Below are 66,841 nucleotides of genomic sequence, written 5' to 3'. Positions count from 1 at the left end.
GTGTAGATGGCCGTCTTCTCCCTGTGTCCTCACAAGCAAAATTGAGAAAATCTGAGCAAGATTGATAGATTGCATCCATGCCCGGATTCTGGTTACCATACTGTATTACTAGAGCTGTATGGTTGAGGGGAAACAGGTAAAGGGCACATAGAAGCTCTGGTGTTATTTCCTACAACTGCACGTGAATCTATAATTATCTCAATGTAAGAAAGTTTATAAAAAGAAAATTGACAGCTGTACACGTCTCGTGCTATAGTGGCATCAACTGAACTTGAGTTTCAGTGATGAACCCAAAGACATCATGATGAAGAAACAGAACTAGGAATTTGCACCCAAGGCGGCTTGCTTCCAAACTCATATTTTTAACCACCCTGGAGAAAAATAAAAACCCAGTGGATGAGGGTTCTGATTTCTCCATATTCTCACCAACAATTGTCTTTTTTTTTATTATTATTCTAACCATCCAAATGGGCATGAAGTGGTATCTCACTGTGGTTCTGATTTGTATTTCTCTAATAAGTAATGATGTTGAGCATCTTTTCATGTGCTTATTGGCCATTCCTGTCATCTTTAGTAAAATATCTGTTGACATCTTTTGCCCATTTATTAGATCATTTGTCTTATTTAAAAAAAATTTTATTGGAGTATAGTTGATTTACAATGTTGTTTTAGTTTCAGGTGTACAGCAAAGTGAATCAGTTATACATATATCCACTCTTTTGTTTTCTTTTTTTCATTTGTCTTATTATTGAGTTGCATTCGTTTGCAAATATTTTCTCCCAGTCTGCAGTATATCTTTTCATTTTCTTAATGAGTGCTTTGAAATTTGATAAACTTTAATTTCCACTCCCCCAGCCCCGACAGATCAGGCTTTTGCTATCTTATCTAGAAAATTCCTTCCTAACCTAAGAGGACAAAGATTTTCTCCTAAGTTTTCTTTGGAAAGTTTTGTCGATTTGTCTCTTCTGTGTGGGTCTCTGGTGGATTTTGAGCTCATTTCTGTGCACGGTGTGATAAGGAGCTAAATTTGTCCTTCCACATATTTTGAAAATCCAGTGTCAACACCGTCTGCTGAATCCTCCACTGCGCGTTTTAATAGGCTGCCAAAGCTTTGTTATCGTCTCTGTGAAATTCCCCTAGTTTGGATATTTGAGTGGGTTCCCCAGACCCCGCAGAGCATACTCACACTCCTGCAAAGCTTTCATTTAGAGGTATTGATGGGGAAAAAAAGCACAACCTAAAAGGTGAGAATTAGTATGCTTTATTCAGTGGACTTTGTGAGGACTGAAGCCCTGGACACAGGCTCTCAGATCGCTCTGAGGGACTGTTCCCAAGGGGTCCGGGAGGAGCCTGGATAGATAGGAGATTAAAAAAAAAAATCCCAGGTAGCTGAACATGAAAAGATGACTGCTAATTAAAGAAAACCAGACATCTCAAGTGCGTGAATGTAGCGCTTTTCTGTGTATGGGGAGATGCAAGAGTGTGGGCTCACTGAAATCACTCCTCTGATGTGCACCTTAACTCTCTAAGGCCAGGATCCTGTTCTCCACCCTGAATCCCCACCGTCGGGGGCCGTTGCAGAGGCTGAGGGCTGCAATATCCTTTGTTTCCTGAGAAGGCAGGTGACATTCTTTGCCCCCAGAGGCGGAGGAGGGGGGCAGGAAGGCAAACGTGCAAGCGGGCCAGTAACGGGGGGTCAGAAACAGCCCGTGCACAGCGCCCCACTGTCCTGCCCGTGGACGGAGCAGCAAGGGCTCTGAGAGCGAGTGAGCTTTCCAAGGGGCTCAGGCAGACCTCGGGGCCGCGGGGACGGGGGCGCCGACCGGTCATGCCTTCGCGGTCACCTGTTTACGACAGCCTGCCTAACCGGCTAGGCCAATTGTAAAGGTGCAAAGTCTAAGTAAAGAAACAGGCCCTGGGGGCGCTAGGGAGACTTGCGAACGTTTAAGCAGATCATCATAAAACCCCCTGCTCGGGCTTCCCTGGTGGCGCAGTGGTTGAGAGTCCGCCTGCCGATTCAGGGGACACGGGTTCGTGCCCCGGTCTGGGAAGATCCCACATGCCGCGGAGCGGCTGGGCCCATGAGCCATGGCCACTGAGCCTGCATGTCTGGATCCTGTGCTCCACAACGGGAGAGGCCACAGCAGTGAGAGGCCTGCGTACCGCAAAAAAAAAAAAAAAAAGAGAAAGTTCCAGAGTATCTGAAGATGATATGCTGAGAAATATCTTGCTGTCTCTCAGCAAAAGGATGGAACAGCAATGTGTCAATGGGATTTGCTAAGAGAACAGATAGATTTTCTTCCTAGTAGGTTAATAAAATGAACAGGTTGCATGTGTTTATTTACAGAAGTCTCTGCCCCGTCTGGAACACATCTCTGGGTATCACTCTGCTATCAGAACATCAGAGGCTCACTGTTCTATTTTGCACCACGGAGCTGGAAGGAAACTTGGACATCATCCAATGACCAAAGAAAAAAGTAAGGCCCAGAGACGGGCGGGATGCATGAGTGATCGCACAGCTACCCCGAAGCACGGCGGGGGTGGCCAGAGAGCTGGGGGTCTCGGGGCTCCCTCTCCTGTCCGCACCCCCGTCCCCCTGACCATCTGCGGGCTATACGGTCACGTCCAGCGTCACCTCACTTCTAGGCAAGGAGGGAGAGCCTGTGTCGCTATCACAAACCCAAATCGAGTCACCAGGCTCTCAAACCCTACCCTCGCCTGCAGACGAAAGCGCGAAGTGTTTAACCACAGCCAAAGAGGATACCTGTGGACCCATGTCTCCACGGACTCCTCCAGTTCTGCTCCGTCTGTGAGGGAGGCCTCACTGTCGGATGATTTAGGACAAAGGTCAGCAATTGATGGCCAAATCTGACCCGGGGTCTTTTTTTTGTAAGTCCCTCGGGAGCGAAGAATGGTTTTCACGTTTTTTTTTTCAAGAGTTGGACAAGATAAACAGAACAAAAAGAAGGATATGGAAGGCAGACCTTATGTGGTCCACGCAGCCTACCAGAGTCCCGTGTGGCCCCTCACAAAAAAGCACTGCTGATCTCGATCCCTTGAGTTGGAACGAAAAAGTCTTCCAGCGTGTTTGGTATGTATTTCTGATACCTGGTTGCCAGAAAGAATTAGATGGGACTGACTTACAGAAGGAGAGTGGCTTACGCTGGAAGGTGAAGGATTTCATAGCAAATCACTGAGAGATGAAGTCAAGGATGGTGTACCGGGCGTGGCGTCCTCCCGCCTTGAAACCAAAGGTAGTTTCTCTAAACCAGGTGAGTTGTACACCTGTCACCTTACAAGCGTGTGTTGGCAGAATGCCTAGACAGGGTGTGCCCTGCTTGCCGACGGGCTGGTGGGGCTGGTGGTGGATGGAGGACCAAGCGAGTAAGTAGGTTGTGGAAGAATGCCAACTCTCCTAGTGGACGATGCTCTTGGGGTCTAGTCCCACAGCTGGACGTGGCATGCAGCAACGCCCGTGGCCAGTGGCCTCAGTGTTTTCCTCAACGAATCAATGACTTAAATGAAGACAACCTCAGGACTTCCCTGGCGGTCCAGGGGCTAGGACTCTGCGCTTCCACTGCAAGGGGGCACGGGTTCGATCCCTGGTCGGGGAACTAAGATCCCACAAGCTGCACGGCACGGCCAAAAACAAAACAAAACAAATTAAGAGAACCTCTTTGCTGGCTATAGGGCGCCCCCAGGACCCTGCTCCCAATGTGCCTGCATTTGGGGTAGAAAGAGACAAACTACAGACATAAAATCACAGAGGCTGTTTCTACGGGTGGTGCTGGGCAGTCAGACCCAACATCTTGGTGGTTTTCAAGGTCAATCCAAACCCACTGGCCACAGAGGGGTCGACTTGGATCTAAATTGTTGCTTGCTTTGGTCAAAAGCTAGGAGGTGATGTTCCAACTGAAGGGTTTCCTTGATGTAAAACAAGATATTGGGACCCTAGGACCAGCCATTGTACAACTGGTTTCTACCCAAGAGACATGGAACAAGCTGTGTCCACACAAAGATTTGTACAGGAAGGTTCATAGCAGCATTATTGCTCAGTTAAAAAGTGGAAAGAATCCAAACTATCCATCAGCACAGGAGTGGATTCCTCAGTGTGTCGTTCCCATAGCAACCAAGATCCCCTAGGCCAAGATCATCTGCCATTGTCAGTAGAATATTCGGTTTAAACGCATTCGCTGCTTTTAATTCTCAAGTCCTCAGAAGCAAACACACAGTGAGTAGAACCGCCAAAGAATCCCTGGACAGAAAAAAACCCCAAAAAACAAAAAACGCAGAAATAAACGTCTCTCCCTTGGAATGAAAAGTCGGCCTTTCAAACCAGGTTGCTGGGAAGGTGTGTGTATTTTTCCACTATATTAGGATTTAACAAAGGACGGCCTCCAGCTTTTGAATCCTTTGGTCCCAAAGACTTTGCCTAATCCCACGCGCCGCAGGAAAGTTGAACGCGCTAGCTTTTGGTTTTGAAAGTCCGGGTCGGCCCAAATTCGGTTTCTTTCACTGAATGCATGCAGGTCTCCACCTTCCCATCGCTGTGTAAGTAAATTCTCACTGCAGGACGGGCGTGCCTTTCCCGCGCCTCCGCTGAGTTCCGGGGACGGGCCGCGGCCAGACAGCTGGAGGGGGGGAGGGGAGGGGAGGGGAGGGCCCAGGGGCGGACGGAGCGTATCCTGGAGGGTTTGGGGAACACCAACACCCTTCCGGGGGAGGCGGGGGCGGGGGGGTGTCCCAGTGCAGGACGGGGTGCATCTTCGTTTTGGGGTGGAGGGGACACGCCGGCGCTCGGGATGGAGGTACGGGGGGGCGTGGCAAGAGAATATAGGAAGGAGGAGGTGGTTGCGCTGGGGGTCCGCCTGGAGGAGGGAGCCTAGGGGTTGGCGCCCTAGTGTGTGCGGGAGGGGACACGGCCGCGTCTGGGGGGCGGGACCTGGGGGTTGGACCGGAAGTGTGTGGAGAGCGGGGGAGGGGAGGGGGCGGGGACCTGGGGATTGGACCGGAAGTGTATGGAGAGCGGGGGAGGGGAGGGGGGCGGGGACCTGGGGTTGGACCGGAAGTGTATGGAGAGCGGGGGCGGGGAGGGTGCGGGGACCTGGGGGTTGGACCGGAAGTGTATGGAGAGCGGGTGGGGGGAGGGGCTGGGCCAATCTCTTCCGGGGCGCGGCTCGCCAGGTCCCCTTCCTCTTCGCGGCCCGCCCTCTTGTTCCTTTCCCTTCCGGTCTCCCCGCCATCCCCAGTCTCCCGTTTCGTGGGGTGAGCACTGCCCGCGTGCCCCCCAGCGCTTTCGTCCCGCGGGTGTACAGGCCAGAGAGCCGGCCTCTAGCTGCCTTTTGGTGACTCCGAGGCGCGCATGCTCAGCCGGGCCTTCCTGGGCGTCCGCGCTCGCCCTGGACCGCCCTCCCCCCCGCCCTTCCCGACTCCGTGCCCTCAGCCCCAGGACCCAGTAGGCACCGGGGCGCAGGGTCCTGCGCACCTGGCAGTGGGCACGGCGCGTCCCGTGTGTGCCGTGGGTCCCCTGGCCGAGCGCGGCCCGGAGCGCAGGATTTGGCCGCGAGCGCTCCGTGTCCCGGCCCGCCCACGAGATCCGGGGTGTGGCGTCCCCTCCCTCCCTAATCCGTTTAAAGTCCTGGGACTTCCGGGGAGTTGATCTGGTAAACAGGTTTTCCTGGGTGGCTTTTTCGGGGCGGGCACTCCCAGGAGACTGGGGCCAGGAAGGAGTTGATTAATCCTGGCCCGGCCTGGGCACGGTGAACAACCTTCCCCCGCCCGTCTTCCTCCTGCAGGCTGGCCACCAGGATGTGAATCCAGACTCACGAGGGTCCAGGATGCCAGACTTCTACTCTGTGGCCAAGGGGAGAGGCTTTTAAATGTGTTAGCCTCGTTGGCCCCTCAGGCGGCTTTCTGTGCGTCTGCGGGTCGGTGGGAGTTTGCCTGGTGGTCAGTGTTTACCAGATGGGGATTGGAAATCCGTGTTAACCAAAAGCCTGAGGCGTAACGGGGTGTTGGAATTTACAGAAATGGGGCTGGAGATTCTGTTTGGAAAAGAGACCTTTGCCTTTTCATGGGGAGATTTAGTTGGCTTGTTTTTGACGGGGTGATGGCTTTAGCTGGATTCATTCTTGGGCGTTGTTTATTGCTTCACTCTTTGTCCTGGGTTATTGATGATTCTACAAGCGCTTTTATCAGTGGAGGACTTCTGGGGAAATACCACACATATTGAGGCCTGGAGGGGGGGCAGGAAGCCAGGAGTCCACCTTCTCCCCAGGATTGACGGCTTCCTCAATAAAGCGATCTTTCTTTTCACCCAACACTTGTCTCTCAGTATTGATTCTTTTTTTTTAATAATTTAATTTTTTTTTTTTTTTTGCGGTACGCGGGCCTCTCACTGTTGTGGCCTCCCGTTGCGGAGCACAGGCTCCGGACGCTCAGGCTCAGTGGCCATGGCTCACGGGCCCAGCCACTCCGCAGCATGTGGGATCCTCCCGGACCGGGGCACGAACCCGTGTCCCCTGCATCGGCAGGCGGACTCTCAACCACTGTGCCCCCAGGGAGGCCCTAAATAATTTAATTTTTTAAATTGGAGTATAGTTAATTTACGATGTTGTGTTAGTTTCAGGTGTACAGCAAAGTGAGTCAGTTATACATATACATATATCCACCCTTTTTAAGATTCTTTTCCCATATAGGTTATTACAGAGAATTGAGTAGAGTTCCCTGTGCTATACAGCAGGTCTTTATAAGTTATCTATTTTATATATAGTCGTGTGTATATGTTGATCCCAATCTCCCTCCACCCCCTTTCCCCGCTGGTAACCATAAGATTGTTTTCTATGTCTGTGACTCTATTTCTGTTTTGTACATAAGTTCATTTGTACCAATTTGGTATCATATTCCTGAGCGGTGAGAAGCTGAACCTGAGTTCGGTAACGCTTTCTCTTTAGAGTTGGTGAAACGATTCAGCCCCACACAAGCAGACAGCTTGACTTCAGGCCATTTTATTTTGACCCCAACGGAGATCTCTAGGGAGCAGGGACCTAGTTTTCCGGGGCCTATTATGGGTCAGCTTCCCGATCGCACCAGCAGAGGGGGAACCGACCACAGCAGGGCTGGAGCCACGGCTTCCACATGTTGTCCGGCATGTCCAGCTGCAGTGGAACCGGGCTGAGCGTCCGGCGATGGTCCTGCACGGCCTTTGTGATGCTCTCCATCACCTGATGGAATGAGGACTCCGTGTCTGGCGTGAGGGCGTGAGCCTCGGAAGGGTCTCTCGAGAGGTCAAACAGCAACGGTGGGTCATGATGGGCTACTTTGTCCCCAGAGCATGGGCAGACGCCTCTCCCGTAGCAGGCACCGGCTCCATCTGGGTGGAACATCGGGGTCACGTAGTGGACTTTCCACACTGCCCCTCCTGGAGGAAGGACAAGAAATGGGGAGGGTTGGCATGGAGAAACAGGACACATTGCTGGAGAGCTGGGTGATTCACAAGTGCCAGGGGCTGGAAGCAGCCCAAGTGTCCATCAAGTGATGGGTGGATACACAGCATGGGGTCCATCCACACAGTGGAATATGACTCAGCCATGAAAAGGAGTGAAGCCATGACACAGACTACAACCTGGATGGACCTTAAACACACGATGCTCAGTGAGAGAAGCCAGACACAGGAGGACACACAGTGTGTGATCCGTTTATAGGAAATGTCCAGAACAGGCAAATCCACAGACACAGAAAGTGGGTTCATGGTTACCAGGGGCTGGGGGACGGGGATGGGGAATGCGTATTTAATGGGTTTGGAGTTTCATTTTGGAGGTGATGAAAACGTGATAGAGCTAGATGACGGTGAGGTTTGCACCCGTTGTGAATGTGCTAAATGTCACTCAATTTTTACATTCGAAAAGGGTGAATTTCATGGTTATGTGAATGTTATGGACTGAACGTTTGTGTGTCCTCCATCCCTTCAACCCCAAATTCATTGTGGAAGCCTTGAGCTCTGATGGGATGGGATTAAGAGATAGAGCGTTGGGAGGTGATTAGGGTTCGAGGAGGCTGTGAAGGTGGGGCCCCCAGGATGGGATTCGTGGCCTTATAAGAAGAGGAAGAGGCCAGAGCTCTCTCTCCCCAACATGAAGACACAGGGAGAAGGCGGCCGAATCTGACCCAGAAGAGAGTCCTCCCTAGAACCAGACCGTGCTGGCACCTTGATCTCATACTTCCAGCCTCTAGAACTGTGAGAAATAAGTGTGCGTTATTTTAAGCTCCGTGGTCTGTGGTATGTTGTTATGGCAGCCCGAGCTAAGATGGTGAATGACAGCGCCACAGAGCTGTTTACAAAAAAGAATGAATTACTTGTGTGGTCGGTGGTTTCCTAAGTGAATTCTCAATGATGTTTTTCCCGAGCTTCTCTCTAGCTGTGAAGGTTCCACCAAGAAAAGGAGGGAAGGAGGGAAGGAAGGAGGGAAGAAAGGAAGGAAGGAAGAAAAGAAGGGAGGGAGAGAGCAGCACGCATCCATAACAGACATCCTCCAGCGTCTGAGAAGACTTACTAACTAGAGGTCAGCTGGCACCAGACCTAGCTCAGCCTCAGGAAGCGATTTTGACCAAATGGAAGGAGAGACTGAGGCCGTCCTCACACCAGCGTTGCCCCCGGCCGTGGGTCAGACCCAGAACTGCACAGCCTGAGCCCTGCGGCTTCCTGCTGCATGGCGAAGGAGGCCCCCACTCTCCCTCCGGCATGCCTGGCATCCTCGCAGGGCAGCAAGTCTGGGGAAGCCACACGTGTAACCAGAGGGCAGTGAGCGGGACTCTGGTGGCCGTGCCTCTTCCAGGACCAGGCGGGAGGGTTCCCTGGGATCCTGGTGCAGGAGGACCAGGGACCAGGGAGGGAGACGCGGCAGGGCTGGGGCTGCTCCTGGGACCTGGACAGGAGAGTGAGGATGAAGCCAGGGATCCCCATGCAGCCAGCAAGTGTGGGCAACCAAGACCTATGCTCAGACGGGCATCCCGTTCTCTTCGTCCCAACAGCCACCAGATTTCCCTGCCTGAGCCCTGGTTCCCAGGCTGGCACCACTGTGGTTTGGTGTTTTTATGGGAACACGATTAAAATCTCTGGCTTCTGTCCCCTTCTAAGCATTTATGGTGACCTGTTGTCTTTTTTTTTGTTGTTTGGGATATTTATTTATTTACTTGGCTGCGCTGGGTCTTAGCTGTGGCATGTGGGGTCTTGTTCCCTGACCAGGGATGGAACTCCGGGCCCCCTGCATTGGGAGCGCAGAGCCTTAGCCAAAGGACCCCCAGGGAAGCCCTGCGACCTGTTGTCTTAACAAGTGTCAGCTTTCTCACCTGTGAACTGGGGACAGGAATTGTCATCTGCTGGGGTTTTCAGAGTAAAATGAGTTCACTGGCATCGGGCGGACACTGATTCAATGTGATTGTTTTCATTGTTTGGCAGATGAGTACAGAGAGAAGACAGATGGAGTCCTAGGCAGGGGACTCAGGCCAGAGAGTGGTAAATAGACACCAGAAATGAGAAGATTGCCAAGAGTGACGAATGCCTGGAAGAAAGTACAAGCGGTCCAGGTGATGGAAGGTGGACGTGGAGGTTTGTGTGTGTGCAAGGTGCAGGGTGGGGTAATAGTGGATGCGGGATGTGAAGGTGAAGAACGGAGGATGGTCAGCCTTCTGAGCATGTTCCCGATGGCAGGAACGGGTCGTGCAAAGGCCCTGAGACAGTAACTGCAGGTTCTAGAATCACAGGGCATGGTTCTGCTGGAGCTTGGCGACTGGGGGCTCCTAGGGTCAGAGCTCTTGTTCCAGAGAAGGGGAGGGGCTGGCTCACGTCACAGGGAGGAATCGGTATGGTGGGTGGTCCTGGAAAGGTTTTCATGGAGGGCTAAGTGGACAATGGGAGTGGGATGAAGAGTGGACCTGGGGAGGCCGGTGAGGGGGCCGTCGAAAAGACATGGCAAGTAGGAACAGGGGACTTCCCTGGCCGTCCAGTGGTTAGGGCTCCACGCTCCCAATTCACGGGGCGCGGGTTCCAATCCCTGGTTGGGGAACTAAGATCCCACATGGCGCGTGGCACGGCCAAAACACAAAAATTAAAAAAAAAAAGAAAGAAAGAAAGTAGGAACACACTCCTTATCTACCTTGAAAAAAAATTGAGATATTTGCCCAATAACTGAGAGAAGAGAGGTCCAGTAATGGGGCAGCCACGGGGTAAAGGAAAAGAGGATGAACGTTGATCCCAGGTATCGGTGCCACTCACAGCAGTGCTTGAAGGTTGGGCTACGGAACTGAAGGAAAGTTTAAAAAAACCCTTAAAAAGGGAAATCTATAATATGTGACTTTAAAAAAATCAAAAACGTAGCAATAGAAATCATCCCTAAGCATAAATGCTGGTAGAGTGAACTGTGCAATTGAATGAAAGTTTTTTAAAAAATCGTAAAAGGGGAAATCTATAGTATGTAAGTTTAAAAAAGCAAAAATGTAGCAATAAAAATTATCCGGAAGCATAAATAGTTGTAGATTGTGCTAGGTAATTGAATGAAAGGTTTTTTTTTTGCCACGCCCCATGGTATGCAGGATCTGAGTTCCCCAACCAGGGATTGAACCCGTCCCCCTCTGCAGTGGAAGCACGGAGTCTTAACCACTGGGCTTCCAGGGAAGTCCCTGAATGAAAAAAATTTTTTTAATCTTAAAAGAGGAAATCTATGATATGTAATTCTTAAAAACCCAAAAATGTAGCAATAAAAGTCATCCCAGATGATGACACTGCTGAAAAGGATGGACAGGAAAAGGAGGGAGATTTTTAAAAATCTATTGGTAACTTCCTCAAATAAGGGGGATTCCAAACGGTATTCTTTTATTCTTGTTTCAGACAACTGGACATGTCCAGAGAATGGTTTTGAGAGATAAAGAAAAAAGAGTGAGTTGAATTGCAAGAGGTCTGTAGGCCTTCCCAAACCCTGGAAGAAAACCAAGTCCTTAAGGGAAATCCACAAAAAAGGGAGAAAATGTCAGGGCAAGGCAGAATAATAGAGAGGGAAACAGAAATGAAGAAAAGAGAAGAAACTCAAATAGCTGAAAGTCTGTTGCCACAGACCAAAGTAGAGGCAGAACTCAAGCAGTTAGAAAATATAAAAATACAGTTGTTTAGTAAATCCAAGAGCTGGATTTTAAAAGATTCATAGAAACAGATTCATAGAAACAGAAAACCTCAAGCAACTCCCGTCAGAGGATGATGGAGAATCCAGCTATAAATAGGGAAGCAATTAAAATACAATGAAATGACTTGGTAAGGGAATAAAGTGCTTGGTAAAACGAATAGTTTTTAAATAAGAAGTGCAGAGACATAACACGCCTCAGTTTGGGAAAACGATATTGTAAAGATACCACTTTCCCCCCCAAAATCATTTATACGTTGAAGACAATGGCCATTGATATTCCTGTGGGATTAAAAAAAACATACTTGCACATGATTTTACAATTCTTTTGAAAGGACTGTTGGGCCAAAACAGCCCAGAAAAGTTTGAGATGCAAAAATTATTCACTAAACATGTTACTGCTTGTTTTACAAAGTTATCATTAATATAACAGATATGAGACGGTGTCATGAAGTTAAGACACATGGAAAGCAAATATAGATTAAGAGGACAGACTGGAAAGGTTAGAATCAGGTGGGAACACCTGTGTGTGTACAAGTGTGTGTGTGTGATGATAAAAGTTGCACCTCACCTCATGGGGCTGGGGGACAGGAAAGCCATAGCCATAGCCTAAACCACAGAATTCCCTTCCGATCACCACAGGATGATCGACAGCTAAAGGATGTTGCCGGCGTCAGAAGAAAAATACCGCCAAGAAGGAAATAAAGGAGCTCGTGTGGAAATGCAAGCCATAAAGAAGCAGAAAATGAGAACAGAGGCCAAGACATGACTCGTTCAGGCAGGCTACTCACTGTCCCGTTGGTGCCACCGGGCTGCGTGCAGGAAGCTCTCGCAGTAATGCATCAGGAACTCGTGGTCCGAGTGCTGGGCTGTCCCCAGGAGCAAGGGCAGCAGGTCCCGGCCATCAATCACCCTACAGGCAGGAGCACAGGGACTCAGGGCAGGGCTGCTGGAAGGTGGGAGTGAGCCTTAACGAGCCCAGGGCAGCCCCAGGGCAGTCAGCACCCCATCCGCCTGCACACAGCGCCTTCGACTAAAAGATCTTGGAGGGTCCAGCTTGCTCGGCTGAAGTGACGGTCCACCCAGACTTATTCTGAAGGCACAAATAGGTGAACAAAATGGAAACACCTGCTTGGTTCTATATTGATTTGAGCTTTAAGTCGTTATAGAATATTCAGTATTCTTCAACAAGACCTGGAATCATTTCATAAATATATATAATAAAAGAAATATATATGCATATATAGTGTATATATACAATATACATCATTATATAAAAAAATATACATTATATACACAATATATATCATTATATACAAATATACATATATACACTATATATGCAATATATAATATATACACAATATGTGTATTATATATTCAGTATATACACTATATATTATATATACTGTATATACAATATATATACATATACACATACCATATACATATACCATAGATATGTGATATATATACCCACCATATATACATAAAATATATGCATACCACATAGATACACCATATATATAACACATATAGATATATATATACCATGTATATACACAATATATATTTCATTTCCAAACGTGTATTCATGTACACATACACACATGTTTACATATGTGTGTGTATAAATATATATAAATGTATATATAAATAAAACCAAGCAACAATATATAGCTGAATTTTATCTTCTAGCAAAATACATTTGTGATATACATGATGGACAAATTTTTATTTTTAAAACAAATGAGATATTATAAATTAATGTTAAAAATTAGCAGCCAGGGCCTCCCTGGTGGCGCAAGTGGTTGAGAGTCCGCCTGCCGATGCAGGGGATACGGGTTCGTGCCCCGGTCTGGGAGGATCCCATATGCCGCGGAGCGGCTGGGCCCGTGAGCCATGGCTGCTGAGCCTGCGCGTCCGGAGCCTGCGCGTCCGGAGCCTGTGCTCCGCAACGGGGGAGGCCACAACAGTGAGAGGCCCGCATACCGCAAAAAAAAAAAAAAAAAAAAAAAAAAAAAATTAGCAGCCAATTAGGAGAAAAAAAAATCAACCAGAGACATGATATTCAATGTAAGAAAACAGAAAACAGGAGAATGTAATATTCAACATCTTTGCTGATAAAGCAATGGAAATGATAACACACATATATGTATATGTGCATACACACATACTGTATGTGTCATCTATATATATAATAAATAAATTACATGTATAAATTAAATTGATTTTAGTTCTATTATTTTAAAAATAGATACTCTCACTTACAGCCAGTAGCAATTGCTAGGGAACAATTTGACAAAATGTATCAAGAGATTTAGTAAATGGCCATACACTTTGACCCAGGAATTCAATTTCCAGGGATTTTTACTAAGAAGATAATTATGACAGGCAGTAAAATGACAAAGCCAGATTTTTTTTCAAAAGAGAACAGGGCTAATGTCCACCTGTAAGAGGTTAGTTGAAAGAATACTGTAAAGCCATTAAAATTTTTGCCCATGCATAAAGTGTCTAAATATATATAGGTATGTACATATATATCTCTATATATATACTGATATTTTATACAAATATATATATATTTTTTTCTTTTTTTTCTTTTTTTTTTGCGGTATGCGGGCCTCTCACTGTTGTGGCCTCTCCCGTTGCGGAGCACAGGCTCCGGATGCGCAGGCCCAGCGGCCATGGCTCACGGGGCCAGCCGCTCCGCGGCATATGGGATCCTCCCAGACCGGGGCACGAACCCGTATCCCCTGCATCGGCAGGCGGACTCTTAACCACTGCGCCACCAGGGAGGCCCACAAATATATTTTTAAAAATATAAAGTATATCTAAATATATATAGTATATAGGTATCATATAACTTAATTATGTATTCATCTCTATGTTGTCAAGTTTACGAAATAATTTTATTTTCTATTCCTCCCAAATTTTCTATAATTTTTAAAGGAAGAAAAACTGGAATCGGGCTTCCCTGGTGGTGCAGTGGTTAAGAATCCACCTGCCAGTGCAGGGGCCACGGATTCGAGCCCCGATCCAGGAAGATCCCACATGCCGCGGGGCAACTAAGCCCACGAGCCACAACTACTGAGCCCGCGAGCCACAACTGCTAAGCCCACGTGCCTAGAGCCCATGCTCCGCAACAAGAGAAGCCACTGCAGTAAGCCTGCGCAACACAATGAAGAGCAGCCCCCGCTTGCCACAATTAGAGAAAGCCCGCATGCAGCAACGAAGACCCAACACAGCCAAAAATAAATAAATAAAATAATAAATAAATAAAAAAATAAGAAAAACTGGGATCATGAAAAGTCCCTACCACACTACATCAAAAGGAATCTCTTGTGATGAATCGTTAGTAAATTCATTGATGCATTTCAGTGACAATCATCCTTATAATCAAATGGCTCCACTTAAGACTGAGAAGAAGGACATTTTGTGCATAAAATGAAGCAGACGTTGGATCCCAGCAGAGAGCAATGAGCGTTTTTCCAGATACTGATCTCATGGATGTTTTATGCCAAACAAAAGTGACAGCGATGTTTGACATACATGTTGGCTGTACACAAAACGCAACTGCCTTCTTTGAGCTTCTCTGTACCTGTCATGGGGCACCTGGCCACCCCCGAGCTGGACCACGGTGGGGAAGACATCCATCAGGCTGGTGGGCTCGTGGATCAGGCGGCCAGCGGGCAGCACCCCGGGCCACCGGAGTATCCCTGGGACCCGGATCCCACCTTCCCAGCCGCCCATGCCTTTGCCACCTGTGTTTAGACATCAACAGGAAAGAATGTGATTGAAAATCCAAAGTGGTTGCTTACCTGGGTGATTTAACCTTTCCATTTGTCTTAAATCTCTCTTTCTCTCCCTCCCTCTTTAATTACATGATGACATTTAGTTCCTCCCTAGCAGAGCATAGATTTTGTTTTATTGATTAATCTGGGTGTTGGTTTTCTACCACACGGGGGTCAGGACATGGATATCTTTGGGGACATTATCCTGTTGACCACAACAATCATTTGGGTTCCTTTGGTTTTTGTGACCTTGCTTTGTAAACTCCCATTCCAGAGAAAGGGTTGGGAATTATTGGGAAGAGATGAAGACAGTACACATGGATCTGGGAATGTCTCACCCTTACCTTTATATATCCCATTCCAGCCACCATATTGATTGTTTCCAAACTGAGCCTCTAAGGATCCCCCATGATCCGATGTAAAATAAACGAGGGTACTATTGGTCAAAACTTCCGTGTCCAAAGTATCAAGGATCTGCCCTGCAAAGAATAGATGCATTTGTGCCAGTCAAAATAGAAGAAACTCTTACACCAAATTTTTGGAATGCTTCATTAAAATGAGTCTTTAGTGTTAAAGCATAATGGGAGTGAGCAGTAATATAATTGTGCTATTCTAAGCATCCTTGATCTAAGATTGATATATGTCTTTGTATGTGCCCAATCCTGTTTCCAAAAAGTTTCAGCAAAGCTACAAGTGTACATGCTGCATAGGACAACGTCGTGAACCCTTAAAAATGAGGCAAAAGAAGATTACAGAGAAAAATAGGGAACAGGATGGGCTAGGAAGGACGCTGACAAAAGCATTTGTACATGGATGAAGAATAGTTTTCAGTGGCAGTTCTAGGTTTCTTGGAGTCACATAAAAAAATCTGTACCCCCATGTTCATAGCAGCAGTATTTACAATAGGCAATACATGGAAGCAACCCAAGCATCCATCGATGGATGAATGAATAAAGAAAATGTGGTGTATACATTCAACAGGCTATTATCCAGCCTTGAGAAAGAAGGAAATCCTGCAATTTGCAGCAACATGCATGGACCCTGAGGGCATTATGCTCAGTGCAATATGTCAGACAGAGAAAGACAAATACTGTGTGATCTCACTTATATGTGGGGTCCAAAAAGCCACACCTACAGAAAGAGAAAACAGATTGATGGCTACTGCAGGTGAGGGTGAGGGGTGGGAAAAAATGGGTGAAGGTGGTTGGTTAAAAGTTACAGATTTAAAAAAACGAGTGTATTTCTTTGGTGTTTGGGTGTTGTTTTTTTATACAGTCTGACCAGGTCTGCTTTTTTTTTGGCCATGCTGCAGCTTGTGGGATCTTAGTTCCCCGACCAGGGATTGAACCTGGGCGCCCTGAGGTGGAAGCATGGAGTCCTAACCAGTGGACCGCCAGGGAAGTCTCTATACGGTTAGTTTTAAATCAACCATATTGCTTCTTTTTGTTTGTTTGTTTTTTGTTTTTAATTTTTTTTCTCTTTGTTCCGTCTGTACTTTGGCCATTTCTTCCTCTTTAGGTGCTTTCTTTTGGAAAAGAATTTTAAAATTTGTATCCCTATTGATTTTCCTCCCCCTTCATTAATAGATTTTGGTTTTTACAACAGTTTTAGGTTTACAGATTAGCTAAACAATGTTATAATTGATAAGTCAATATTGATACACTGTTATTAACTAAAGTCCATAGTTTACATTAGGGTTCACTCTTTCTGTTGTGCATTCTGTGGGGGTTTTTTTTGTTTTTTTTTAATTTATTTATTTATTTATTTATTTATGGCTGCATTGGGTCTTCGTTGCTGTGCGCGGGTTCTCATTGTGGTGGCTTCTGTTGTTGTGGAGCACGGGCTCTAGGCATGCAGGCTTCAGTAGCTGTGGTTCGAAGGCTCTAGGGCACAGGCTCAGTAGTGGCGCACGGGCCTAGTTGCTCCGCGGCATGTGGGATCCTCCTGGACCAGGGATCGAACCTGTGTCTCCTGCACTGGCAGGCGGATTCTTAACCACTGCACCACCAGGGAAGCCCCATTCTGTGGGTTTCGATAAAAGTGCAATGTCTTGTGTCCAGCATTATAGTGTCAACAGAAGAGTTTCCCTGCCCTAATAATCTGAGCTCCACCAACCTACATTCTAAAGGACTTTTGTTAAAAAAATGTATCATTCAGTTGCTTGACTGAGTTTTAAATTGGGACAGAGAGAAAGGGGAGACATTGAAAAGATTCTTCGTGGACAATAGGCACATGAAAAGATGCTCAACATCACTAATTAATAGAGAAATGCAAATCAAAACTACAATGAGGTATCACCTCACACCAGTCAGAATGGGCATCATCAGAAAATCTACAAACAATAAATGCTGGAGAGGGTGTGGAGAAGAGGGAATCCTCCTGCACTGTCGGTGGGAATGTAAATTGGTGCAGCCACTACGGAGAACAGTATGGAGGATCCTCAAAAAACTAAAAATAGAACTACCATATGATCCAGCAATCCCACTCCTGGACCTATACCCAGACAGAACTATAATTCAAAAAGATACATGCACCCCAATGTTCACAGCAGCACTATTCACAATAGCCAGGACATGGAAGCAACCTAAGTGTCCATCAAGAGAGGAATGGATAAAGATGTGGTCTATATATACAATGGAATATTACTCAGCCATAAAAAAGAATGAAATCATGCCATTTGCAGCAACATGGATGGACCTAGAGATGATCATAGTAAGTGAAGTGAGTAAGAAGAAAGACAAATATCATATATGTGGAATCTAAAAAGAAAATGATACAAATGAACATATTTACAAAACAGAAATAGAGTCACAGACTCTATTAAGTCTGTAGAAAACAGACTTAAGCTTACCAAAGCAGGGAGGGGGGGAAGGCAGGGGGAGGGATAAATTAGGAGATTGGGATTGACACATACACACTACTATATATAAAATAGATAACTAATAAGGACCTACTGTAGAGCACAGGGAACTCTACTCAGTACTCTGTAATGGGCTACATGGGAAAAGAATCTAAATAAGAGTGGATATATGTAGATGTATAACTGATTCACTGTGCTGTACAGCAGAAACTAACACAACATTGTAAATCAACTACATTACAATAAAAATTTAAAAAAAAGAAAAGATTCTCCAAATGTATCTCATGAAGAGTTTCTTATCTTGATGAATTTACGGGTTCTTAACTCTGTACTGTAAAATTTCAGTCTTTATCATTCAATACTTATTTGATTACATACATCTGTACATTTATTCGTTTAAAATATTTTTTCCCAAATTGTGGTGTTGGAAATTCCATTTTAAACATTCAATGTTTGACATCACCTAAAATAGCCTATATTTTCCAGTCATTCTTAATCTTTTCTACCCAAAGATGAGTGAATTTGTCTTGAAGGGTATGGGGCCAGGCCCTCTGGGGAAGAGATTTGACATGAGTAATTGCACAACTGTCTTCCAATTTTTCTCATTTTCCCCAACAGTTCACCGAAATCATACTTTTTACTCCAAGATGACGTTGTGAAAAGATTCTTTTAGGTACATTTTCTCTAAAATCTCTGAGGATGATTACTCTGCAGCTCATCACCATGGAGACCGAGGGGTACAGAGCCCTTGTCGGAGAATCAGCGAAGTGGCTGCATCCACACCCACACAGGCATTCAAGCGCTGACTCAGTCAGGAAATGTTCACTTTTTTTTCACCTGGCACTGTACTAAACCCAGGGGATGCAGTGGGAGAAGAAGGCAAGGCAGTCACAACCCACAGGCATTTTACATTCTCCTGGGGGGTAAAGAGAAAATCAACCCATCCAAGAAAGAGAAATAAAACACAAAAGTGACAAGGACCCCTGACATTCAAAGGATGCCTCTCCTATCAGTAACCTTAATTAGTCTGGTCTTCTCATTCTTTACATCCTTCCCTCCTGCAGTTTCTGGACGAGGAACCATCACTTTCTCACCTGGAAAAGGTACCTACCCACCATCCAATCCATCTCTTCTGTGTTGTCCCCGTACAGCCCATGGGGACTCCTCCCTCGGAAGTTCTCGGTAGTGATAAGAGGGGTGTGGACATGTAGAAAGGACACGAAGAGGAGGAAAGGTCCTTGCTTGTTTCTGAAAGTAGATACAATGTGATGGGAGTTATTTTTTGGTCAACCTGAGATTGAGGTCCTACAGATGCTAAATACAAATCTCCATTGTCACGTCCTTACTCAGATACATGACTTTGCTGCTCTACCCACCAGAAGCAAATGCGTAGATCTGTTCCACGGCACGATGTTCCTGCGTCTGAGAATCTTCAGTGTGATGACTTTCTTCCTTCTAAAGTCTTTTGAAAAGTCCACACTAATTTTTTATTTTTTGGCCATGCAACGGCATGTGGGATCTCAGCTTCCCGACCAGGGATCGAACCCGTGCCCCCTGCAGTGGAAGCGCAGAGTCCTAACCACTGGACCACCAGAGAATTCCCTCCACAACGACCTTATACGTCTTCTTCTTCCTGATTATCATTTTCTAACTCTATGGACTTCGGATGACTGAAAGGAAAATAGAATACGAGGATGCCATCTGGTCTGGCTTTTATTTTATTGTTATTTCAGTATATTTTTCTATTTCAAATGTAGCTGAAAGAATAAGTGATTTGCACATTTAGTTTTCTTTACAACTGCTCTTATGCAATGAAGTTTAGGATGTGGAATAGTCATGAAAAAACGCACTTTCAAAATGATGTATATGGGGTTGTTAATCTCAAGTTGATTCTCCCCAAAATCTAGACAATTCCTCATCTTCCCCCATCTTCACCTGATCTTTATGGTCTAATCTACACCCTTAAAGGACAGAAGCAAAGGTGAAGCTCTTAGACTTAATAAGGACACATCAGGTTAGTTTGTTTTAATTTGAAAGCGAAGTATTCGCTTCAGACCTGACCCATATTTGGCAATTCCATCAAGAACTCTCTAAGAATGTTCCAGAACATGATCACCACCCAGGTAAGTTGGGGTTCCATGGAGTCGCCCACTTTACTGGAATCCCTTTGGGGAGCACAAAGTGGCCTCTGTTTGGTGTAGCTTTTCATTGTGTCCCTCCTGGTCTGGCCTGGTAAGTCTCTCTGTCACTGTCACTCACATTTACATCCAGGCTGAAGTTAGCCACAGGACCACTTGGTCCTGATGGTAGAGCTTTAAAAATACTTAGAATTTATTGCAAAACCTACAGGTGATTCAGTTTCATATGTTCATTAAATACCACCCCTGTGGTAACCAGGGGTGCTCAAAGAATTGGACTGGCGCTTTTTTTTTTCTTTTTTAGCCATGCCACGTGGCTGGCAGACCAGGGATAGAACCTGTGCCCCCTGCAGTGCAAGCTCAGAGTCCTAACCACTGGACCCCCAGGGAATTCCCTGGTCTGGCTCTAAAATAAGAAGGAACAGCAGCAAATTTCAGCTGACTGGTCAGTTGTTTCAATGGATCCAGTTGAGTTCCAGGGAACATCATTTATGCCCCATTTTACCAAAAAATGTCTTTCTGAGCTGGGACCATTTCACCACGCCAGTACCCTTTACAGAAGAAGCAGATTCCGAATTCATTTTCATCCTGAAGCCATCTTTGACACTCACCTTTTGACAAAGGATGAGACCTCCTTGAGCATAAGAGCTGTCGTCCTTTGAAGGCACATGGGTTGCTCGGTGATGGAGTGATTTCGCATCAGAAAGCAGTCCGCGTGAACAATCAGGGCACCCATGAAATAGGAGGTCATGAAGAACAAGAGGGCCGCGATGGTTGAGCAGACGACCAGAGTCCAGGAGCCCGCTACCAGGCGGGTGAGCTTCCCAACGGTGAGCGTAAAGGCGGCCAACGCCATGACATGCGAGCAGACGTTGAGTTTATGCTCCAAGCCTGCACGCTTTTCAGACATTTCCCAGGGCTCACAGTCTCCCATCATGGAAAACGGCATTCCGTAGAAATGGTCAAAGCCATGGCTGCGCGGGTGGTGGCAGAAATCATCGGAGGACTCACAGTTGAGACCCAGATGCCATTTTCCTGAAAGGCAAGAAGCATGCACACGGGACAATGGTCCAATCATCCCTGGGGGAGTAGGTATGGTGTGCTTGCCAAGTTCTAGGCTCTCTGCTGGGTGGTGGGATGAGGTGGGGATGTAGAGGAGGTGGGGGTAGTGTTTGCTGTTGTTTGTACCACAGCCTGGCCAGGTCACTTCAAGGGAATGAGGACCTTGTGTAGCAGCATTTCCTGTGCTGCTGGAACAAAGTACCATAACTTGGTGGCTTGAAACAACAGGAATTTATGCTCTCACAGTTCTGGAGAGCAAGTCCAAAATCAAGGCAAGTGGGCAGGGCCTCCCAGGGGAGGGTCCTTCCCGCCTCTTCCAGCTTCTGGGGGCTCCAGGTGTCCCTGGGCTCATGGCCACCTCCCTCCCGTCTCTGCCTCTGTCTTCCCGGGGCTTCTCCTCTGTGTCTGTCTCTCCTCTTCTGTCTCTTAGAAGGACCCTGTCATTGGATGTAAGGCCACCCTCATCCAGGAGGACCTCATCTCAGACCCTTCAGTTCATCACATCTGCAGAGACCCTCTTTCCAAATAAGGTCCCATTCCTGTCTACTTGGAAAGCGCTGAGGCTCCAGGGGAGGGTCCTTCCTGCCTCTTCCATCTTCTGGGGGCTCCAGGCGTCCCCAGGCTTGTGGCCGCATCCCTCCCGTCTCTGCCTCAATGGCCTCACTATCTCCTCTTTGTAGTCAGATATGTGTCTGTCTCCCTCTTGAAAGGACCCTTGTCCTTGTATATAAGGAAGCCTGGATAATCCAGGATCATCTCCTCATCTCAAGATCCTTCACTTAATCACATCTGCAAAGACCCTTTTTTCCTATGTAAGGTTATATTTGCAGGTTCCAGCATTTAGGACCTGCTATCTTTGGTGACCCTTATTCAGTCGACTCCACCTGACTTTGCGACTGTCTACAGGAGAGCAATAATCAAGGCACACAGTGGTCACACTGCTCTAGAAAACTCCATCTGATGTGACCAGTGTGAGCGAAAGATTTCCCGACTTTAGAATTCTCCGTCCCTTTGCTAATTCGTTATAATCATAGTCAGGGTGGTGGTGGGTGACAGGTTTTACAGACCCCACCTGTCGTGTTCAGTCAGTGGAAGGTGATTAGCTTCCCTGCTATCACTGCTGGAGTGTTGATATGCTCTGTGTACCTTCTCAGCAGCCCAATGGTGTCCGTCACCCAGAAAACCTCATGTGATTTCCTGAGCAATATCCACGAATCTATTGGATTCTATATTCAAAGAACTAAAGAGTTAGCTTTGATCTTTCTGATCAAAAGAGACTGTTAGCAAAATTTATTAATATAACATGATAATGATCATGACTCCTTGGACCCCTTTCAAGAAACTGCCGTCCCTAATTTTAATTCATTCTACACATGACGTAAGTGGTTTGTTGATGTATAGAAAGATAAGCCTGCTCTTTATGGAAGCAGAGAGGAAGGTTCTAAGCTGTGTAGTCACATTTCTAGGCAGGAAATGGGGAAAAACAGCATTATGAAAATTTTTGGTAATTTGGTAAAATTAGAAAAAAAATGCTAATGTTTTGAAAGATCATTAATGGATTTATTTTTGCTTTTATCATGACTTAGTATGATCAGATACCTCAGGAAATGATTGCTCATAAAACTCTTCATTGTATTGAGTAAAAAGTCAGAACTGACATATAGTCAAAATCTTTCTACATCTGAGCATCGTTTAAAATATCTGTTGAGTTGCCTGATTCTTGTTGTTTGTCATCTAGTTTAGAATTCCGTGTGGGTTGCAGTGGGGAGCTTGGAACTGGATTTTGCATTCTGTGGAAAACTTGTTACTGTCACACCTGTGATGCCACCAAAGCTGTCTTGTAGATGATTTGCAGTTGTATTTTTGTTTTTAATTTTTACTTTATATTGCAGTACAGTTGATTAACTATGTGGTGTTAGTTTCAGGTGTACAGCAAAGTGACTCCGTTATACATATACATGTATCTCTTCTTTTTCAAATTCTTCTCCCATTTAGGTTGTTACATAACATTGAGAAGAGTTCCCTGTGCTCTATAGTAGGTCCTTGTTGGTTGTCTATTTTGAACATAGCTATGTGTATATGTCAATCCCAACCTCCCAATCTATCCCTCCACCCAAAAACTTCTAATTTTTTAAATCACGGTGCTTCAGAAAATTGTATGAAATGCCAAATGTGTCATTAAGCTTATATTTCTTGAGCATCCACTTTGCGCGAAGCAATGTGGGTAGTAACATGATTCCAGCATGCATGGGCTTTCTGTCTAGTGAGAAATCCCACTGTGTCCCAACTATTTCATTTCCAAACTTCTTACTTGACTATAACCTCCCTATAAAAGTAATGTGCTCCAGGGAGATCAGCTCGGTGCTCTGTGACCACCTAGAGGGGTGGGATAGGGAGGGTGGGAGTGAGATGCAAGAGGGAGGAGATATGGGGATATATGTATATGTATAGCTGATTCACTCTGTTATAAAGCAGAAACTAATATACCATTGTAAGGCAATTATGCTCTAACAAAGATGTTAAAAAAAAAGTAATGTGTTTAATACTTAGAAAATGTCCATACCTATGAGTCCAGTGGCATAGCCTTTATCTTTCAATATTTTTGCAAAAGTTGTTTCATTTGGTGGAAGTCCTCCAGATACGCCCGTCCACTGAAGAACACGATAACCATTACTGGACACCATACCTTTGATCAATCGTTTTCAAAGAAATGTTACAATCAGACATCGATTTGTATCGTCATTGTTATCACTTTAGCTTAGAACATTTGGTGAAATTTCTCCATTATTCAAAATTCAGTTGAAAATTTACTTCCAACGTGGGTTGGCCACATGGGTTTTATTTTTGTCAGCAAAGGAAATGATTCATTAATTGAAAATGTTAGTGAGAAGACTTACGGTCCTGCTCTGTCAAGGTTGTAAGCCAAAAGAGAATTAAATGAAAAGGAAAACAGAATTAAAAATGATTTTATGATTTCACCAAACTCTTGATAGAATCCAGTGCTTCTCAAACTGGTCTGCACATTGGAATCATGGGAGGGGTTTCCAAAATATCCTGACACCTGGTTATCATATCACCCCAGAGATTGTGATATTAATTGGTCTGGGGTGGAATTTGGAATGGTTAAAAGGTCCCCCCAAATGATTCTAATGTGCTGAAAAGGTAGGGAACCATGGATATAATTCATCCTGACCCTGATAGATCCAGGACCTCTACTCAATCATTTAAAAAAGTGTAGGTTCAATATTTTTATAAAGCTCTGCAGTGTACAGTTGAGAACCAATGATTTAGAAGATGCTCTTTGCCTCCTAGACCTTTTTGATGACTGCAGCTCAGTCTGATCAGAGAGGATCCACTTGGTTCAAAGAGCAAATGAAGTTCTCAGTGATCATTCTTTGGGAATGTGGAGAATTCTGAGATTTTCCAAAACCTCAAGAATGTGTCTGGTTCAATGAAGGCTAGTGAAAACCAAGTAGTTCTTGGTCAGGACAAAGAAAGTTGGGGTGTTTCAGCTTACGCTGTCCAGGATTTATTCTTCCCTGAGCAGGTTCCAGAGAACTATATATAGGAGGGTCTCTGTGGGTCACTTTGATGGGTCAACTTGACCAGGCTATGGTCCCCAGTCATGCAAACACTAGTCCATGGGTCTAGGTGTTGCTGTGAAAGCCTTTTGTAGATTTGGTTAACATCTTCAATCAATCGGCTTCAACTAAAGGAGGTGACCCCTGTGCAGGTGGGTGGCCTCATCCAGTCCGTTGGAGGTCTCCAGGACAAAGGCTGAGGTTTCCAGACACAGAAGGGATTCTGCTTCAAGACTGCAACACCAGATCCCACCTGCATCTCCAGCCTGCTCTCCTGCCCTGAGGATTCTGGACTTGCCAACCACACAGTCACACTAGCCAGTTCCTTAAAATAAATCTCTTTACAGAGTAAGAGACAGAGATGGTAGATCCTAAATAAATAGCTGATAGATTGACAGATAGATGATAGATAGATGATAGATGGATAGATAAATGATGGATAGATAGATAGGTAGATAGATGATAGATAGATGGATAGATGATGGTGATAGATAGGTAGACAGATGATAGATAGTTAGATAGATGATAGACAGATGATAGATGGATATATAGATAGATAGATGATAGATGGATAGATAAATGAGAGATAGATAGATGATAGATGATAGGTAGATAGATGATAGATTGATGGATAGATAGATGATAGGTAGATAGATAGATAGATCGATCGATCTTGTTGGTTCTATTTCTCTGGAAAACTCCGACTGATATAGGGTCTGAAGTCTGTCCCTACTCCCAGGAGTCAGCTTCAGGGTCAAAGGGCAGAGGGACATCATACAGACTTTCAAACTTTTAATCTACTTTCTACCCAAATCCCCAGGGAGATAGAAGATTGGGAGAAAAAAACAGAGCAAAGCCAAAACAGACAAACAAAAAACCAAAAAAATCCCTCAAAACCCCTCTGAAAAACAAACAAACAAAAACCCCAAACCAAAAAACCTCAAACAAAAACAAAACAAAAAAGCCAAAAAAACAAAAACAAAGAAACAAAAGAAAACAAACCAAACCCCCCCCCCAAAAACAAAACTAAAACCAAAACCAAAAACCAACCAAACAAAAACTCCAGAACTTTATAACAAAAGATCTGCATGACTTTTAATGCAAAAGAGGATGATTTTGGAGCCCCTGTGGTGGAAGGGGAGGAATATTCTGTCGACGTATTTCCCTCTTTAAAATCATTCCGAGGTCTCAGATCTTTTTCTTGGGGCCACAGAGAGCAAAAGAAATTCCTTTTCCACGGGGCGGGCAGAGATTTGAAAACAATCTTCAGAGACCCCTATCTCTTCTTCTCCAGATTAAACATATTTGGTTACTTAAACTTTTGCACAACCAGAGTCATGATAATGCCTGTTAGGTCCCTTAATATCCCTCGGGGTAGATTATTATGTATGTTAAACTAGGGGTTGAAAAGCTATGCCCCCTGGGGCAAATGCTGCCTACCACCTGTTTGCATAACCCCTGCAGGTGGAGAATGGTTTTGTACGTTTTATTTAATGGTTGGGGAAAAAATAAGAAGTAGTATGTTTCATAACATATGAAACTATATGAGATTTAAATTTCAGTGTTCATAAATAAAGTTTTATCAGAACACAGCCATGCTCATTTATGTCTGTAAGGTCTATAGATGCTTTCAAGCTACAACAGTAGAGCTGTGTAGCTATATCACAGGCTACATGGCCCACAAAGATGAAAGTATTTAATATCTTGCCCTTTAGAGAACAAGTTTGCCAACGCCTGCCTTATATGGTTATATCCACATCACAGGAGACAAATAAATGCACCAGGTTCTACCGGTATCACCTCATTATCTAGAGCTCTTACTGACTCCAATCTGATGGTCAAAAATATGGGGGACTTAGAGCATTCTCTTCCCACTGTACTGGAGAATCCACACATGATTAGTCAAAAAGAGCATGTTCCTGTCCACTGTGTGGTTAGACAGAAGGAAGGACAAACCTGATCGGAGAGGGTATCTGCCTGTCAGGAAAGCAGCTCTGCTTGGTGTGCACACAGAAGCAGCAGCGATGTGCTGGGTGAGCATCACGCCATCCGCGGCAAGGCGGTCGATGTTCGGAGTCCTACAGATGGAAACATTAACTGCTTTATTCCTTAGCAAACAAACACAGAGGCTTTTTCCATAAGCACAGTGACATCCTACTTAATAGAAAACCTGCCAGTCACCAATTAACACATGCATGCGTTCTTCGGAATGACCAAAAGACAAAGGCTTTGCAGAGCTGTGGATGGACCTAGAGACTGTCATACAGAGTGAAGTAAGTCAGACAGAGAAAAACGAATACCGTATAATATCTCTTCTATGTGGAATCTAGAAAAATGGTACAGGTGAACTTCTTTGCAAAGCAGAAATAGAGACACAGACATTGAGAACGAACTAATGGATACTGGGTGGGGGGGAGGGGGTGGGATGAATTAGGAGAAGGGGATGGACATAGACACACTACTATATATAAAATAGGTAACTAATGAGAACCTACTGTATCACACAGGGAACTCTACTCAATGCTCTGTGGTGACCTAAATGGGAAGGAAATCTGAAAAAGAGTGGCTGTATGTATACATATAACTGATTCACTTTGTTATACTGCAGAAACTAACAACATTGTAAAGCAACTCTAGTCCAGTAACAATTAATAATTTTTAAAAAGACAGTGGAAAAACTTCAAATGTCTTCTGAAACATCAAAGAAATATCCACTGCATTATTATTTACCAAGTTTCCACAATATACTACTGGTGCTGAAGCAGATATGATAAAAGATCCAGAACTGAGAGTCCAGAGTGACTTCTCACTTAGTCTTCCCACAGTCTTCTTTTTTTTTATTTTTTATTTTATATTAGCGTGGAGTTGATGAACCATGTTGCGTTAGTTTCAGGGGTCCAGCACAGTGACTCAGCTATCCACAGACATGTATCTATGCTGTTTCAGATTCTTTTCCCATTTAGGTCGTTACAGAGCATTGAGCAGAGTCCCCTGTGCTCTACGGTAGGTCCTTGTTGGTTACGCATTTTAAGCACAGCTGTGTGGACACGCTAATCCTAACTGGAAGATTTGACTCCATGCTACCGACACATTGTCGGTGGCCTGTGAGGGTGGGATTCAGATGCAGCTTCAGGGTAGTGCCTGTGCTGGTACTCAAGGACAATGAGAAAGGGACCAAGGTGGGTTTATCTTACGATAGGTGAACATGCACATGTCATATCTTGGGGTGAGGAGGACAGGGACTTGTCTGAAGCAGAGATTTTGATCCGGGAGCATTGAAATCATGCATGAGTGCGTGGATTTGGCTTGATGGATGGAGGTTGGAGAGTGAGGTAAACTTGACATTGGTCTTAGTTTACAGGCAAGAGCAAGGATTTAAAAACCGTTGTCTACCAGAGACTGTGCTGATGGAGATCATACTCAACAGTAAAGTGATTATTCATACACAGGATGCATTTGAGCTGGGGTTAGTGCAGGTGTGGGAAGAAGGCAGGATTAAGGGCTTTCAAAGAAATGATGCGCATACAATTCTGCTATAGTTTGAATTGCACAGACCAAGGGTCAGATGCGATATCAGTGGCCTCTGCACTGGGGCATCAGATGAGCAATTCTCTGGTCCTTGCCTTATGGTGTTGTTTCCATAGCAGCCGACATCTCCAATGCCGAGATCGTCTGCCATCAGAAGAAGGATATTTGGACGGGAACCAGATAGACTGCTGCAAGCTGAGGGCTTCAACTCCAGAAGCACACCGACTGTCAGAGCCAGCCAGCTCCTGAAAAACAAGCCACCCAACAAGGCTTCGTACTGCTTTCCATCTTATTTACACGACTTCTGTAAGTGGGAAGTTGGGTTCACTATTTTAGGGGACTTTGATATTATCATCCCATTTCAGAAGAGTTTGAATATACCTCTTAGGCATTTGATTTTTTTCTCTCTCTTTCTTGCCTTTTTTTTTTTTTAAGTTAAAAACAACTCATCCTTTTATGGATGCCACCCTGGGCACACAAATAAACAGCAGGACAATGGTGTTCCAATGCCCAGCAGCATCATGAAATAAAGATGGAAATCTGAATCTGATGGAATTTGGGTCGTGGGCTTCCCGGAAAACCAGATACCTGTCCCATGGCAAGGCTTGATGCACAGCTAGATTGGGAAGAGTGAGATGGAATTCTTTCTGTAGCTGCCGGGGAGTATCTCCCAGGAAAGGGTGCATATGGAACATGTATATTAATCGTGAATCCTCAGGAGGGGAGTGAACAATTACTAACTGAGAAAGATCAGTTTACTATCAATGCATTCTGAGAAAGTGACATGAAGTAACACAGAGGCAGACCTAGAAGATGAACGAGTGCCCATAATCCTATCTTACCAAGAGTGTTCCAGTTGTAACATATCCTCTCTTTCCTTGTATTTCCTGTAAGAAATAAAGAGGTTTATATTAACACAGGCATCAGAAAATGAACGAATGCAGGAAGTCAAATAGTAAGTCTGTAACGAGAAGGGAAACTTTGATTCTCTCTGATGCTATCCATGACGTCTTAACTACTAAAAACTCATAAAGGAATGAATGTTCTTCCCTACTAAAAAAGCTTTACAAACGCTGGACACTCTCTTTAGAATGTAGAACCTGGACTTTGTTAGCTCTAGCTTAGGTCAGAGTGTGACTGGTTTCGAGGCACTCTGTCAGAACAGAAAGGTATCTCCCTGTAGGTGAAAGTCCCCGAGGTGTTCTAGATCCAGGAATGGCTGCCAGAAACCGTGTTTGGTCCAGATGGATCTTAAATCCCATACATGGAGCAAGTAGGCAAAGCCACGTTTCTGCTGAAGGTTCTGGAACTCTGGGGCCTCACCCAGGTCACGGTTCACGGCTCTTACTTGCACAAGCTCTGGACAAAGTGGATGTTTCACTCCAGTGGAACGTGTTTCAGGTTGAGGAAGCCGTGAACGCCCTTGAGATAGGCCCTTGGGTGAAACGGAGCCAATGTGCAAATAACGTATCTGGGAGCAGAATATAGGAGGTAGGCTGTGGGCAGAGCTGGAGTGGCTCCGTCCTGGTTGGAATTCTGCTCCAGCCTGACGAGGAAAAACCAGCTGGTTTGGGGTGTCTGCCTTTGCGTTTGACTCCTGATGTGACTTAAAAAAAAAAAAAAAAAAGAATGTAGGGAATTCCCTGGTGGTCCAGTGGTTTGGACTCCACACTTTCACTGCCAGGGCAGGGGTTCAATCCCTGGTCGGGGAACTAAGATCCTGCAAGCCTCAAGGCATGGCCAAAAAAAAAGAATGTAGAACATGTGTTTATCAATAGCCGATGGTGAATATTTTGGGCTTTTCTGCCCAGATGGTCTTGTCGCTACTACTTCACTCTGCCGTCATAGCATGGAAATGGCCACGGACAATACAGATGACTGGCCCTTGTTGTCCTCCAATTAAACTTGATTTCCAAAAATAGGCAGAGTTTGCCAAACAGACCAGAGATTCCTGATTCCCGATATAGAAGGCAGGAGTATAAAGGAATATGCAAAATTAAGTGATAAAATATTGATATGAAATGATCTCCAATTCATATTTAAATTTTTTTTGATTGTGGTAAACACAGATAACAAAATTTCCCATCTTAATCTTTTTTTTTTTTTTTTTTGCGGTACGCGGGCCTCTCACTGTTGTGGCCTCTCCCATTGCGGAGCACAGGCTCCGGACGCGCAGGCTCAGCGGCCATGGCTCACGGGCCCAGCCGCTCCGCGGCATGTGGGATCTTCCCGGACTGGGGCACGAACCCACGTCCACGTCCCCTGCATCGGCAGGCGGACTCCCAACCACTGCACCACCAGGGAAGCCCCATTTTTAAGTGTACAGGTCAGTGGCATGAAGCACATTCACATCATTAGGCAGCCATCCCCACCATCCATCTTTAGAACTTGTTCATCTTCCCAGACGGAAACTCTGTCCACATTAAACCCTCACTCTCCATCCTGCTCCCCCAGCCCCTGCAGACCATCATCCTACTTTCTGTCTCTATGAATCTGATGACTCTAAAGAGCTCCTATAAGTGGAATCACACAGTATTTGTCCTTTTGTGTCTGGCTTATTTCACTTAGTGAATGTCCTCGAGGATCACCCACCTTGTAGCCTGTGTCAGAATTCCCTGACATGGCTAAATAATATTCCATTGTGTGGATGGACCACATTCTCTGTTTATCCAATATATTTTAAATGAAAAAAAAAAAGAGTCAAGAGAGAGTATGTGGTATGCTTCTGTCCCTACAAAACAAACATAGGAAAGGGGAAGAACACGTATATTTGCTTGTCTATAAAGCCATCTGGTGACAACAGCTGCTTTCTGCAGATGACTGGCAATCCTGTCCCTTGATGCATGAGAATCAGACCTTGGGCTAACTTTCTAGCTCTGTTTCCCTGGAAACCCAATAAAGGTAGAATGTCAATGGGTTACTGGGCAACATTATGTGTAGTAAAAATGCTGGTCCCTGGCAGCCTGTTTGTGGCCATGAGGAACCGTGAAGACATGAGGGAAGCCAACTTGGGGCTCCAGGGGGTCAGTGGCCCTTGACCTGGCATGGCTTTTGCAGTGATCCAGAAGCTCTGCTCATGAGTTGTTTGAAGAGAAGTTGGCTCACGTGGTGGGCGAGTTTCCGAGCTGGGGGCATCCAGCCTTTCGGAGTTACACCCTCTCCATCTAAGCTGTCCCCTGGGAAGATGCAGACTAGCTGCTGGCTGGCTGTGTGTGCAGTGGCGTGGACCACTGTATGGGGGGCCTTCTCCAAGGAGAAATGCCCCAGTGTGCTCCCATCCTTCTCCTTCTGAGCTAGCCTGATGTTTCCTGGTTCTTCATGTTCTCTGGACATTAGCCCTTGCCCACAAGACAGAGGTGGTTCCTTCCAAGCCCCCTTGCAATTCAGGTGCTTTCTCACACCTCCCCAAGCTGCGTCCTCCTCAGCACAAGGACAGGGCAGTGCACCTGTGGTCAGCCGGATGACCATTGCATTCAACTGGGATAGGGCTTGGGCAGCAAGAAACCCCACAGACAGGTTTCTTTGGATGGCTCTCTGTGGCCACTGCCTCTGTAGCGGGGAAGTTTTCAGTTGGGATAAAGGCTGAGGGGTCCCATCCCTCCTGGTGAGACCTACCGTGACTGGGCAAGGTCTAGAACCAAGGCACAGGCTGTTTATTTACCTTATACATTTCGAAGAAGGATTTTAGTGAGGTGTGAGCTACCTGGCTTGGTGCCTCTTTTTCGCTTCTGGTAGCTGGTGTACAGGTGGGTGACCTGTTGCGTGGTGATTGTGTCTGTTTGCTTTCTGTATCATCCGAAGCCCAGAGTTAGCTTTAGGGTTCTTTCTTGGTGTTATACATCCCGTGGGTGGACAAGGTACAATGCCAGGTACCCCCTCCCATTACAGTACCATATAGAGTAGTTTCACTGCCCTAAAAATCTCCTGTGCTTTGCCTAGTCATCCCTCTTCCCAGCTTAACCCCTGGCAACCACTGATCCTTTTACTGCCTCCATAATTTTACCTTTTCCAGAATGTCATGGAGTTGGACTCATACAAGATGTATGTTGTGGATGAAATTAGTCCACTCTCTGATGGAAGAACAGAACACTGCGGACTTTGCCCTCTAGACCTGTTTTAACATGTAGACAGTTTGGATGGCGTATCTCAAATCCCTTGAGCAGAGGAGAGAAGCTGGAAATGCTTTCTTTTCATACCATCGGCATTCGCCCTACCCTTTCATTGGTTCCATTTTGCAATTTTTGGCTACAAATCTTTACCTCTCAGGAGGGCTATATGAACATTTTTATTTATATGTATTTATAGATGAAATAATATACATTTATGTATATGTATGTAGAGATACATGTATACATACAATATATAATACACAATAATCATATATAAAAATATGAAAATATATAATATAGTATCAAGTAGATATGATTGTTTTCTTTACATCTATTTTAATCTTTTTTTCCCCCAGAAAAAGCGTATTATGGGCTTATTCTGATTTTTCTGAGGAATGTGACTGGTTATATTTGTTCTACTGGTGGGTTAGAGTTGAGTGTATATACGCCGCTTGAGCATGGTGGAAACGTCATACGAGGTTTAGTTTTATCAAATCTTTGGTTTACCTCTTAAGTGATAGTCTCTCTATATTTAGCTACACAGAAGGAGCATATTCTTCTGTTCCAATGAACACAGCATCTTATCCCTTAGAACACTGCATGCTTTTCTTCATGGTGGCTCCTTGCTACCAGAGAAGACTTTCCATAAGAAAGAGACAAAGAAAGAGCAGAGGGTAGGTAGGGTGGTGGTTGGCAGGGGGTGGGAGGGTAAGAGAAATGGGTGGGTGTTGAAGGATGCAAACTTGCAACGTGTAGGTGAATACATTCTGGAGAGCTAACCCACCCCACAGGGATTACACTCAACACTGCTGTAATGTTAAGTGTCAAAGTTGCTAAGAGACTAGATCTCAATTGTTTTCAACACAAAAAAGCAATGGCAAACACGGGAGGTGAGAGCAATATTAGCTAACGCTATTGTAGCAATCATATTGCAACATAGAAATGTATCAAACTGACCCTTTGTACTCAGCAAACTCTCACAATGTTATCTGCTAATTATATCTCAATAAGCACAAGATCAACTCCATGCTTTGTCACGACCTAGAGGGCTGGGGTAGGGAAGGTGGGAGGGAGACACAACAGGGCGGGGATATGGGGATATATGCATATGTATAGCTGATTAACTTTGTTATAAAGCAGAAACTAACACTCCATTGTAAAGCAATTATACTCCGATAAAGATTTGAGAAAAAAAAAAAAAAAAGAATACTTACCAAAAAAAAAAGTCAAATACTTTGACCATTTAAAAGAAAAAAGATACAGAAAAAGAGAAAGTCCTGCAATGAAGTATTACCCATAATGTAGCCTCTGATGCTCTTCCAGGGGAGAAAGAATTACAACCCCTGGTTCCCCGCTGTCCTCCAGACCCCAGGCAGCATGTCTCATTTCTCCACTACACTTGGGCCCTGTTCCCAAACCCGGTTCAGTTTTTAATCTTAGCATCTCTTCAACGTCCAGTCCACATGCTCCAAAATCTCTTAGCGTCTCATGTAGTTACATTCGCTCTCTTTCTGAACTTAATTCTGCATTCCTTGTAGAAATCACCCAAGGCAAAAATCTGACATGGATATCTTTGCTTTCCATTTTTAAGAAAGTTGCCTCTAAAATACAGCCAGATGCTGCAGTGTGCCCTGCAGCTACGCGTACTTAGGGAGGCTGCCAAGGGTCGCTGGCTGGGCTGGAGCGGCCTCGCTAGCATCCCAAGAAAAGCCGGTTACCTGAAGGGCTGTCTCTGGGCCAGGCCAGCTGCAGGTAAGCGAACGGCTGCTTCTCCGGGGGACCAGTCTTCTGGGTCCTCTTGCCAGGAGACACGATCTCAGCTCTGAGTCAAGGACCTCTCTCCGGTCCACGCATGTGCCGGCTGATTCACTCTTCAAAGCAACAAGGATCTTACCGAAACCAAGTTAGGTTGTCCAGAGAAGGGGCCAGGAAGTCCCTGGCGTCTGTTGTCTGTGCTTTTCGGGTTTCTACAGAAGACCTTCTATTCTCATTTACAAACTGTTAACACTTGCAGAGGGATCTCTGATCTCCTTGCTGGAAACAAGGAGTCTTTCATTCACAAGTAGGTTGAAACCCGCCTGGCCTCTGGTCAGTTCAGACGGGGCATTTGCTGGCTGTCTCAAAGCAGGAAAGCAGTTGCCTTGACAATCCCTCTGGAACAGTCCTGAAATGTCGTGTTCCTGCCCGCTCTGGCATCCGTCTACAAAATAAACAGAAGACAGAAAATAGCTCTGACTAACCTGTAACTACCTCTAGACACAAATGATGTTTAATTACCTGATAACATGACTCTCTGTGGAAACTCCTTTTTGGCTGCATGCCAATTTTTTTTCTTTTCTATTAGCTAATGTAAACATTTTTCTATATGTTCTCAGAACATATATTTCAGTCGACATCTTATGTAAGAATGATTCTTCTCAAAGACTTTTTCAAATAAGAGGAACTTTCTGCCCACTTCTAGGTGCTGAATTGTGTAAAGACACCCATCTGTAAAGCCATTTTGCATTTTCACTCTCTGTGGCCTGAACTTTGACGTGTTCTGATGTGAGATGCATGCTTGCCAAATATCCATCTTGGAACTACACAGCTGCAAATCTTCTTTATGAATGTATCAGGTCAAAAGAATAAAGCGTACTTGTCTTTTACTTAGGAATACCTACCGCTCTGGGTCAGGTCTGCTCAGGAGGGAAGATTGTCACGATGTTTGCAGTTATTTTGTGCAACTTCAAGGAAAAGGAGACCCATTTCTGGGATCCAAGTCAAAACCCCCAGGTCGCCTGAAATTCAACGCACTCTTCTCTGCTCAATGATGTGACAATATTCTCTAGGACAGCCCTACCGATGTTTGGGGCCAGGTAATTCTTTACTGTGTATAGAGGGCGTGTCGTGTGCATTGTGAGGTGTTGAGTAGCATTCCTAGTCTCCACCCACCAGACACTACTGGTAGGACTCACCCAGTCCCACACCGTGACAACCAGAAATGCCTCTAGGCATTGCTGAATGGTGCCTGGGGGCATAGTACTCCCTGGAGAAATACATCTGGCAAAGGACAGAGCCAGAAGGATGAGCTGGACCAGGCAATAGAACTTTGGGATTGGAGGGAAGACGGATTTTGAGTCCAGGTTGAACTCTGTCCTGGCAGTCGGCTCCCTGTCCAGTGCTCTAACTGGAGAACACTGCCCAGAAGTCAAAACAAACAACACATGGTCTTCACAAAACTCTACGAGGCCTTGTAACTCGGCCGCCGTGGCTTTGGTGTCCCCCCATCAGACTTCGACTGTGAACGAGAGCTTGGTGTGCACCCGGCTGTGCCCTGGTCCTGCTGAGCTCTACATCACACGGCTGGTGATACAGGGAGAAGCGGTGGAGGTGCCAGTACGAGAGGATAGAGAAGCTGATCTCCTGCATCCTCATTCTGTGGCAGAGGCTGCCGTGGTACCCAGTGGATGCTTGCAGGGTGTGGAAAAGCATGGATAACAAGGGCTTTTAGTTCCCGGGGCTGCTGTAACTAAGTGCCCCAAGCTGGGTGCTTACAACAAGAGAAAGCATCCTCTCGCTGTTCTGGAGGTAGATATCCCAAATCAAGGTTTCAGCAGAGTTGCTTCCTTCTAAAGGCTCTGAGGAACAATCTGCTCCATGCATCTCCCCCAGCCTCCGGGGCCTGCTGGTAATCCTTGGTGTTCCTTGGCTTGAAGACACATCAGCCCCATCTCTGCCTTCATCTTCACATGGTGCTCTTCCTGTGTGCATGCATCTAAATTTCCCCTTTTCATAAGGACCCCCATTATGTTGGATTAGGGTCCATTCTAATGACCTCATCTTGACTTGATCATCTGCAAAGACCCTATTTGCAAATAAAGTCACATTCACAGGTGGGGATTAGGACTTCAGTGTCTTTTTTTTTTAATCTTTCAAGAAAATTTCATTGAAATAAAAGCAAAACATGAAACTACATATTGAAAAGAAACACCACGTACCTGGGAAAATCCACACAAAGTGACTAACTGGAAGATATATTCTTGTAGATCTACTGAACTTTAAAGAAAAAATGGAAAGAAAATCCTCTGGGTACTTGGGCACTCCTGAAGGAAAGAAAGTCAAAATTGTTTCAGATTTTCCAAAAGTAAAATTTTGTTAGAAGACCATGGAGGATCATTTTCAAGATTCTCAAAGACAGGATATTTGGGCCATAGATTTTTTTTTTTTTTACTTTCTTGGCTATCTATTTATTTTTATTAATTTTTGTTGGAGTATAGTTGCTTTACAATGTTGTGTTAGTTAGGACTTCAGCGTCTTTTGGAAGAGGACACAATTCAAGCCATAACTGTACCATTTTGGTCAAACAAAGACATTCATTTATGAGCTAGTGTGTTGGTTTCTTAGAGCTGCTGTAAGAAAATACCACGAAGTCGGTGCCCCCTCTTGAGTGCATACCTGTGAACGCACCTGACTACACACCAGCCCCTTCACCTCCTTATTTATACTTTATTTTTTACATGAAATGAACAGAGGGCTAAATATTCTAGCAACGTTCTCAGGCAGTCCTTGGGAGTCTTTTTTGTTTTTATTTACTGACTTGACTTTTCGGTTGCAGATGGTGAAATGCATAATGGCTAATATGACAGATTGTCATGAGTGATTTCACTTCCTGTTGCTTTCCCTACTCTCACTATATAATCTTGCCTCATTTTTTAAAAAAATTCTGAGAACCAGAGTATGTTAGCTGCCCAGCAGTTGTTTTTTTTTAAAGTTGGAATTGCTCTCTCTAAAAGAATTTAAATGAATTTCATAGTTGTACAGAATACACTGGAAGGAAATTCTACTTTTATTCTTTAATAAATGAAATCATACGACAAAAGAAAAACAAGCCTTCTAGAGATAGGAAACGTTCTCTTTTCTGCATAGTGGTATCTATAGAGATGCGAAAAAAAAAAAAGGTCTAAAACATTTGACAGCCTGGATTCAATAGCAGCTGTGCTTCTTGTCAGCCAAGTAACTTGGGGCAAATTTCTGCTTCAATTGCATTCGTAAAATGCCAGTAAAAACAGTGCCCACATCATGGGATTGTTGGGAAGATTCACAGAGATGACTCCTAGAAAAGACTTAGCATGCAGCCCCGTACGGAGCACTAGATAAATAGCTGCTTTGAAGATACTTTAAAACAGAAACAGACTCATAGATGTAGAAAACAAACTTATGGTTACCAAGGGGGGAAAGGGTGGGGAGGGATAAATTCGGAGATTGGGATTGACATATACACAGTACTGTATATAAAATAAATAACTAATAAGGACCTACCGTATAGCACAGCGAACTCTACTCAATACTCTGAAATGACCTCTATGGGAAAAGAATCTCAAAAAAGAGTGGATATGTGTATATGTATAACTGATTCACTTTGCTGTACACCTGAAACTAACACAACATTGTAAATCAACTGTACTCCAATAAAAATTTTTAAAAATTTAAATGGAAGCTATATCACATATCAAAATGATACAAACCTTTGCCATTCATCAAAACACTCTAAAATGGATCACTAATTAACCATTGTCCCAAAATGAACGTATAAATTATAAAATTCTGGCTGCAAATATAGTTACTTTAAATTTTTTTCTGTATCTTCCTCTCAATATTGCTGTGAGCCTAAAACTTCTCTTGAAAAAGTATTTATATACATACAAAAAAATTATTTTCTCCCATCCCCAACAGCCAATAATCGAAAGACTTACTGGGCAATAGGTGTTTTTTGTTTGTCTGTTTGTTCTTGCGGTACGCGGGCCTCTCACTGTTGCGACCTCTCCCGTTGCGGAGCACAGGCTCCGGACGCGCAGGCTCAGCGGCCATGGCTCACGGGCCCAGCCGCTCCGCGGCATGTGGGATCTTCCCGGACCGGGGCACGAACCCGTGTGCCCTGCATCGGCAGGCGGACTCTCAACCACTGCACCACCAGGGAAGCCCAATAGGTGTTTTCAATCATTAGATTATTTAACCACTAGGGGGCACACTCATATAGCTGCGAACTTGTCTGACTCAAAATCCTGAAACAACTTTTTTAAATGTCTACGTTTCTTTCATTTCTATAAAGGTAGCGTAAGTTTTTTTTTTTTTTTCTTTTTACGGATCTTGGCATGGATTCTGGGACTACCAGGGGCTTGCTGGGGTCACGCAGCTGACCGTGACAAGTCAGTTTAAACTTCATTCCTAAAAAAGGAATTTGCAAGGGACAGACACACTTTACAACTTTCCACCTTCAATTGGATTAAGAAGTTCACCCCCACCTTGTGCATCTTAAAGAATATAATTTATAGACACCCCTCAAACCGGTAATAACTTTGGTGGGATAGGATGTATGATGTAAATGTTCTGATAGGAAGAGCAGAAAGCAAAAGTCACGGAAAGACAGAGGGAATAATCGAAGTGCATGATTTAATATCTGGATTTTTCTGAGTAATAATATATTGATTACAGTGTATTCGACTCATTCATCCCATCGCTGGAGAGCGTTAATTGAGCACTTAGATGAATCCGGGCACTGAGCTAGGTGTAGAACAAAGGTGCATCCTTTCTTCCGTCTTGAGACCCTCTTGTTCCAGGAATGAAAAAACAAAACAAACAAGAATTGGAGGTGAGATTTGCACACAAGTAATTGCAATATGCTTCGCTGCCATAAGTATCCCTTCTTCTGATCTTGGATACAAATTATCTAAGGAAACAGTGCCTCTACCTGGAATGGCATTTGAAAATCCAATTTTTTTTAAAATGAAACTTGACTTTTTAAAATGTAAATCCGTATTTACTTCTAAGTGAAAAGAACATGTTCCAGTAGTTATGGCATAGCATGATGACCATTACACATTTTTTGTAAAATTATATATAAGCAGAGAAAGAAAAATCTCAATGTTAGATGAAGTCATTCTAACATTTGAAACTTGAAGAAAAAACTTTCTCTCTCATCCCACGTCCAGTGGGAAGCCCAGTATCTCCCCCAATATTTCTGTGAGTTCCTGACAATTTACGTTCCTGTGCTCATTTCTGATTCTGAGTTCTTGCTTCTTTTTAACTCTTGTGCTTTGCCTTCCCTGGTCCAAACTTGGTCCCTATTCCTTATTCTCCTGAACCGTTTCTTTATCCATTCAAACTGTGACAGACACAGTATTTGTGTTTATTGTGGTTAAGGAGGTCTCTACACGAGTGGAGCTTACATTCTCACTCAAGGCATTCGTAGGTGTGTTACTGATGAGTGAATGCAACCATTAGACCCCCTTGATGAAACTTGACTTTGGAGGCTCCTGGGTTTCAGGAGACAAGTCTAACTCCAGGATAGACTTCCAGATGGTAAAGACTCCCAGGGCTGGGATTACGTGATTCCTGTTAACTCAGAGCAAATGGCTTTGGAAAGTCCAGCCTCTGGCCAGGAGGAGCTTCCTTAACACTGTTCCAGAAAACAGGGGGAGATACAGAAGAGCCCGCATCTCCGAAAAGTACAGTCTGCGTGGTTTGCCTGGATTCCTTGAGGTGAAGGTTCTTGGCTGAGGGACAGTAGGCCAGCCACCTCTGGATGGAGCAATGGACATTTTCCAGCCGCATTTTCCAGGACGACCAGCAGGTTGTGGCAGAACGGAAGATACAGATTTCGGATCCAGAAGGCTTCTAGCTGCTGCCCCCAAAATCTCCTACTCAATTTTCCATTGCCCTAGGACAACAGGCAAGCAAACTTCCACTCAGAAAATGCAAAACACCCCCCTGCCCCTACATCTCCGTCGCCTGTATCCTTTCTTTAAACCGCCAAGAAATCCCTGCTTTTTTGGCAGAATTTTAATCAGTGATTCAAACGTCCTAACTTTCACCCGGAGAGCAAAATTTAGGTCCCTGTTGAAGGAATGTTCCAAAAATCTAGACACACATTTGAGGGCATTGTTTCATATCTTTAAACCCACGCTGGTTCTCAGACTGAATGATTATGCCCCAGACAAGTTCAATCCTTGTCTGCCCTGCTTTGTGGTCAGGACTGGCTGTATAATTTGCAGGGTCCAGTGTAGAATGGAAACGCCAGACTCCTTCTTTAAGAAGGCTTAATAATTTTGGGATGGTGATAGCCTATTAAGCCAAGTGCAAGGAGGCCCTTCTAAGAGGGGGACCGTGCAGGACACTTTAGCGCACACATCACAAAGCCTGCCCTGTTGGTGGGTGTCAGCCCTCTGAATCTCTCCTAGAATCCGAAGTGGCCTTCTTGGACAAGCTTCGGTCCTTATCAAAAGCATCTCTGAAATTTTAGGTGGGGCTGGACAAGCACAGACCCGTTCCTAGACTTTTCATGTTTAAGGTAAGAGCTTTATTTTGGCTGAGCACTGAAAGACAGGACAGAGTCAGCATTGCAAAGAGCCGGGAGTGGAGGAAAAGACGTGAAACTAGGCTTTATGGCCAAAGCAGTGTGGCTTCCAGCAACTCTGTGCTGGTCTTTGTAAAATGGGAGAATGATGGTTGCGGTCCTGAAGATTATGAGGAACAGCTTATAGGATATTCTAAATGGGACGGGAAGACCTTGGTGGGTTATAAGGAAAGCACGGCTTTCCTGACACTCATTCTAGCTGCCACGTGGGGAGATGCAGAGAAGGGGTGGTGGGAAGTAATACCCAGCACATCAGAGACATGCTGGCAACAGTAGGCTACGTGGGCGAGGCTGGTAGACCTGCCCGGAGTAACAGCACTAGAAATGGCAAAGAACGCCATGACTAAGGAAACCAACTGGTGTGGGTGGAGCCAGTCTCCCATATATTTGAGACCCATATTGGCAATAGGAGTAACCAGACTTGCTGGTCATTGATCGTGGGCTGGGGTGCAGAAGAACGGACAGGATACTGATCACTGATGACTTCTTGTTTTCTTGTTTGAGCCACTGGAGGGATGCTGGTGCCATTTGCAAAGATGGCGCTCATGGGAAAAGCCTACACACGGCAGACTCTGAGTTCGAGATGCTCTCACCAAGAGACCCAAGTGGAAATACCAAGGGGAGGCTGGATGTGAGGACCCTGTTGGTCTGGAGATGAGAAAGAAGCAGTTGGGGAGACTGGTTCCGGCCACACCTGTTGGTTTCCTTGATCATGTCCTGTGCTAGTTCAAATTGGCTCTTGCCTTCTGAGGACGTGAATTCAACGAGGTCACTCTTTATTTCTCCTCTGAGGCTCCAAGAATGCCAACCGATGCTCCTTTGAAGAACAGAGTAAGTTCAACATCATTTGCCGTCTGTGCCGATAAAGTTATTACCTAACTTTAGGTAGGTAAAGGGACTGATGCATGACCAGGTAAAATCAGGAACTGACCATCTCTCTTTTTCTCCCCCAGAAAATCATTGTCAATTTAATTAAGAATATTTAATATTTTGGGTAAACAAATATAGTCATGGTACCCAAATATGTTGCCCAAAGGACTCCTTCCTTAGTGTTACTGTGCTATGGACAAAATCTCATAAAAGTGTTTCTGTAGAGCAATTTTTGTTACGTTAGCAGAGCTGTCTGTAGCTAGATCATGAAATGGCATTGTGACACGGAACTGAGCATTATATGGTGATCTTAGATAAAATACTTTTCTAGGAGGGTAGTAAAGTGATGGCTCCTGGTGGCATTTTAGGAGAAAAATTCAGAAGCTGTTTCCACATTTCAACTCTTAGAATATGACCACACCTCTTTTTTTTTTTCCTATTGGCAATATGACATTTTTTTTCTTTTTCAGGTAGTTCAAAGAACTCTCCATGATATTCATGATAAAGAAGTCCTGTTAGTGCTACCAGAAAACAACCCTCGTGAAAGAGGTAAGTAAATACAATTCAAAACAGACAATGACCTCCAAACCCAACTTCATTTCATGGAATTGAGATTCCAAAGGAGTAGAAAGTAACCAGATGCAGAGAACAATTTCTTATGCATGATTCCAGTGCTCAAGATGATGAAAGAATTCTTATTTACACGACTTATGACCACATCTGTTTTGATGTCATTATTTTAGCTCATGAATTCAAGGCAGCTTTGAAGCCGGGTTTTCACCTGTTTTATGTATTCATTCAACAAACACTTAGGAGAGTGTGCTAAGGACTTGAACAGTTCCTACCTAATGAATGCTGGGAGAAGTGAGTTTCCATAGGATGCAAGATGGACGGATATATAGTTACACCCTCCTGGCTGTCAAGTGGGTTTTGGACTAAACAAGAGTGGGTCTTGAGGAGATGCCAATGAGAAAGGCATTGCAATCAGGAAAGTAAGAGATGATAAAACCTTCAGTCTGGCCCCTGGCATCAGAGCTGGAAGGGTTTAGGCTGGTCTGGGGAGATATTTAGGTTAAAGCAACAAGACAGAGAGAGTAGATTAGAGCCACACCCTCGGATGAATCTACCTCAATATTTTCCTTTCTTCCTTTTTCTGTACCATGTTTGAGAAAGAAGCTGTACTCTCATGAAGGGTCTTCTTTGAGCTTTTGGTCCATTAATAAAGGGCCATAATGGAACCACATCAAGGCTGACTAAGGAGCTAATCCCCACCTCGGTATCTGGGGAAATTTTATGGGGCTGCTGTAGGGAAGTAGTCTGATCAGGTGAAGCCTGTGGTCACCCACCAAACTGCAGAGAAATAGCTTCCAGATCTGGGGGTTGTCCTTTCACAGGGCATTTCCTTAGGGTGATATGGACAAAACTTCTGGCTTGGACAGGTAGTAAGTATAATCCGGACCATATTTCTTTTCCAAAAATTAAGTCAAGAACTGCCATGGTTTCCTGTAATGCATGGCTAACTGGACTCTGGGGGATTGTGAACTCCACTCCTGGCTCTGTCTGTCACTGACTTTATGGCTTGAGGCAAGTTCACGAAAGTGGTCGGTGGGAACGTTTCTACAGATCTCACTGTTTATTGCTTTTTTGTTTCCCTTCCAGCTCTATTGAGATATAATTGATATACAGCACTGTATAAGTTTAGTGTAATGATTTACATACGTTATGAAATGATTATCACAATAAGTTTAGTGAACATCAGTCATCTCATAGACATAAAATTAAATGGAAAAAAATATATTTTCCTTGTGGTGAGAACTCTTAGAATTCACTGTCTTAACAAACTTTCATATATAACATACAGCAGTGTTCATTATATTTATCATGTTGTACCTTACATCCTTAGTACTTATTTATCTAGGAACTGGAAGTTTGTACCTTTTTAAAAATTGAAGTACAGTTGATTTACAATATTTTATTAGTTTCAGGTGTGTAGCGTAGTGATTCAATCTATTTATAGATTTTACTCCATTTAGAGTTATTATAAAATATTGGCTCTATTCCCTGTGCTGTACAATATATCCTTGTAGCTTATTTATTTTGTACATAATAGTTTGTACCTCTTACCCCCCTCCACCACCTCTCCCCTCCCCCCTTCCCTTTTCTCACTGGTAACCACTGGTTTGTTCTCTGTATCTGTGAATCTGCTTCTTTTGTGTTATACTCACTAGTTTGTTGTATTTTTTAGATTCCACACATAAGTGATATCATATAGTATTTGTCTTTCTTTGTCTGACTTATGTCACGAAGCATAATGCCCTAGAGTTCCACTCACATTGTTCCAAATGGCAACATTTCATTCTTTTTCATGGCTGAGTAATATTCCATTGTATACATGTACCACATCTTCCTTATCCACTCATCTGTTGATGGACATTTAGGTTGCTTCCATATCTTGGCCATCATAAACAGTGCTCTTATGAACATTGGGGTGCGTGTATCTTTTCAAATTAGTGTTTTCATTTTGGGGAGATATATACCCAGGAGAGGAGTTGCTGGGTCATGTCTTGATTTCACTCTCTCCAGCTACATTCACCCCTCAGCATTCTTTCTTCCCAGTCACATTCCCCATCTCTTTACCTTTTCTGTTTCCAACATTTTCTTGAAGATAGCCCTCCACACTTGACCAAAAATTGAATAAAAGTCTACTCAAGCCTCAGGAGTCTATAAGAGTTGCATGTTGATTGTTATATCTCCAACTGATAACATATTATCACGTTACTCATTTGAACATCCCCAAAACTATGATGTAAAGTCATTTGAACACCCCCAGAGCTACGATGTAAAGTCATTCAAACACCCCTAGAGCTACCATGTAAAGTCATTCGAACACCCCCAGAGCTACGATGTAAAGTCATTTAACCGTGCTACGATGTAAAGTCATTTGAACATCCCCAAAGCTATGATGTAAAGATGTTCAGTGAATGGGCTCATACTGTTACTATAGGTTTTGATCTATACCTCTAGTCTTTATGGGGAATGGTAAGAAGGTCTAAAGAGAGAGGGAAGAGCCATTTCATCACACCCTCTGCCAGACGTTAGGTTTGGACTTGGTTTCATTGGTTCCGTCACAGAGCAAACAACAGAGAGAGGGGGGCGTATTCTGAATCCACGTGGTGTACATTTGTCTGCTTTGTACGTGAGCCCAGGAGACACCACTTGGGGGCCCTTCTCAAAGCTGAAGAAGAATTTGCAGAATGCTTGTGTTATCCCACAAGAGCCACGGGACACAAGAATAGAAGAGGGAGCGCCAGTGTTTTTTCAGATATACACCCAGGAGTGGGATTGCTGGGTCATATGGTAGTTCTATCTTTAGTTTTTTAAGGAACCTCCATACTGTTCTCCATAGTGGGTGTATCAATTTACATTCCCACCAGCAGTGCAAGAGGGTTCCCTTTTCTCCACGCCCTCTCCAGCATTTACTGTTTGTAGATTTTTTGATGATGGCCGTTCTGACAGGGGTGAGATGATACTTGATTGTGGTTTTCACTTGTATTTCCCTGATGATTAGCGATGCTGAGCATCTTTTCATGTGCCTGTTGGCCACCTGCATGCCCTCTTTGAAAGAATGTCTATTCAGTTCTTTTGCCCATTTTTCAACCAGGTTGTTTGTCTTTTTGATGTTGCGTTGTATGAGCTGTTTATATATGTTGGATGTTAAATCCTTATCGGTCACCTCATTTGCAAATATCTTCTCCCATTCCGTAGGTTTTCTTTTCATTTTGTCCATGGTTTCCTTTGCTGTGCAAAACCTTTTACATTTGATTAGGTCCTATTTGTTTTCTTTTCCTTTTATTTCCTTTACTTTAGGAGATGGATCCAAAAAATATTGAGAGCACCAGTGTTACTGCAATGATTTCAAAATCAGACTTGCTCCTGGATTGAAGGCACACCTTCTCATTATTAGGATGACAGCAAATTGGATCTATAAATTTCCAAAAACCACAATCCGTTGGGAAAAACTCATACACTAAACACATCACACTTATTCATTCTAAACATGATTTGTTTTCCCATGTGCATCTGCTTTTCCTACTTTCTGTTAAAGGGAATGCATTCTACCCTGCCTGGTTAATTTCCTACAGGAAGCATCTCTGACAGTTGGAAGTTGGTAGACAGATGTATTGTCTCCATTCTTTTCTGTGTGCAATTCTATGAGTGGTAGATGTAGCAGAGAGGAGAGCATATGTGGGACAATTTTTTATTATGTCAGGAAAGCAAGACTCCGCTGGCAGTCCCCACACACCTTCTTTGAAGGGCAGTAGCAACTGAAAGTGCCGATGAAGCCCAGACATACACAGTGTCACTTCAAAACAGCCACAGAGCCTTCCTCTTTTCCAGGAGAGGTTTCTGCGTCAAGGGACCAAGGAGACGGGCATAGCTAAAAACTTAAAAGGAGCTCCAAGAGTTCCAAGAAAGTGTTTGTATGAGTTTCCTGGGGTGGCTGTAACAAAAATGACCACAAACTGGGGGCTTAAAACCACAGGCATCCATCCTCCCCAGTCCTGGGTACCAGATGTCTGAGGTCAAGGTGTCCTAGGCCCACGCTCCCTCCTGAGGCTCCAGGGGAGGGTCCTTCCTGCCTCTTCCAGCTTCTGGGGGCTCCAGGCGTCCCTGGACTTGTGGCCACCTCCCTCCCGTCTCTGCCTCTGTCTTCCTGGGGCTTCTCCTCTGTGTCTGGGTCTCTCCTCTTCTGTCTCTTAGAAGCACCCTGTCATTGGATTTAGGGCCACCCTCATCCAGATGACCCCATTTCAAAATCCTTCACTTTATTCCATCTGCAAAAATCTTTTTTCCAAATAAAGTCACTTTCAAAAGTTCTGGGCTTAGAACCTGGACATATTTTTTTAGGAGTCACCACTCAAACCACTACAGTTTCCATATTAGGTATTTGCCTGGCGGCCAGTGGATTAAGGTGGGTTTCTGTGTGTTTTTAAAGGTTGAAAAGGCAGCAATAATAATAATGTTATTCCTGACATACCACTTGGTATTTTAGCACAATAAAATTTCCCTAGATTTGCTTAATGAATCTTTACAATAAACAGCAAGGAATCGACTGTTCCATGTTTGATTTGAGTCTTGGATGCAGTAAAGGGAAATCTTAAAAGTCATTAAAAATCTCACTACCTCCTGATGGCTCACCAGACACCTTTCATGCTTCAGAAACAGCAAAAGAAATATAATTTCCAAGAGGGAGAGTGAGCAGAATTCCACATGGACATCTACGTCAATGGAAAACGTAGCTGGGTAGACACGGCTAGGAAAATGAACAGAGAGTAATTTTCAAGATTTCTTTCATTAAAAACAAAGCTTGGTGGTTCAGAGATAAAGGAAAGTAAAGTGTATTTTTTTTTTTTTTGTAAAGGAAAGAATTCTAAGATTTGGAGTAAACTGCTTGATATTGGCAGGAAAAGTGTGGCTGGAAATATAAAAGTGCCATCTTAGTTCAAGGTGACTCTGCAATGGTTCTCTGAAACTCTTCTTATATCCTATGTTAATCTGATTGATCTCTGCAATATCAGAGCACAGGAAGCCCATAGGGACCCATGCTTTACACATTCGTGTGGGATTCTGTGTATAAAGAAATGTGTCTATCAATACAGGTTATTGGTAAAATTAAATAAACATTCTTGGTCATCATGCCTTTCTGGGTTTGCCAATGCTTGGTATACACACAACTCCAATTCTAGAGGATGTATATTATCTCTCACATCATGGATCAGAGCAGATTTTCAAAAACCAAGTGGAAATTCCACTCCAAAGAAAAAAAATTCTTCCATTTCAAATAGTATAAGCCCAACTGGTGCTTTTGAAACAGCGGGATCAACTCAGAGTCTAAACTCTATAGTTCTCTAATCATCAGCTGTAGAGTTGAAATATTAACGGAAATTGCTAAAATGTTGGAAGAACTCTGAACAGATGGATATACCATAAACCATAAGATGTCCATGACTTTTATCAAAATCAGGTGAGAGTCATTTTAAAATTTGATGATGAAACTACAGCTAGATTTTTTTTAAAGGTCTATGGCAAATTTTATTTATATCAGACAAATGTTAAGTTAATCATTGCCTCTAGTTAATGCATATCCCAGATCTTGTGACGTTGTGCATGAAATCTAGACTCACTTGCTGTTTTTGCAGAGTTATGGAATTGTTTATTGGGTCCAAATGGAATTACAGCTTAGCTGGCTTCCGTGCTGAAGGGCTCTGATCAATTCCTGAAGGGACAAGAATGTGAACTCTTTGCAAAAGCATCCTACACAGCACATTCTCTTGGAAATGCAGTGGCTATTCGATTTTTCATGTTTGTGTCCATGTGGTCACTTGGAAATGTGATGAATTTCTACAGATAAATAGTTAGACGAGACATAGATAGAGGGCGATAAATAGATAGATAGAGATAGGGATAGACATAGATAGAGATAGATGATAGATAGACAGATAGATAGGATAGATAAATGGCTGGACAAGTGGGATGGAAGAATGGATGGATGAATAGATAAATAGATGGGAGATAGAGAGATGACAGATAGGTAGGTAGATAGATAGATGGATGACAGGTAGCTAGAAGACGGATAATAGGTAGATGACAAATGACAAATAACTTAATGATATTAGATGATGGATAGATAGATAGATAGATAGATATAAATAGATAACACAAAACATCTGGCCAACAAGATAAAGGAGGGAATAAGTATACTGAACCTAAACTTTCCACATACCCCTGCATCTGCTGGCCATCCTCTTTCTCAGGTGCACGGGGTAGTCTCAGACTTTTCACACCCAGAGCCCTCACACCTGGCTGTTCTCTGCAGTGAGGTGCATATTTACACCAGGAAGAGCATCAGTTACGATGAGACCATAAAAGTAAATGCAGAAGCTGCCTTATGGTGGACGGAGGGCAATGGGATTGGGTTTCAGCTTCCGTAGCCACTGTCCTGGCTGCGTCTCTGCCCTGCGTGACCTCAGCCCTCGGCCAGGCAGTCCCCCTGACTCAGCTCTAGATGGGTCCCTGTTCTTTATGCCTCACAGGGACCCACAGGGAAATTCATAGAACACCCCATAAGTAACCAACGTGGTATTTAGTAGCATCATTCATTCACAAGTCAATCAGATTGAAGTGAACACATTTGAATATACTAAGCCTGCTGAACACAGAAATCCCTTCTGGTGAAGCAGAATTGCGTCATCAAACCAGTTACGGTGAGGAAAAAAAAGTCATACAGTCAAAAAGTTAAGCCGTTTTTAAAAATATATGTGATTTTATTTAGAGTTTGTTTTACACATAGATGTAGGGAAACACGGAGGACTTTCTTTTTCTTAACTTTTTATTTTATATTGGAGTATAGTTGATTAACAAAGCTGTGTTAGTTTCAGGGGTACAAGAAAGTGATTCAGTTATACATATACATGCATCTATGCTGTTTCAAATTCCTTTCCCATTTAGGTTGTTACATAGCACTGAGCAGAGTTCCCTGTGTCATAGGGTAGGTCCTTAGCGCTTTCTGTCTTGTATGCCTTGCATGCAGAGTTCGTATCCCATAATAAACACCTAGGTTGAGTTTGTCAAATGAATCAACAAATATGCAAAATGACTGGTGTGAGTCCTGGATCTTGCTTGGCATCGGGTACGACACGTTTTCCAATATACGTCAAAGTTTTCACAGATAATAAATTGTATTATTATTATTGTTAGTAGACTTTACTTTTTAGAGCAGTTTTATGTCCACAGAAAAATTGAGCAGAAAAGGGACTTCCCTGGAGGTCCAGTGGTTAAGACTCCATCTTCCAATTAAGGGGGGCGCGGGTTCGAGCCCTGGTCAGGGAACTAGGATCCCACATGCCGCGGGCAGTGTGACCAAACATTTTTTAAAAATTGAGCAGAAGATACAGAGATTTTCCCTACATCCCTTACACCCCAGCACCCATGCACAATCTCCCCCACTATCAACATCCCCACCAGATGGTACATTCTTTATGAGTGATGAACCTACATGGACACGTCATCATCACCCAGAGGCCATAGTTTACCTTAAGGTTCACTCTTGGTGTTGTACATTCTATAGGTTTGGACAGATGTGTAATGACATTACAGTATCAGAGTACTTTTCCTGCCCTAAAATTCCCCTGTGGTCCACCTATTCATCCCTGTTCCCTTCTTAACCCCTGGCAACCGCTGATAATCTTACTGTCTCCATAGTTTTGCTTTTCCTAGAATGTCATAGAGTTGGAATCCTCCAGTACATGGCTGATAATCAATTTTTGAAGTAATATACCAAATTCTTTTCTTGGAAAGGAAACGTTTCTTTCTTTGATCAAAGCAATGCTTGAACTGCCGCCATGTGTCCGACATTTTATTGACATTACCTCATTTAATTATTCCAACATCCTCGTGAATTAGGTCTTAACATCAGCGTAGCTCAGAGATTCCAAGTTCAGGCAGGATATGAGGGAGGGAGGGTCCTGAATTGCAACCCCTTGGTCATTCACTCCGTCGTTGCTTAAGGAGACCCCAGAGTCTGCTGTTGACTTTTAGGGTCAGTGACCTTACACTCACTCTATCCCTAGCCAATCATGTGTTCTGAGACACCGTAAAATCTCCTCGGAGCTGAGATTTCATAGAAGTTAAATGTCCTAAGGTGAGTGGTCTTATTTAGGAAATAAGAAGAAGGCTACTTGAGTAGACAATTCATGGTTTATTATCTCTGCTCTTTTGCTTGATGGCATTTCCTACGCACAAGTGGCGAAGACCAAAATAATTTTGGACAAATGCCTTGTGCAGACAGAGCTATTAGAAAAATCAAAGGAAGCAGGGCCTAATATAATAAGCAAAAAATGTTTTGCCTGGTTCTATGCACACATGGGAGAAGTCTTGAATTTTCATTTGGTAGCATAATTGGACAGAATTCTTTCCTCTCTCTTGGACATTGTATGTGGATGTTACCTTACCTTACAGTTTTGGGCAATCAAATAAAACACAAAAAGGTTATGGGTCTTGTCATATCCTGCCTAAATTAAACAAGAGAGCGATTCAGAAATTTCTGAGGGGCTCTGGGGGACTCATTGGGTCTGTCCCGAGTGTGTGAATTTGTATGGGAATCCCAGAGTTTCCTCTTTCTTCAGATGTCCTTTCCTTCAGTTCTCTGGGACGCCTTGTCATAATTAGTAGCTTGCAAGTCCCTTCCTGCCCTACAACTGAAGTCCCTATAACCTCACTGCATGCAGAGAAAGAAGGAAATGCAATGTCTACCTACAATAAAGGAGAATTAAAGGTGAAGGAGCTCTGTTATCATTTGTATGTCCGTGTGAATGCTTGGGCGTGTGATTTCACCAAGCTTATGTTAAAGTAACCACGTGCTTGGGTTAGCTCCTACTGAATATATCTGAGTTTAAGAGACACAGGAAGGGAAAAAGCCATTTATATAAGATGTTGCACACATGAAACAAACAGCTGGAGGGGTGGACACACAAATATAATCAAGGGGTAGGAAAATAAATACAGAGGACAAATATTTGTGTGGGATAGTCAAAAGGAACATCAGATGGAAACAGCCATAGGCGGCCAAGAAAAAGCACAGATGGTGAAGAGATGTAAAGTAAAGCAGAGACTGTTTTCACCCTGGAAGTGGTCATGGTTCTACGTGTAGAATTCAAGTAGGTTCCTGTGTCTTGATCGTGGAAGCAGGGATGCCGAGATCAGCAGGAAGCAACCGCCTCCCCTGCCTTTGCAGTCCCACAGTCTTGCCCTCAGGTGTTTGCGGAAAATAAACGTGTCAACGTGCGTCTGTGATGTCCGCCCTGGTTTTTCCCCAAAACAAAAAAAGTCCGCTCTTGAGCGCTCAGATTCCATCACTGGCGTCCTGCCAAATGCTGAGCTATGCAAACAGGGCAGCTCCTCTCCAAAGATGGGAAAGAAGTCTCAACTTGTCTCAGAACCTTTCTGATTAGATTGATTCGATGGTGCTTTGGCTTCAGTTATTTTTTTTTTATTAGTTTCTGCTTTATAACAAAGTGAATCAGTCATACATATACATCTGTTCCCACATCCCTTCCCTCATGCATCTCCCTCCCTCCCACCCTCCCCATCCCACCCCTCCAGGCGGTCACAAAGTTATTTTTAAAGCTGTTAGTTCATCCTAAAGTAAATACAGCTAATGTTCTGTATTCACTGCAAATGGATTCATTACCCAGTACGGGGGTAGGATCTAATTGATCTTTGAATCCAATCAACATGATGTTGTCAAATCATCCATAAAGATTGACATCCAAAATGCTTTTAGGGCTTCCCTGGTGGCGCAAGTGGTTGAGAGTCCACCTGCCAATGCAGGGGACGCGGGTTCGTGCCCCGGTCCGGGAGGATCCCACATGCCACGGAGCGGCTGGGCCCGTGAGCCATGGCCGCTGAGCCTAAATGTTTTTAAACATCCAAAATTCAGAAACTGACTTCTGTCAAGTTTTTTCTTTTTTTTTTTTTTTGAGCCTATCTGCATCTAACTCTTGTAAAGACACAAGTAACCAGCAAGATGTAGGATATTTTGTCTGTTTGATACATCAGCTTGCAGCTGCCAGGGAGGAGGAAACTTTCCTGTACCCTTCCAGGCTCTTCTGGCTGGTCTAAATTAAATTAACATGAGACAGATGAACAGGAGAAAATCACACAACGTTTCATCCCACGTACACATGGGAGAGACCCGGGAGAACTGAGTCACTCACCAAAATGACGGAACCCCTCCCCTTAAATACCATCCTGAGCTAAAGACAAAAGAGCCTGCTGGGATAGTGATTTGGGACCTCAAAGGGTTTGAGGAAGGCAGTTCCCATGGAGACGGAGAAGCAAGTGTTTGTAAGCAAGTGTTTGCTGGGCCTGCAGAGACAGGGGGACCCACAGAGGACTCTGATCTCTGGGCCCTGCTGAGTTTCCATCCCCCTACATGCCTGGTCCGTATTCTTTGCAGACACGTCTGGCGATGCTCCGTTCTGGGAACAGACGTTTCTCTAAATTTTCTAGGGAGTTCAGTTGGGGGTGGAGGTAAGAGAAAGACCTTGTGAGCCTTCTGTTTCTTAACAGTCATCAACCACCATCTATCCTCATTATCAAGCCAAAGAGATGCATTTTGGGGCCGCAAATCGTACTCCCCTACTTGATACATCGCTAGTAAGCTCCTCTTTCGGATGAAAGAAAACAAATCCTCTCCAGGAAAACAAATCACGCGGCTCCGCTTCCCGCTGAGCGAACGTGCTCCTATGCGGGAGAGAAAAAAAATGATCCTGGTGCCTTGCTGTGTGGACTTACTCCTTACTCATCCCAGAAGATTGCACTGTCATTTCGGGGAACCTCCCCAAAGACCGGGATTTTCTTAGCAAGTATCCTTTTTTTTTTTTTCCTCCCAGACCGGGGCACGAACCCGTATCCCCTGCATTGGCAGGCGGACTCTCAACCACTGCGCCACCAGGGAGGCCCGCAAGTATCCTTTTTAATGCAAACCATCTGTTCAATTAAAAAAGAAAACAGAAGAAAAGAAAGCATGACCTCAGTTTGCTTCAAAATAGGCGATTCTTTGGTTTTTCACCAAGAGGCCGTGCACTAATTAATTTTTTAAATGCTGACCTCGTTTGAATCATTTCCGTGCTTTGGATGAAAACCATGTGTCAGGATGGTGTGTGTTTTTACTCTTCTATAGGCTCCAAACGCTGGGTGTTTTTTGTGAACAACAGTGTCAGGTTACTCTCAGAACAAAGACCTGCAGTGTGAACTTGGGAGAGGCTGGGGTGGATTTTAAGGAATAAAGTGAAGAGAAAGAGTAGCACAGGTGAGAGAATTAAAGAGGAATGCACCCAGTTTGTAAAAGTGTTTACAGCTGGCCAACCTATGCAAATTATACAGCTGATTCAGCCGGAGATCAGACCCAGAAAATGGGGGAAAAGAAAATGTGAATGAGCTCATGGGAGAATAAAATGAAAAACGGACAGTGATGAATTAGGGGCTGCAGTGGAATTTAGCAGGGGCGTGTGTGTGTGTGTGTGTGTGTAATTGATGATCAAAACTTTACAGGTCATTAAAGAGAATGTCAGTTCAAATTACAATTAGGTATGAATAAAGAGATTTATAACTTACTGGCTTATCGTTAGGCTTGTCAGTCAAATGCTTTTCTGAGACCAAAAAATAGTAGAGATATTTCAGAATAAGGAGGAAGAATAAAAATAGAGCCCCAGGGGTGGGCCATACCCTCCTGGAATCCTGAGTGTCAATCATGTTTCCATAGTAACTATACCTTCCTCATAAGGAATTAAATGAGAAGAAAGCTATGGACTACTGCGCATACATAAGTCATTTTATATATTTTAATATTTTCTTTCTGCACCTTTGGTGGATTTTCTTAACACCATATGTAGGATTTGTGAGCAAGAAACATCAAGGCCCTTGAAAAGGAATAAGTAGAGAGAAGTGGTCTTGATTATATGGCATAAATTATGATTTCATGTTTTCTATACCATAGTGAAGGCTTAAGGGCTGCAACTAATGTAATCAGTTCTGATGAATTTGAAATCCATCTACTTGTTGTCAGCACCCGATAAAGCCCAGACATGGTGAGGTCAGGAAAACCGTGACTATTCAACATTTTTGAATAAGGAACTCCAACATATAATGATGTAATGTTTGGTTTTCTCAGAAGTGTGTTTGGATAAATGGGGAAAAGTATGGACAAAGGAATTTATTAATGACCCTTCAGTGCCAACTTCAAAGTTGAAAACACTTGGCGTTCTAAACATTCACTTAGGTTGTATCGCGGTAGGTGGGGAGGGAAATACTGGTTCTCCAAAAATGAATTAAGAAGGGGGCTTCCCTGGTGGCGCAGTGGTTGAGAGCCCGCCTGCCAATGCAAGGGACACGGGTTCGAGCCCTGGTCTGGGAAGATCCCACATGCCGCGGAGCAGCTAGGCCCATGAGCCACAACCACTGAGCCTGCGCGTCTAGAGCCTGTGCTTAGCAAAGCGAGAGGCCGCGATAGTGAGAGGCCCGCGCACCGCGATGAAGAGTGGCCCCCTGCCGATGCAGGGGATACGGGTTCGTGCCCCGGTCTGGGAGGATCCCATATGCCGCGGAGCGGCTGGGCCCGTGAGCCATGGCCGCTGAGCCTGTGCGTCCGGAGCCTGCGCGTCCGGAGCCTGTGCTCCGCAACGGGGGAGGCCACAACAGTGAGAGGCCCGCATACCGCAAAAAAAAAAAAGAGTGGCCCCCGCTCGCCACAACTAGAGAAAGCCCGCGCACAGAAACGAAACGAAGACCCAACACAGCCAAAAATAAATTAATTAATTAAAAAAAAACAAATGAATTAAGAAGATAAGTGACTTAAGAAAATAAAATTAAGATTTGGGGAAAATGCCATATTCAACAAAGATTGCAAAATGTCCTTTTTCTGTTAGAAAGAAATGCTCTCATAATTTAACTGTTAAAAATCTCAAGGGTGGTATCAAATACAGAAACAGTAAGAAGGAACACTCCGTGGGCTGAATCTTCACTTTGGCGATGTTAACCCGTCAACCTGACTAGATAATTACCAAAGGCCACCTTATTTTACATGTAGAGATGAAGACTATGCCCCTTTTAATAAGATTGCTGAAACACAGAGAAAACAGTGAAGGGATATACAATTATGTATATGGTAGACTCCACGTCACTTGGAGGACAGGAGCTGGACATATACTATTACGTATATGGTAGAGTCCACTCCACCTGGAGGGCAGGAGCTTGGGCATATACTATTATATATATGGTAGACTCCAGTTCACCTGGAGGGCAAGAGCCAGGGCATATACTATCACATATATGGTAGATTCTACTCCACCTGGAGGACAGAAATCTGGGCATATACTATTATATATACGGTAGACTCCACTTCACCTGGAAGACTGGACCCGGAACATAACCTACCATATATATCGTAGTAGTAGAGCCCTGACCATAATGACACCATTAAAGTCATCCAAGGGCCTTTCCATTCCAGATATGGGTGCACGTGGATTTGGTCAACGAAATCCCTACACAGACCCCCAATCCAGCAGACGCCGTCACAGGCTCAACCCCACTTACCTGGTATGAGACTGTCCAATAGTGAAAAAAACTCATAGGAAACTGCCAGCACCCAGTTTGGGACTCCGAGTTATGATGTGGACTCTTTTTCGGGCACTTCCTTGGAAGTCACCTTGAGCTGCTTTTCTGCAGAGCGGACGTCTTCCTTGGAGGGGACACATGCTCTGATGGTGGGGTGATGGCTGAGTTGCTTCTGTGTACCTTTGCGCTCGCCAGGGCTCTCCAGAGAAACAGAACCAACAGATGCACCTGCACACACAGATGTGTTTTAAGGGACTGACTCATGTGATGATGTGAAATCTGTAGGACAGGCCGGCAGGCTGGAGACCCAGGTACACGTGGAGATTGTGGCCTTGAGTCAGAATTCCACAGGGCAGCAAGCTGGAAACTCAGGTAGAAATCGCCTTTTCGGGACCTCCCTGGTGGCACAGTGGTTAAGAATCTGCCTGCCAATGCAGGGGACGCTGGTTTGAGCCCTGGTCCGGGAAGATCCCACATGCTGCAGAGCAACTAAGCCCGTGCGCCACAACTACTGAGCCTGCGTGCCACAACTACTGAAGCTTAGAGCCTGTGCTCTGCAACAAAGAGAAGCCACTGCAATGAGAGGCCCGTGCACCGCAACCAAGAGTAGCCCCTGCTCTCCACAACTAGAGAAAACCCGCACGCAGCAACAAAGACCCAACACAGCCAAAAATAAATACATAAATTTATTTTAAAAATAGTCTTTTCTTTGGGAAAGACCAGTAGTTGAAGGTCTTCACCTGATTAGACGAGGCTCACCCACATTACCCAGAATCATCCGCTTTATTAAAAGTCTACTGGCTGTCGATGTTAATCCCATTGACTAGACACTTTCACCTGGTATTTGGTATTTAGCAAACACCTGGACTAGGTATTGACTGGACAACTGGGCGTTATACTCTGGCCATGTTGTCACATAACATTAACCAGCACAGACTGCATTGAGACTGTAGACTGCAGGAGAAGAGGACAGGGAAGGTCGGTCGAGGTGCACAATTACCACTTGACTAACAAGAGAGCATCAAGGACGTACGGTGGTTTTCTTGTACGTGTGACCATGGCAGGGCCACCAGGTGTCCGGAGGTCTGGTCAGTATTATTCTGGGTGTGCCTCTGATGGGGTTTCAGGATGAGATTAGCATTTGGATTGGTGGACTGAGTTAAGCACGAGGCCGTCCCCAGGGTGGGTGGGCCTCGTCTAATCAGTTGAAGGTCCAAATGGAACAAAGAGCTGCCTCTCCCCCAAGTAAGAGAGAATTCCTCCTGCCTGACTGCCTTGGAACGGGGACATCAGCTTTCTCTTGCCTTTGGAGTCAGCTGAAACATCAGCTCTTCCTGGGTCTCCAGCTTGACAACTTACCCTGCCTGCACATCTTGGGACCTGTCAGTCTCCATAATTGTGTGGCCTGATTCCTTGTCATAAATCAATCTCTCTCTCTCTCTCTCTTTATATATATATATATATATATATATATATATATATACACACACACACACATATATATATATACACACTCACGTATATATAACCAGTAGAATGTGTGTATGTATATATATATGAACTATAGAATGTGTATATATATAGATATAAATGTATAATCAATAGGATGTGATATATAAATAAAACCAAGATATACATATAAAACCAATAGGAGGGTGTATCCATCTATCTATAGAAATAGATATCAATATTGACATAGAGATATATAGAACCAGTAGGAAGATTTGAATCTATCTATTTACCCAAAACCAAGAGGATGCATGTATATTTATAAATATCTAATCGATAGAATGGGAGACATATATATCATATATATGAGACGTATATATATGTATTCAATAGGAGGAGGTATATATTTATGTGTGTGTATATATATATATACATACCCCCTCCTATTGGAGATATATATAGATAGATAGATAGATAGATATACATATATATATATATATATATATATATATATATATATATATATATATATATATATATATATATATATAGAAGGGGGCTTCCCTGGTGGCACTGTGGTTGAGAATCTGCCGGCCAATGCAGGGGAGACGGGTTCGAGCCCTGGTCTGGGAAGATCCCACTTGCCGCGGAGCAACTAGGCCCGTGAGCCACAACTACTGAGCCTGCGCGTCTGGAGCCTGTGCTCCGCAACAAGAGAGGCCGCAATAGTGAGAGGTCCGCGCACTGTGATGAGGAGTGGCCCCTACTCGCCGCAACTAGAGAAAGCCCTCGCACAGAAACGAAGACCCAACACAGCCATAAATAAATAAATAAATAAATAAATAAATAAATAAAATTAAAACCAATAGAAGGATGTGCCTTTCTCTCTCTATATATAATATATAACCAATAGGATGCATATATATGTATAACTATATAACCAATATAACATACGACAACTTACTATATATATTTGTGCGTGTATATATATATATATATATATATATATATATATATATATATATCCCAAAGGATTTTATATATATATCTCCAATAGGAGGGGTTATGTATACATATAACCAATGGGAAGATGTGTATATATTTATATATATAACGAACAGGATGTGTGTGTGTGTGTGTTTGTCTCTCTCTCTCTCTCTCTCTCTCTATATATATATATATATACATTTATATAAAACATGTAACTCCCTGGAAGACCTCTCACAGCTGTCCTCTCTTGCAGCCCCAGGAAGAAGCACTGTGTAGGGACAAACAGGGCTGCGGTGCCGTTCCATGTCAGGCTTCCTGATGGGGGCAAGTTGGGTGATGGATGCACACAGGTGCAGTTAAATCTTGCCTGCTCCACATCTTTTTGACAAAATAATGAATGCCTCGTAATAACGAGAGGTTACCGTGTGTCAATCATCGTGCTGACTCCTCTACAAGGAATCCTGTTAGCATCAGCCCACCTAGTTAAGTCCCTAACGCATGCTGTGTGCGGAGTCTCCTAAAATCTTGTTAAATTTCAGCTCACGTGGGCCACTCAGCCCCGGGAGGGTGTCATTATTGTGAATCCCATTTTGCAAATGAAAAGACTGAGGTTTTATAGAGGGGACAACCAGCTGGAGGCTGCCCCCGTGCTGGGAATCAATCAGATTCTAGGGTTACCGTCTGTTGCCAGCACCTCTGTTTACTGTCTGAAGCCCTATGTTCCTCTTTTCAAGGAATAGTTCCCCTTTTGTTATGCATATGAAGAAAGAAAGATGCCTGGACCTGCCTTGAAAATTCGCAGTGCGTTTGCTTTCATGAGTAGAGAACAAGAAACCAAGTCAGGGGCACCATGTTTCTTAGAGAGTGAAAACTTGTTTGGGAGGATTTCTCTACATAAAAAAACTTCAGTCAACTGGCCCTAAAGCAATATTCCTAACTTAGTGCCAAATGGTCCAGATGAAGCTGGAGGAAAGCGTTCAGCCCTCGGGCGGACTGGCCTTCTTCCTGCAGCCTGACCCCCCAGGAACTCCACTGGCAGCCCCCGTGGTGAGCAGGAAGGGAAACAGCGGGCTTAATCCCCCGTGAAAGCCTCCAGACTGCAGGACCGGAAAGGAGGCATGTTACTTGCACGTGGGGAGAAATGAGGTGCGCGAACCTGTTTCTTAGCAGAGAATATACTTTTACTGGAGATGGGGAATGAAAGAAAGTCAGCAATGACACACACACACACGCACACATTTTATATATATATACACAGACACACACACATATGTACATACACTACGTATATACACACACATTGTATATGTAAACACACACATATATAGACACACACATATACAAACATGCATTGTATATACATGCATGCACATATATAAACACACAGTATATACACACACTCATATAAATATACACACCCACTGTATATACACACACATATAAATATATACACATACACTATATATATTTACTTATATATAAACACACACATACTATATATATACACATATATATACTTATGTATAAACGCACACACTATATTTGAACACACATATATACACATTATATATTACACACATATAAATATATACACACTATTTACACACACATATATAAACACACAAGCTATACAGATACTTACACACGTTTACATATACACTCATATATGCACACATATAGTGTGTGTATACCCATGTATATACGTATATGCAGATATATAAATACATACAAGTATACCGACAATAAATGAGTAAATATCTTCACCAAAGAGCACGAAGTAGACCATCCAAAGCAGCGCTGTTTACAACTTCCCCGACCTGGGCAGGAACTCAATAGTCCAACAACCATCTAACGAACAAAGAAGCCACCATGTGGCCATGCATATTCTATAGTGATGAGAAAGAACAGAGGAGGACTCCATGTAATGCCACAGACGGATTTTCCAGGTGTAATGCTGACTCAAAGAAGCCAGACACAGGAACACGTACATCACGGCCCCATGGAGGGAGGCCCTTTGGATGGAGGCCCCGTTACCAGGCCATGCCCTCAGCACCGCGAACGCGGTTTCCTTGGTGAGGGCTGCTGGTATCCGGGCCGATATGTGTTTCCCTTTCTGGGTGCAGGTAATATTGAAATTTGTTCACATCATGGTGGAAAGACTTTCCCCCGGCCCTCCTGGGTCTGATAGCCGGTTCTCTGAAATAAACTGACAAGAAGGAGCTTAATAGGAGAAAAGGTATACCCATGTATTAATTTTTAATAGGAATTTATTAATGTTTAATAAAAATAATTAAAAATTTTCCCCTGAGATGCATGGGGGCATCTCCAAAAGAAAAAATAAAGAATACCAGAAAATATAAACTGTAGTGAGATTTGAGAGGTTGTATACTGTCTTTATAGGGGGAGTGGAGGGGGTATGGGCCTCTCAGGGAACAGTGGCTGGTTTTTAGGAAAGATGCTGGGTCCTTAGAAAACACGTGGCAGGTGTGACCTTTTGTGACAATGTCTGGGTGTGGGGCTGCTCTTGAGACGAGAGTCAATCTTCCTGGTTGATGGAACCCCTACCTCCCCCATCCTGGAAGGACTGATGACAGTGGAGTTCCTTCTGGGGAAAGAATAGGCACGTACATTCACAAAAAGCATCTTTCTGCAAATGCTGATTTTTTCTAGTGCCTCCTGTTCAAAATAATCAATATACCAAAGGAACACATATGGGGGCGGCATGTCCCAAATTCCTTCATTTACTTTTCCCCATGGGAGCTTGGTTGCTATGCAGTGTCTTTACCTGAAAAGAGCACGTGCAAACGTATTTCTGGTGTTGTGTGTGTTGACCCAGAGTCCCTGTGTGTTCGAATGTGAGTGTATTTGCGTGTATTTGGTTGGGTGTTACTTTTAAATGATTTTATTTTCGTGGTCCTGTTTGCCTTCTATATAACAGTGTGTGTGTGTGTGTGTGTGGGGGGGGGGGGGTATTGCTGGGCCATGTGGAATGCATAATTCATAAAAACTGTATTCTTTTCTTCTGCTAATTTAAGTGGATTATACTGTAGAGCTAATAATGTCTTCTATTAAAATGATTGACATGTGAGTTATTGAAGCCAGGGACTGCGAGTTTCAGTCTTGCTTTGGACAACTCTTAATATTATTTTACTATGTTTGAAGTTCTACTCACTGGATGAGTTTCTTTCCTTCCTTCCCCCTGTCTACCTTCCTTCCTTCCTTTTCCCTGAATAGCTTCCCTGTTGCATGATTAGTTTTTAGTCCTTTTCAACTTTCTTTTGGATAAGGAGTCAAACACACTTCTAACTTCAGTCTGTGATTTCTTTTCCAGACACTTAACCAGCTACCCCACACGGTTATTCAACACTGCTTGTCCCCTCCCTCTGTTTGAGAAGAGCTCTGTTTCATACATTCATTGAGGATAAACTCAGACGTGCTAGGAGAGGGCTGATGTTCTCTGTGGTCCTGCAGCTCCTGTCCTCATCCTTCGGAATGTCTCACACCCCAGGAGGCAGATGTCTGCGGATGCATGGAGAGAATTCAGGTTCATGCTTCCAAAGGGAACCAAGGGGAGAAAATGCGTGAAGGCAAATCAGGCAGAAGTCAGGGGGTCCGATTCCCTCACTTGCCTCCCTGCTGGTGAATGCATTATTCTGCTCCAAGGAAATTGGAGAAGGAAGATGGGGAGGGAGGGATAAATAAAACCAATAAATTCACATGGTGGGGGGACTTTGAAAGTTATCCATGAAGGAATTAAAGAACAGGATGTAACTGATTAAGCCCTATGCAGTCTCTGTCTTCTTATGGATCGATGGTGTCAGACTCCAGCTACAGAGAAATAGGATGGAGGCTAGACTGAGCTTTAACATAATTATCTACATTCTGGTGTACATCCTTTGTTGTGCGATGCTGGATGGATCACTTGATTCTTTGGAGTTCAGCTTCCTTAGCTCCATAACAAAAAGGTGTACCTGTATCATCTTGACTGTTCCTTATGAAATTCTCTGAGTCCTACAGACAAAGAGCAAGATAATTTCCCCAAATCACTCTTTTTTTTTTTTGTAATGTAGAATGAGTTCCCTCCTTTCTATGCTTTGTTTCCAATAAAATTTGGAGAATGAGATATTGGACTTTTATGGGTTATTCAAGGTGACTTCCCCCTCAAAGATCAGAAAGGATGATTCACTGCAGAGAAATGTTGAATGACTCATTTGCCACCAGATTTTAGGACGGAGTAACGAGCATAGTGAGTCTTCACCCAGCTTTTGATTACCTACTACATATAGCTCTTTAGTAAGAAAGGACGGAGCATGTTAAAAAAGGTAAACATCATGTAATAAGAATATCCAGGTGGATAAATGTACGTCGACAGAGGAATGGATAAAGAAGATGTGGCACATATAGACAATGGAATATTTCTCAGCCATAAAAGAGAATGAAATAATGCCATTTGCAGGAACATGGATGGACCTAGAGATCGTCATACTGAGTGAAGTAAGTCAGACAGAGAAAAACAAATACCATATGATATCACTTATATGTGGAATCTAAAATATGACACAAATGAACTTACAAAACAGAAACAGACCCACAGACATAGAGAACAAACGTGTGGTTGCCAAGGGGTGGGGCAGGGCAGGACTGGATGGTGAGATTGGGTTAGCAGATATACACCATTATATATAAAATGGATAAAAAGTAAGGTCCTACTGTATAGCACAGGGAACTATATTCAGCATCCGTAATAAACCAGAATGGAAAAGAATATGAAAAAGAACGCATATATATGTATAACTGAATCACCTTGTTGTACAGCAGAATTTAACACAACGTAGTAAATTAACTATACTTCAATAAAATACATTTTAAAAAAAGAACAACCAGGTATTGATAGAAACAGGCTTAAATTTAAAAAGAGAGGAAAAAGAAGTGACCTTGAATGCTAATTGTGAATCCAACAAAGCAGATCCCACTAAGAGTAGGATGAAATCCAGTTTGGGAAGTCAAGGGTCTCTTCCGAACCACAGACAGAAGGGTAAAATACTACATTGTAAATGATCGGTAATGATTGATGTGTTAAGTGCTAGGAATTTTAAACGTTTGTTGCTTACGAGTTCTCAGCCCCAGCATGGAGCCTTCTGGCAATCAATCAATAAATAAGGCAGAATTATGGCTCGGTCGTGGGTTTGACCTGTGCGTGTACTGATCTCTACGACTAAAGAATAAAAGGAATGAGAAACATGGTAATACGTTCCGTATTTTAGGAATTGTTTTTTTTTCTCTTCTGACTTTATCTTGGCCTCAGTTACCCTGTAGCCTGACTTACTGATTTCCTTGAAATGTGACAGTATGCGTTGCTCCACTCCAAAGTAATTACAGAGAGAAGATGTGAAACTCTACATATGATTATTTCCTATGTCTGCCAAGGATCCTGTGATTGTTCTGATTTTCCTTTCTTTTTTAATCTATCTATCCTCATCTTAGGGAATAATTTTTCATGGAGTTAAAATTGGGATCTGTTCCTAAGCACAGTGCGTTTTATACAGAATGTTGATCAAAGGGGACTTCCCTGGTGGTCCAGTGGGTAAGACTCCACGCTTCCAATGCAGAGGGCCTGGGTTGCACCCCTGGTTGGGGAACTAGATCCCACATGCCGCAACTAAGACCCGGCACACAGCCAAAACAACTATAAAAAAAAAAAGTCAACCAAAGGATTATCACAAGACTCTTGGAGCAGGTATACTTTTTTTTTTTTTTGAGCAGGTATACTTTTAAATGGTCCATACCTTCTCAATGGCTTGAGCTGAGCTGCACCACACACAAATGCTGCTGAAACGGGCAGGCTCTACTAGGTCACCGATCCTCACTGGCTTGATCAGTGGATGCAGGAGTTTGAGACAAGGCTTCTGGCCAGTGCTGGACAAAGACGTGGAGTGGTGGTGTGATGGGTTAGTTATGGGTGGGTAAGCCTCGTCCAGAAACGTCATGTGGTTGGAGCGTGTGCTGGAGTTCATGCCATTGTCTCCAGCTGACTCATTCACTTGCAGGCAAAAAACAGAATGCCAACCAGAGGGCTACTGTATACATGTGTTACAATTAATTTGTAAAATCAATTCAGTACACGTGTTCACGGTCACTGTCAGGTATCAGCCTGATCTGCCCACTTTCTCCAACTGTGAGATGGACATGAGAAGCTGAAGGATATTCAGGCAGATCATTTTGTGTTCACAAAGGCACATGATGGAAGTGATGTGAAAGTTTTCTGACTTGAGATGCAACAGGATTACAGAACTCATCTCTATTTTTCTTTATTATTATTATTTATTTATTTTTGGCTGCATTGGGTCTTTGTTGCTGCATGCGGGCTTTCTCTAGTTGTGGCGAGCGGGGGCTACTCTTCGTTGTGGTACACGGGCTTCTCAACGCCGTGGCTTCTCTTGTTGCGGAGCATGGGCTCTAGGCGCACGGGCTTCAGTAGTCGTGGCTCGCGGGCTCTAGAGCGCAGGCTCAGTAGTTGTGGCACGCGGGCTTAGTTGCTCCGCAGCATGTGGGATCCTCCCGGACCAGGGCTTGAACCCGTGTCCCCTGCATTGGCAGGCGGATTCCGAACCACTGTGCCACCAGGGAAGCCCCATCTCTATTTTTAAAAGGGGTGCACCTCCTTGGAAGTGTGGACTTGACCTCAGATGGGCAGAGTTCTCTCCTGCAGGCAGGGTAACGCGTGCTCTATCAACCTGGTCTCTATGGATTTATTTTTCCTTTGTTTTATTTCACCACACTCCTTGGATGACACGCTGTCTCTTTCTGGATATGTTAATACCTACGTTCAAGTTTGGTTCTGTTCTATGAGTCACTCTGTCTCCTTAAGGCGAAGATCTCTATCTCTTTCTGTTCTGACATTTTCCTTCTTGCAATTCTTTATTTCCAAGTATACATGTATCCTGCCCACAGAGCCATCTTCAAAAAAACTCATGAATGCTCAGTCTGCTTCTAAATGATGACAACCACATACCTGAAGATTTGTGGAAGACTTTCCTACACAAAAGTGATGTTGTGTACTTACTGGGTCATTTTCTTACAACTGTACCTCTAAAATCAGGGATGATCTGAACATTAATAATTGGGGGAAATCTGTGACCTAGATATTGAAGGGTGATCTTATGATCCCAGGGAAAATAATCTATCACAGAGATAATGGGTGATGATCATCTCTGTCCAGGAAAAACAGTCTATGACCAAGATGATGATCCCTGATCACTGCGGTCACCTCAGTCCAGGAGAAATAGTTCATGACTGAGATGGTGGGTGGTGATAGTCTTATTCCAAGTTTTATTACAACAGGGGTTTGAAATGTGGGACTTTCCATTTCACCCTCTCATCCAAGAATGCTTGACTGGCTAACAGGCTCAAGATTTCCTGGCAAGTGCACTCTTGGCAAAACTACTGAGTAGAGAGCAGATTGAGCTTGTCTGGGGGACTCCTGTAGTTCCTTCCCCTGCAATCATTATGCCCTCCCCCAAAAGAGAAGCTTCTGGCATCCCCCTGCCCACCTGAGATGCTCAGTCTGCCTGGGCTGCCTAGACAGTCTTGCATGTTCTAGAAATGTTTCCCTTTCTTCCTCAGGTCAATCTGTACATGTCCCATTGATCTGTTTCTTCAGGTACCTGATCAAGGATCAAAGCAATGTTGCAAACACATTCTCACTAATAACCCTGGTGGCTCCTGAATCAATGTCTCGTGCATACAGGTGTGCTTGCCTCTAATCTCGGAAATTTGATTGCCCTGGATGGTTGTGAAGGTGGAACGGCAAAGGGCCAGGGGCCCAGCTGAACCTCTCCTGAAAACCCTCCACGCAGATGCTTCTTACCCCTCTGACAATCCCATCCCCGCTGCTTGTGATTCAGTCTCATTAGCCAGATTGAGGTGGGACGTTCTCCTCTAAATCGCTGAGTAGGACTGAACTTGGTTGCAGACATTAGATTCCTTTCCTTTCTCTCTTTGAATAGAATGTTTTCTTTAAGCAAAGAGCCGTGTCTATAGAAAGTTGAGCTTAGAATTACCATTGTGTTTGAAATTATTATTTCTTAAAAAAAATCAATTTATAGAAAGTCCCAATCTTTGTTTCTGAATGAGGAGTCTTGTCATTCTGCTCTCTGTCTCTGATCTTTTTTTCACGAATGCCCTTTGCACGAAAACCATGGAGTATGCAAAGTCTTATGGCTGCCCCAAGAGAAACGTTGCCCAAATTGCCAGCTCTGATATGTTCATATGTGTTGAAAACCATCTTATGAGATCACAGAGCTGGCCTGGAGTTCCTTCCCCAGCCAGAGATGGAAATACCAGATTCCTCATGTTCACTGGAGCATAACTCACACAGAAAGAAATCATTGCCTAGCTAGAAATGGAATGTTGTGATATATATATATATATATATATATAATTCCATCATTTGGCATAATTCCCAATATGCTTTAAGGATAACCTGTTTTTATGGGTTGAATTTTGTCTCTCCAAAATTCATTCATTGAAGTCTTAAGGACTAGTACTTCAGAATGGGACTGCATTTGGAAGTATGCTCTTTGCAGACTTAATCAGGGTAAAATAAGGTTATTACGGTGGACGCTAATCCAATATGACTCGTGTCCTTATATAAAGGAGACATTTGGACACAGAGACATGTGTACAGGAGACAGCCATATGAACACTGAGGCAGAGATTGGGG

General features: G+C 43.9%; 1 protein-coding gene and 1 long non-coding RNA gene across 2 annotated transcripts; both read right to left on the bottom strand.

Annotated features, from left to right (window-relative positions):
* Nucleotides 1–6,991: 6,991 nt before the first annotated feature.
* Nucleotides 6,992–34,371, bottom strand: LOC132482039 (arylsulfatase L-like). The gene is made up of 11 exons (XM_060087057.1): nt 33,962–34,371; nt 28,977–29,021; nt 28,230–28,379; nt 26,563–26,684; nt 23,589–23,711; nt 20,575–20,998; nt 18,937–19,073; nt 15,310–15,444; nt 14,773–14,935; nt 11,963–12,084; nt 6,992–7,420 (listed from the first exon to the last, which is right to left on the bottom strand). Exons 2-11 carry the CDS (start codon nt 28,997–28,999, stop codon nt 7,065–7,067), a joined length of 1,755 nt encoding a protein of 584 aa, XP_059943040.1. The 5' UTR covers nt 29,000–29,021; nt 33,962–34,371; the 3' UTR covers nt 6,992–7,064.
* A 25,282-nt stretch (nt 34,372–59,653) lies between these two features.
* Nucleotides 59,654–64,044, bottom strand: LOC132482038 (uncharacterized). The gene is made up of 3 exons (XR_009530861.1): nt 63,906–64,044; nt 61,530–61,638; nt 59,654–60,325 (listed from the first exon to the last, which is right to left on the bottom strand). It is a non-coding gene; the product is annotated as an uncharacterized LOC132482038 (long non-coding RNA).
* Between the last annotated feature and the right edge of the window lie 2,797 nt (nt 64,045–66,841).

The sequence above is a fragment of the Mesoplodon densirostris genome, chromosome X (assembly GCF_025265405.1).
Source record: "Mesoplodon densirostris isolate mMesDen1 chromosome X, mMesDen1 primary haplotype, whole genome shotgun sequence".
Classification (NCBI taxonomy): domain Eukaryota; kingdom Metazoa; phylum Chordata; class Mammalia; order Artiodactyla; family Ziphiidae; genus Mesoplodon; species Mesoplodon densirostris.
Note: the sequence above shows the minus strand (reverse complement) of the source record. Positions and strands in the feature narration are given on the sequence as shown.

Excerpts from the sequence above, each read along its gene's own strand:
- LOC132482039 (XM_060087057.1), bottom strand. The coding sequence starts at position 28,999 with ATGTTACAACTGGAACACTCTTG. Across the intron at positions 19,074-20,574 it reads GTCTCATCCTTTGTCAAAAG|AAACAAGCAAGGACCTTTCC; the intron begins GTGAGTGTCAAA and ends ATCTACTTTCAG. Across the intron at positions 15,445-18,936 it reads AGAGATGGATTGGATGGTGG|GGCAGATCCTTGATACTTTG; the intron begins GTAGGTACCTTT and ends TATTCTTTGCAG.